This window comes from Gasterosteus aculeatus, chromosome X (assembly GCF_964276395.1).
Source record: "Gasterosteus aculeatus chromosome X, fGasAcu3.hap1.1, whole genome shotgun sequence".
Lineage (NCBI taxonomy): Eukaryota > Metazoa > Chordata > Actinopteri > Perciformes > Gasterosteidae > Gasterosteus > Gasterosteus aculeatus.
Genome location: NC_135698.1, coordinates 13231257 through 13301294, shown reverse-complemented (window position 1 = coordinate 13301294; position 70038 = coordinate 13231257). Strand labels below are relative to the sequence as shown.

The 70038-nt window shown below is 44.4% G+C and overlaps 6 protein-coding genes across 10 annotated transcripts; 2 read left to right on the top strand and 4 right to left on the bottom strand.

Moving 5' to 3' along the window:
- Positions 1-3439: 3439 nt before the first annotated feature.
- Positions 3440-13377, top strand: bnip2 (BCL2 interacting protein 2). Of its 2 annotated transcripts, XM_040163185.2 has the most exons (11): positions 3440-5959; positions 7348-7443; positions 7567-7634; positions 8023-8199; positions 9297-9479; positions 9681-9783; positions 9868-9999; positions 10124-10210; positions 10292-10390; positions 11360-11395; positions 12779-13377. In XM_040163185.2, exons 1-11 carry the CDS (start codon positions 5595-5597, stop codon positions 12834-12836), a joined length of 1404 nt encoding a protein of 467 aa, XP_040019119.1. In that variant the 5' UTR covers positions 3440-5594; the 3' UTR covers positions 12837-13377. The 2 variants fall into 2 exon arrangements, with proteins under 2 accessions (XP_040019119.1, XP_040019121.1); XM_040163187.2 differs by lacking the exon at positions 11360-11395.
- Positions 13095-15591, bottom strand: LOC120809842 (beta-1,3-galactosyl-O-glycosyl-glycoprotein beta-1,6-N-acetylglucosaminyltransferase 3). Its single transcript, XM_040163955.2, has one exon. The coding sequence runs from the start codon at positions 15307-15309 to the stop codon at positions 14044-14046; it is 1266 nt and encodes a 421-aa protein (XP_040019889.2). The 5' UTR covers positions 15310-15591; the 3' UTR covers positions 13095-14043.
- Positions 15592-17505: 1914 nt separating this feature from the next.
- Positions 17506-19194, bottom strand: LOC144383742 (beta-1,3-galactosyl-O-glycosyl-glycoprotein beta-1,6-N-acetylglucosaminyltransferase 3-like). The gene has a single exon (XM_078082815.1). The coding sequence runs from the start codon at positions 19166-19168 to the stop codon at positions 17852-17854; it is 1317 nt and encodes a 438-aa protein (XP_077938941.1). The 5' UTR covers positions 19169-19194; the 3' UTR covers positions 17506-17851.
- Positions 19195-23120: 3926 nt separating this feature from the next.
- On the bottom strand, positions 23121-24798 carry LOC120809841 (beta-1,3-galactosyl-O-glycosyl-glycoprotein beta-1,6-N-acetylglucosaminyltransferase 3). The gene has a single exon (XM_040163954.2). The coding sequence runs from the start codon at positions 24791-24793 to the stop codon at positions 23474-23476; it is 1320 nt and encodes a 439-aa protein (XP_040019888.2). The 5' UTR covers positions 24794-24798; the 3' UTR covers positions 23121-23473.
- A 918-nt stretch (positions 24799-25716) lies between these two features.
- On the bottom strand, positions 25717-38813 carry LOC120808613 (uncharacterized). 3 transcript variants are annotated; one of them, XM_040161618.2, is made up of 17 exons: positions 38012-38813; positions 37639-37882; positions 35948-36151; positions 35795-35863; positions 35590-35632; positions 33026-33171; positions 31973-32167; positions 30738-30824; positions 30445-30643; positions 30133-30356; positions 29769-30011; positions 28619-28864; positions 28245-28443; positions 27879-28084; positions 27675-27775; positions 27038-27209; positions 25717-26948 (listed from the first exon to the last, which is right to left on the bottom strand). In XM_040161618.2, the coding sequence occupies exons 2-17, from the start codon at positions 37817-37819 to the stop codon at positions 26566-26568; spliced, it is 2898 nt and encodes a 965-aa protein (XP_040017552.2). In that variant the 5' UTR covers positions 37820-37882; positions 38012-38813; the 3' UTR covers positions 25717-26565. The 3 variants fall into 3 exon arrangements, with proteins under 3 accessions (XP_040017552.2, XP_077938937.1, XP_077938938.1); XM_078082811.1 differs by having other exon boundaries at positions 37639-38813; XM_078082812.1 differs by lacking the exons at positions 37639-37882; positions 38012-38813 and adding an exon at positions 37147-37279.
- Positions 38678-68696, top strand: LOC120808614 (OTU domain-containing protein 7A). Of its 2 annotated transcripts, none has more exons than XM_040161619.2 (13): positions 38678-38812; positions 48739-48869; positions 51526-51679; positions 53766-53951; positions 54075-54293; positions 55959-56060; positions 56490-56617; positions 57078-57190; positions 58495-58622; positions 58693-58842; positions 63817-63931; positions 64982-65066; positions 65372-68696. In XM_040161619.2, exons 3-13 carry the CDS (start codon positions 51595-51597, stop codon positions 66929-66931), a joined length of 2871 nt encoding a protein of 956 aa, XP_040017553.2. In that variant the 5' UTR covers positions 38678-38812; positions 48739-48869; positions 51526-51594; the 3' UTR covers positions 66932-68696. The 2 variants fall into 2 exon arrangements, with proteins under 2 accessions (XP_040017553.2, XP_077938939.1); XM_078082813.1 differs by having other exon boundaries at positions 56490-56626.
- Positions 68697-70038: the final 1342 nt, after the last annotated feature.

The window sequence follows — 70038 nt, the reverse complement described above, 5'->3', positions numbered from 1 at the left end:
GCCGACGAGGAGCGTAGCCTAATTACTTTATAACCATTTTTTTTCAGCAAATATCATGCAGCTAAATATTTTGTTTGTCCCGCAATCAATTATAATCAACTATTCAGACTTTGAATTCACCAAACAATCAAAGTGAAACAAATCTGAATAGACACAGTAGAGTGAAGCATATTTGCTTGGAATATATCCACACTCCATAGTGAGGTCATACATTTCATTTCTACTAAAAACATTTCAACAAGGCCCTCAAGATAAGATATCAGGTTGCACAGCGCACACTACATCATTAGCTCACACATGTACAACGTCTCCCAGGACCTTTAATTTGAGTAGGAAAAGTCTGTTCCTTTGCTGTGAGGTTAAAGAGTGGGTGACAAGTGAAGAAAACCACAGCGGAATGCATTAATTAGACAGACCTAAAAGCATATTTATCAAAGGCTAAGCCATGTGGGAATTATCTTAGAAACGATCCAATAAAGACGGGACAGGTTAATAGAATAAAAGGCCTTGAACAGAATATGTGCTTATACATAAAATATCAAGCTGATCTCGCATGTAAACGAGTCATTGGATGTAACTATTAAACACTAAGGCAAGCAGATCCTTAACAGCTGAAATGACCTTCAGCTGGTCTGACAGTGACAATTGGCTTCTTATGTTCGCTCTGATTAAAATGTCAACGCCTTAATTCATCTCGCCATTAAATCGGACCAATATTTGCTCAGTGTGAAAAGAGCCATTCTATGGAGTTGAATATACCAATACAAAGATATATATTTCATGAACTTCCCCCTAATCAGAAAACAGCACAGTGGTGCACGGAGGAAAGAAAGAGCCCTGTGATTCTGACTGAATCATCTAAACGGTGTCAATCACGAGTGAATATGGAAGGGCTCCCGTCCCACCTACCGATGACTGATGGCCCTTCAGCGCGGTGGAGACAGACGGAGCTGATTGAGGGAGCTCATCTTTGTGCTGGAGCCACTGAATTGTTGACAGGATGTGATGGCGTGCGTCTGCTGAGTTGAGCTGGGAAATTAAGCCGTTGGGCTCGGGCTGCCACGCCATCATTCACAGAGGCAATGGTCTCCGTCCGGCTCAGAGGTGAGCAATAGTCAGCCCAGGGGGTAGTCGGGTCGTGACACGGCGGCCATGGCAAAGTTGAACTTGAACAGAAGAAACTCGGCTGCATCTTAAAGAGGCAATTCAATAACGATTAGAAAAATATTGTAAAATGAGGGTCCGTGAAGTTTTAAGTGATGAACATCCCTTCATTTCCAATTACTTTCAGAGCTTTTTAGATTGCTTCTCCTAGTGATCGGGAATAATGTAGAGTAATGCAAAGACTGCCGATTTAAAATAGAGCTATTTGAGTGTCTCACATCATACCATGGCAATTTTTGTGAACACAAAGAAGTGATCATGATGACCACATATTGTAATTGATGTTGGAAATTAAATTATTCAACATCAGGATGGAGGCGAGAGTATGTCGAAAGGAAGCAGTCAAAGATCTAGCTCCACTCAATTATCTTTAGCAGGATAATTAATCAATTCAGTATGCACATCCAAGTCTCAGAGGCGTCTTTGAGATAATTGTTCTCATTGACTTGAATAATTATTTGTTTGCTGATTTAATCATTTTCGCATTTGGAAAACAAATGAACTAAGCTGGTGGATACTCCAGATTGTTTTATTTATTTTTTATGTCGGTGGGTGAAATGTCACAGAATGTACTGTGAGGTTCACACAGTGAAACACTAATGTTATCATAAAACCTGACGCTGAATGCCGCTTGAGAATTTACTTTTGTCACATGTCTTTTTGCAACCTGAACCTCAACTTGAAGGTCAATAAAATCCAAAATGTTTCTGCCTTGTGGCATCAATATAAAACGCCACAGAATCAAAGGCTAATATTTCTCAGCCATGAGGTCAGCCCTGGGTTAGACACAATGTCCTGATATAATGAGTGGCATGTTGAAAAACAATTATCGGTCTTCAGTTTGCCCCATTTTGAGTATGAACGAGACCTCATGGCTACTGCAGCAAATAGCACAATTAAGAGGGTCATTTTAAATGGCACTCAGTACTATTTATCGTGCCGTTTTAAATGTTTTGCTCATTTGTTTCCATTAAATATTTCATCTTGCCTTAAATATTCATTTAACTTCCTCTTTAAATTTTTTACTAGTCTCTTTGCAGTTGCTATCTTTTTGCCTCCCTTTTAGGCTTTGCAATCATAAATAATTATTCATCTACACCCAGAAAGAGATTGCATAAAACATGCACATGAATCCTTTTTGTCTTTTCTCATTAGTGATATACTTCGAGTAGCCTAAATACATCCCGCTATCCCACTTATGGAAATTGGTTGGAGAACCCTCCTAATGATTCTGCTTCACAAATAGGTTACAGCTTCCATCTCTGATCCCAACATTCATCCCTCCTTTCATCATGGGAAGAGGGGCTGCCACAGCATCTGTGTTGAGATGTGGAAAGCTTGTGTTACATTTAAAGGAGGCATCAGACAATGGTACTTTATTGTTTAAACCCACTAGCTGGCAACAGTCAAGATGTGCCAACGACAGAAGCGGCTTTCTTGACGCTTCCTTGTATTGATCACGTAGGTTTACCGTATTGAACAATGGGGAAAAAACCTTCAAATAGTTCTTGCACTAAGGTTATTTGCACGGGCTTTTTGGTCGTATGCTGATTGGAATTTAGCTAAAACAACAAACTACGGTTCTTATTGTCATTTCTTAATATCCCATATCAATTCATACAATTCGAAAAATGTAGTTTATTAAGACAAGAGGTACGCTTAATAAAAATCCCACTGTTATTCCTGCTGTTACATTTGAGCACAGTGGTAAAATGAATGGAGGAGGAACCTCAGCTTTCCGTCTGTGTTATACGTATTAAAGCTATATTAATGCTATAGCCTGGCTCAATACATTATCTTGGCTAAACAACGTTTGTCTTAATTTGTTAGATAATTACAACACGATTCCTTAGCAAACAGCACCATGGTGGAAAGGAAGCATAAACTCTCAATTTGACTGGATTATCCTTTTGTGATGAGGCCTAATGATCCAACAGAGTAAATAGCAACGTGTTAATTAGAAATTACACTGAATGATCCGCTGCACACAGAGGAGGTATTAACCAGGCAGCGTCATTATGTCTGATCTATAGATGGCTTTTCTTTTTTGTTTTTTTTAACCATGAGGTAAAAGGTATTATACCGAAAAAAGAGAAATGATAGCGCATTTGACTCCTTTTACTTTTAAAATGAGTTAAAGCTCATCAAATTAAATAGAATGACATATCTTTTACCTTCCCAAATTATCAATTGAAAAAAACAGGCCTGGGAGTTAAAATTTTGCGATATTAATTTTATAATACAGCTATCAATATGTCATTGCTAAATTCAGATACATTGGGAGTTATCTGGAAACGTAACATGTTTTTATTTAATTACAAATGGCATATCGTTCCTCATTGCGTTTCCGACTCTGACTCTTTGAAGTTTGCTCTTCAAGAGAGTTTGAGCTATGGTGGATCTTAAATCAATAAAGGCGTCCCAGAGACTGCAAAATGTATATAAGTATCTGCCTCCACCTAGTGGAAAATATTACTGAATGTCACCGAGGTTGGAAAACTGCTTTTGATGAAAAATCTGATTTTGACCCAGTTTAATAAACCAAACAATATTCTAATGTGATGATGTTGTTATTACTGACAATGTGTTGTACTGCTGCATGTTCATTCAAACTAACATTACCTAAGAGAAGAATATATAGTGTTATTATAATAATAATAATAATAATATAATAATCACTTAATTCTGATAATCCCTTAGCATGAGCTGAAAGATTCCTGAAATATAAAAGTAGCATGTGACCTCCTATTCATGAATAACCACCATAACCATCATTTTACCACATTGCATTTCTATCACCAGACATCAAAGCAAAACTTTCATTCATTGCATTCACGTAATATAGTGACGCAAAGAAATTGAGACAAAATGACACCCTATGTATATGTATTAACTGTTTAGGATTTGTATTTGTTTTAATGTGTCTGCTATTACCTTCTGCAGTTGCACTCTGATATGATAGTTAGAATGTAAAGGTGTCACTTTGTTTTTAGGCTGATAACAAAGTGACACCTCGCCCAATTCAGAGAAATCGTTAAAGGGTATTTCAACTTTTCGATGAAAGCGGGCTATTACACAACAGCGGTTTGAGTGAGGTGGCATATATTTCAAAATACTGTAAATATATATATATATATATATATATATATCAAAAATGAGCAGGGTGTTGACCGGTCAACATTTTTTTGTATTTTGTAATAACATCATTTTTAACAATTTACAGTAAATACAAAATAGACAATATTTGTGATATCAAAATGTAACAGATTTTTTACAGATAGAAAGTCTTTAGACGATTTGAGGGAAATCACTGTTTCCAAAGAGGTTAAAGGAAAATCCAAGTCTGGAATGTAAAGCACATGACTGACACCTACAGTTCAAGCAAGGACCACAGATATGGTCCTTGGTAATATTATGTCTAACTTTACATACGAATCTAACTCAAATTGAATAATGTAAGATGAGGAAATTAACTTAATTATTCATTTTAATAAAAGAAATGTAAAATTAGCTTGATTTTTTTTTTTGCACTTGATTGGTGGAGGTAGAAAGTCCAGATACGAACCGACAGTAAACACAACAGCAGCACGCTCACCGTCGCTAGGTTAGCTCCGGTTGGCTAGCATTAGCTCACCGCCGCTAAGTTAGTTCCGGTCGGCTAGCATTAGCTCGCCGCCGCTAGGTTAGCTCCGGTTAGCTAGCATTAGCTCACCGTCGCTAGGCTAGCTCCGGTTGGCTAGCATTACCTCACCGCCGCTAGCTTAGCTCTGGTTAGCTAGCATTTGTTCACGCTAGCGCTGCCACAAAGCACAACGGAAGTTGTCGCTGGACCCGGCTAGTGCGAACAGCGGATACCGTCGTTATGCTTCACATAACCATGTATCGTTCGTCCATGTCTCATGTCGTAGTCGACAACCGGCTCGATTGTATAAAGTAACTTTCGGTATTAAGTGGACAACATTAGCTTGTCTTTCGCTGTGGCTAAATCAGTCAGCTAACTAACTGTAGCATAAAACTTACGCTAGCGTGTCTAACGTAACGTCCGCAGGAGAAGCCCCTGACTTGAAGGAAGGAAGCAAGGGAGGAAATTCATAAGCAGGATCCCTGCGCGCTGTTGCACATGCAGAGCTAGCAAATCTTTTGTGTCTCCTGAGTCCCCACAACGTGACGCATTTAGAAGAAGGTGGCTATCCGTGCACCCTGTGTGACATTTAACACTATTTGCTGTATGCGGATGCTGTTGGCGTTACTTAAGTTAACTGTCAACAACAACAATAACACTCCTCCTGGCCAGCGGTACACTGCGACCGAGGGCTTAGCACGCTAGCTAACAGCTTTCTAAGAAGTTGTGTATCTTGACTTATTCAACGTTGAGTCAAGCAACAAGCCGGCGTTTTAACGTGTCATCGTCGGACGCTGAGGCGACCACCATGGCATCGGATGTGCTCGAGAGCGAAGCGGTGCTGAAGGGTGTCAGCGGCGTGGATTTGAACAAAAGGAGCCCAGATCCAGTCACACCCGGGGGGACTGACGGGGGGCCGGGTACCGGACGGACGTCTAGTCGCTCGTCTTCTGGGGTGTCAGGAGAAGGCGATGCCGGGCAGTCGGACGAATTGGGGAATAGCGCCGCTTCCGCGGTTGAAAATGGCGAAGAGGTTCTAAGCGAAACCAGAGGTGCGCCACAGGAAAGGACGAGTCCGGACCACGAGCAGCAGCAGCAGCGGCGGCGGGGAGCAAGGAGCTCTTCCCCGGTCAGCCTCCCCCAGCCACGATCACCTCCCGGGCCCATCGGAAGGTCTGTACCCGTACATGTAACTTACTGTTTGATGTTTGTCCACATGGCCGAATTTGTTTCACGCTCCCCGAATGAGGCTCTTCAGTAATAGTCAGAACATCGAGCTGTTGTACCCACAAAAACAACAGGAGAAGTTCTGGTAAAGCAACGTCAACACTTCTCTGGCAAAATGTTAACAAAAGCCTGGAGCTATAAGCTCCAGGAAGGGTTATTTCTAACATTATGTTGTGCTGGGCATTCTCTGCGGCCTTTTTTAGGGGATAGTAAACAATGTCTGTGGTGACATAAAATAAAACACCTCTGGGTTCAAACCTAAAATTCGGATGTGCTGCTTAAAATAACCCCCCACTGGATGCTGAGAGTAGTTTTAAAACTTTCATTCAACTTTCGTCCCCTCTCAGTGGATTTCTAATGTAATGTGGGGATTTGCACGCATGCGTGAGCAAACAGCTAAACTTTCTGAAATGTTAAGTGCCAAATGCCCAGCATGTTTTTGCGTCTGGAAGCGCAAAATGCAGTTTTGTATGTTATTAGTGTATCAAAGAGAGCTCAGTACAGCAGAGATACAGATACCACGAACTTATTAGTAAGCGGCCTTATGGTTTGTAAACTAAGCCCCCAACGTAAGCTTGTAAGCTTTTTAGAAAGCCAGCGATCTGATTATTTGGCCACTGGCAGGTCGCAAACTGGAACTTTCAGGGCCTGCGGAACGACTCTGCAGGACCGCAAACTATATATTGATCAGCACAGCATCGCGAAGCCCCCGTCTATAAAGAAACAGAGTGTCAGGTTCATAGGACAATAGGCAGCAAGCATATCCCACCTCCGCTTGGAAGCCTGTTGTGATGGTGAAGAAGCACACACACATAAACAGGGTTTTCGTTGACCGGCTGTAATGCTGCTCATCCTAAAATGCTGTATTGGTTTCGGCTGATAACACATGGCACGCAATCTCCTGCTACAATTGTTCCAGTGTTTGTTACGTTTTCTCAACGTTCTCTTTGCTATTCAGGACATGGATATCCCCACCCTCCGTTGTTTGTTTGTAGAGTTCAACAAAACAAAAAAAACGGTGGTTTTGTGCAACTGTGTTCAAGTGTATTCATTTTATTCGAATGTTTAATCAGTCACCATTAACATACACTCACTTAGTTTTTGAAAAACAGAAAGCCATTGACTTCCGTTTTGATGTTTACCCATAATCCTTTGAGGACTGTACAAATCACAAGCAGCTGGCGTTGGACAACTAGTTATGTGTTCGGGTTCGTCACAGATGATCTGTGCTTCCTCTGCCCTTGATCATAATATGTTTGTAATACAAGAAGGCCTTTTCACAATTAGAAACCACTAAACAAGATGGCATAACCATTTTGAATTCCCATTTACAGCCTAGAGCGTCAAGAGTCAGTCGCCACGTCAGAAGCTCGCCTAAGACTGGAGGGAGTTGAACTGAAGGAAGAGTGGCAAGATGAGGACTTTCCACGGTACTGCCAATCACTCGTAATGTTGTAAATCCCGTATATGTCATGGTTCTATTATGTTGTCCATTGAAAGTCACAAGAAATATCATCTTTCTGAAGGCATGATCCCCTGCTGTGTTTTTTTAGGCCTCTACCCGAGGAAGAGGAGCTTGAAGATGAACTTTTTGCAGGAGCTTCTGAAGAAATAGACCCTGGTAATGAAAACGGGACATTGAAAAGATACCTACTTTACAATATTGAATAACACGTCTTTTCAAGTCTCAGTCACAACCCGCATGCCCGTGTGTTGAGAAAGTCACCGAAATCCTGCTGCCGCTTTCTTTTTCAGCAAAAATGTTTATGGGGGACTTTTATCTTTCTAAATATTCTTTTATCGCAATATCCTCTCAGACAGTGTTTTCCCCAGAGTAAAGTAACACAGAGGGGATTTGGTACCGATGCGACTAACACTGATACCAGATACCAGAAGATACCACTTGGTTTTTCAGACTGAATTGTAGCTCTGTGGGATCTACAGAATTGTATTATAATAAACCTGACAAATCGGGGCCGCCCCAAAAGACCATTTTCCATCTACCCCAGACTATGCAAAGGGACACGGCAAGAAGGCGAAGAAGAAGCTCGCAGCCCCCGATATCAGTCTCACACTCGACCACAGCGAAGGTTCTCTTCTCTCTGACGAGCTGGATGAAAGTACAGAGCTGGACCTCGATGACATTGACACACCATCGGACAATAGCAATGAGTTTGAGTGGGAAGGTAAGCACTTTATATCACGCGATGATGTTTCGGTACTGATGCAAGAACACTCCAGCGATGTGTAATTTAGCCATGAGAACATTCTTCTTCTCAGGATCTACCTGTATCTGCTGTCCTTGATTGTGCAGGTTTGAATGGGAAGCGGATTGCCTAGAGCGCAGTTAATGTGCTTTGTTGTTTCTGTGTTTCCTCACTGCCTTCCTCTTTTTCACATGGAAGAGTTGTTTCCGTTCTCAGCCTGGAAACAGGCTGCAGGCCAGCAACAGGTTTCTCTCTCTACCTCGTGGTAAGGTCTCCTGGACAGCCCCCATTTTGTTCTGCCAACCATACGTCAATCAACTCCTATTGTCCACATTATATTCTGTCTTGAGTTGTTTGAACAAATCATGGGGAGATTTTGTCTTTTACACACTTCATTTTCAGTTGAATGCACTTTAAACTATTCATTATGCATGTTATTTTTTTCCTTCTTCGAAATTTTCTTGCGTTTTGAAGAAATAATCAATTCTGCAATGTCAACATTTGGTAACATGGGCAGTTTGATTACTAGTGTTTCAGTGTCTCATATTTTACATGATGACGCAATCTCAGGAAGTTACATTAAAGCATAAAACATGTGCGCCCAGTGAATTTGGCCTTCATCTCATTCTACTTGACATGCCCTGATATGTGATCATTTGTGCAGGTCATGCTGCTGCCTATACACCCTACATAAGATTAACAGAAGTGCTCTCAGCAGTGTTTGCTTGACTTTATTTCTCATGCGGGGAACATTAGCAGGGTTTCCCCACAGGAAACTGTATCAGGTAACTGTAAATTCTGACCTCAAGTGAAAGGGACTCTTTGTTGGTGTTGATTCAAAGAGAAAGCATGCCACTCAGATTCTAAAGTTAAAAGTATAAAAAAAACAGCAATGTGCATATCCATTGATTCAAATGCATGTCTTTTGAAAGTTCAATTATAAATTAGCGATTCATTTAATCATTTGATGAAGGATTTGATCACAGTGGATCTGATTTGATCACATTAGACATCCATCACATCCGGGCGGTGTAGCGTCCCAGCTGTGCGTTCAAAATGCTTCCTCCTCCTTTTAGATGATCTCCCTAAGCCGAAAGCCACAGAGCTGCTTCAGAAGGGCGTGGCGTCGGTGCAGGAGTACTCCGCCTCGGAGGAGAGGGAGGAGGGCCGGCGCTGGAGGGTGTTTCGCATCGGGGACCAGGAACACCGCGTGGACATGAAGGCCATCGAGCCTTACAAGAGGGTCATCAGCCACGGAGGTCGGTTGCATTACATTGTGTAAAAATAGGCAAAAACATAAATGCAATAACTTAAAGTATTTTGCCGTTCTTTGAGGAACAAGCTGTGGTACATTTGTGTTTTACATGAGTAGGTCGCTCTGTGTTCATTCCAAAATTGTGAAAGAAATACGGTTTGGATCGTGGAACATCAATTTTTCATGTTTTGACTTTTCACTGTAGGTTACTATGGAGACGGTCTGAATGCTATAATTGTGTTCGCTGTGTGCTTCATGCCCGAAAGCAATAAACCGAATTATAAATACATCATGGACAACTTATTCAAGTAAGTGTTTATTTGGTGTCCTCCTATTGTTTTTGAGACAACATTTTAGGACCAGTGCTAATAAAAGTTTCCCGTGTCCTGCAGGTATGTCATTGGCACGCTGGAGCTTTTGGTCGCTGAGAACTATATGATTGTGTATTTGAATGGGGCAACCTCTCGGAAAAAGATGCCAACGGTTGGCTGGCTCCGAAAATGTTATCAGCAGATTGACAGGAGGTGGGTTCTTTTTTTTCTTTTTAGTAAATATGCAGAACTCAAGAACAGCAGTGTCATCATCATATGTAATGAAGTTACATATGATATGATTGTAATGACGGCTTCCCTCGCTCTTTCTGTACAGGTTGCGGAAGAACTTAAAGTCTTTGATAATCGTCCATCCTTCTTGGTTTATTCGCACGCTGCTGGCACTCACAAAGCCTTTCATAAGGTAACTAATGTTTAAGGCTCATTTTAAGGAAATGAAGATCTTCTCCAGGTTAACATTCCACTTTCTTCCTTCTTTTCACAGTTCTAAATTTAGTCAGAAAATCCAGTATGTGTTCAGCTTGACAGACCTTGGAGAACTGGTTCCGATGGAGTACGTTTCCATACCAGATTGCATCAAACAGTAAGTACGCTCCACTCAAACGTATCAGCAATATTTAAGACAACGGTTAAAATTAGTATTAAGCTAATAAATCCAAAGCTGAAAATCAGAAAACACTCTGGTTTTTAATACCTGAGTGATGAAAAGGTGTTCATGTAGTAAGAACTCCTGTGTTGTATTTTTACATATTCGATCAGACTGGTTCTTGGTTGAAGGTAGGAGCAAAACTGTTTTTGTTTCCATCTGAAATTCCGGATTTGACTGCTGTGCAGTGGAACAATACATGGCTGCTCTCCAGAATTAGTAAATGAATGAATCTGCTGAGATCCCCTTCCAGCTCTTCCTCTTCCTACAGGCTTCATCTCAACTTTGTCCAAACATAATGAATCGATTTTGAAACAAATGTAGACCCTTTGGCGCGCCTCCCTGTTTTTCCTTTATTTGGTTCTCAACATCTAGCAGTGTTGTGCATACGCAGCGTCAGCTCTGACTCGTCTGTTAAGTATTGGTTACGTTTCATCAGTAAGTGTTGTTTCACCAACAGTCGGCTTCTCCTGCGAGGCTGTGTGTCAATGGCTATGAGTCTGACTCGCCTCAAATTTAGTACCATTCAGCTTCGTTCGAAGCCCCAATATTACCGGACAGGACTTAATCATTTTCACAAATCATGGGCACTTTCTGCCCATGAACGAAGAGATCCATATGCAACAAAAAAGCATGTGTAAAATGCTAATTTGGAGAGTATTACAGCGTTTCAACAACTGTTAACCTGTACTGATATGCATAACTATAGCGCACATGCTGAGAAATTGCTCGTGCTGTGTTTATGCTGGATGTGGCTTAACCCGCCGGTCTTCTGTCCATGAGGGATTCAGGGAAGTCAGAAATGTATCGAATCTTATCAAATGTTTTTTGCTCTTTTGGATGTCCGGTTGCTGTTGGCTGTGTAATTCTCCTCTCCTTAACTCCATTTCCCTGCCCCCTCTTAAGGTTTGACGACGAAAAAAATAGGAAAAGCCGTAAAAGGTATATGCACTTGCACCCAGGGTCCAACTCGGCATTCCTTCACAAAACTAACAACGAAATGATCCGTTGGCTCTCAGAAACGCACCAATGCACCTCGTTGTGTCCCAGGATAAATTGCTCTTCCCTTTCGGCCAAACCCAACAACTAGCTTGCCCAACATCCCACATCTCTCTCACTGTAGATTTCCCGTAGAAGCAGACTGACGAGCTGTTTGATTGGTTTCCCCAAAAGTAGATGGCCTGGTGATTTGTTTAACCAGCTACATCCTTTTTCTCAGCCCATTATGTGATGTTCATTTTTAAAATCATTTCTTGTTAAATGTATTGCCTCCAAATAACATCAGCTATCAGTATGCACTTTGAAGCCCATCCTTCAACACAAGGCACTTGTTTCCACTGGGATGCTGAATAATTTATTTATGTCAATAAAGTCAGAATAGTTTTTAAAGGTAAATGATTTCCTTTCTTCTCTCTGGTATTGAAGTCGGGGCATTGTGTAGCAGTAACTTGCATGTGTCTTTCATAAACACAGGCCTTGTGGTTGATGTTGGGTAAGTTTGTTTGCGTTTGTACGACAGATTGGGGGCGGGACTACGAGGGAGCAGCTGGTCTTAGTCACTGTGGCTTCGTGGTTGCACCGCTGTCATGCCCTCACAAGGCTCCCCTCAGTAGCTCACCCTCACCAAACACGCTCTCCGCATGACTCACTGCACACCCACTCCCTGCTGATGTTTTAATTACTGCCCCAAACCTTTTGTCAACCTTGCTCAAGCACACAGAACCGTTCTGCTCGGTACGGATAGGTAGCGTGAGGATTATTCGTTTGCAGAGATATTGTGTCATATTAAAACAACACGTATTAACTGAATCACTGTCTGGTTGTGTAATGCGTTGCACGGTGGTTCTTCTTAAGTTAAGAACCGGTGCACTAAAGCCTCACACATTGCCACGGAGCTGTCTCAGGCTGTAATGACCAACCTTGCACAACGGTTGCACTTGTATAGAATGAACGGTTTGTTCACATATCAGTGTAATGCTTTTGTGTATACATTTTCTTAGTGTACCACTATTTGCAGAGTGAGCAGTCTGTGCCCTAACAGGGATTTATAGCATACACTATTGCATTGGTCAACAGAAGTAAGAAGTAAGCATTTAAATTCCATTCAGTAGAAAAGGCATGGACAAAACGAGGCATTCATGTGTTTGCTGAAAGCACAAGTCTGGTAAGTCTAGAAAGTAGTTCCCTTTTTAACAGTACAAGTGCAATGGCTACATTTCACGGTGTGATTCTGTGTAAAGTGGGTTTGTGGGCAGTGTCAGCTATAATAGAAGACATGCGACCCCTGGCACACAGAGGTCTGATGACTGTTGAATTTGTCTGCAGAATTGACCAGAGCATGCACGGCAAAGTGGAGATCGCAGCTGCCGCTGTTCCAGAGTGACCGTCCGCATCAGGCCACGCTCAAGGAGAACGCTTCGGACCGCCGCGACTCTACATCATCAAAGTGCCTTTTTTGAAACTATGCTGCCCGTCACACCGTGGAACTTTTTACAGATCGATCTTTAGAATTTTTCCCACATGCTGTCTGAAACATTTTTAATCTATATTTTTTATTTTATATTTACTGCCAAAATATGTCATACTTATCTTCTGGGTGTTACTGGTGTATCTGCACGTTATTTAAGGCGGTTGCTGCATGTTCTGCTTTATTACATTTAAATATGTATTTATACTCAAAGGGTGTCAATGGAGAGAAATTAATATATTTTTATGGTTGCTCTGATTTGTATAATACATTGTAGGTGTCTGACTCATTCACTATCATTTCATAGAACACGTTTTCATAACACCTTTTTTCAATGTTCACTTCTGATGTTCTCAATCAAAATCTTGCCTTGGGAAATTTTTCCCCTTAGCAACAATCTGAAGCAAAGATGTAGGTCTTAATTTAACATTTTCTTCAAGTAAACCCATTGATCCACCTCATTGTTTTGTATCTTTCATTCCATCTATGCCGGGGTAACAACAGAGGTATCATTTGTGTGGTGACCAAACACAGATTCCATTAAAATCATTTTTATAGGAAATTCTGAGCAAGACATTTTCTAGATGATAGCTTTACAGTATTTACAGTGATCCCTCGCCACTTCGCGGTTCACTTATCGCGGATTTGCTATTTCGCGGATTTTCATATTGCATTTTTTTTTTTTTGGTGCATTGTGCTCTGCATTCTGATTCGCTAAAAACTCACTCCCGAGCCGTTCATTACAGTTCTCCAACGTAATCGATGGTGGCATGTCGGTGTACAAGGATCTTTTTGCAAAGAAGAAAAAAGAGCGACAACAGCTGCCTATCACTATGTTCTTCTCCCGAACAAACACACCTGCACCGCGGGCTTCAGAGGAAGAGAACACTGCAGAGCGCAGTCAGGATGCAGCGGCCCAGTCTGAAGAGCAGTGAAACGGCCTACACGCAAGTCACTGTATTTGTATACATGTAATAGTTGCTAATTGTAAAAAAAAAAAAAGTTTTCTATTTCGCGGATTTCACTTATCGCGGGTCATTTTCGGAACGTAACCGCCGCGATAAACGAGGGATTACTGTATATATTATATAAAAATATATACAAAATGTTTTCATATCCATGTTTACAGTTGGTCATGGCCTGAAGCCTTCAAACGCAGAACTGACTCAATGCATCTAATAGCAATATCATCAACATCAGGATCAAACTTATTTGCAAAGAGTTGATATTGTCTCAGGAGCCAGGGCAGGTCACCAGCTCCGTACACGCAGACCGCTCGTCTGTGTGCACCCATGCAGGGGGGGTACGGGGCTCCTTTTTTCACATCTCCTTCTAGACTGCTCCACTTCACCGCTCGAGCGAGGGCTTGCATGTCTGAGACATCGTACTTGATGTTGGTGGGCACTGATCCGGGCACGGAGGGCATTCGCTGCAGAGTGGCCCACAAGTGCTCATCAGGGCTGTATGTGTCCCTCTCCCACTCCAGAAGTTGCTGAACCTCTCTGTCCTGCAGCACATGTTCCACAAAGGCTCTGCTGACCACAAAGTAAGCGCTTCCTTTGAACATCGGGCTGCCGATGGGCGGGGGACTCTTCTTCACATCGGTCTTGACCACAGTATTAGTCACGTTGTAATGATACAGCCAACGGACGTTCTTGTAGTCGTTGGTCACCTCCGACTCCATGCTGTTCCTCCCGTTGAGGGCCTTCAGCGTCTGAACCATTTCTGCGTTGCTTTTGATGGGGAAGTCGGTCCCACAGGTGTTCAGCAAGTATTTCCACTGGATCCGTGAATTCAGCAGATCCTTCATGCAGTTCAAATCTGCCTGCACTCTGGACCAGGAGGCATAGACCACGCTTTCTAATCTACTGGCTACAAACACGTTAGGAAAGCAGGAAATAATTGCCTCCACAGCCTTTTGGAATCCTTTAGAGGATTTCTGGTCCACATGCACACAGTAGATGTTCTGAGGAGTGTAAACAGCTCGAAGGAGTCGCTCAAACATCTCAATCTTCTCATGGATCACCATGGAGTAGGCGATGGGAAAATGATCTTCCTCCTCACTGAGCGGTGCTGTAATGAAACCTCTCTTTTCAATGTAAGCTGGACAGTCCTTTGTCACATTGAGGTAGAAGTCCTCAGATAAAATACTTCTTCTTTTCCTGGACGCCAGGAGGACTTCTAGTTCTCCTCTCTTGCCTTCTGTGTCTCCACTGATAATGGCCAAGCAGCCAGGCAGGTCTACAGAGAACTCCTGTGGTATTTTGAGGTCAGGCGATGACTGCCTGTTTAAGGTAGTTTCCCAAAGGACAAAAGAAAGTAACATACCGATGACAATTAGTGAGGAGGTCCTCAACATCCGGGTTTTCAACGACCTCGCAAACGCCATGTCCTTGAGATAACCACACGGTAACTTTGTCTTCAGTGTGGGTTACAGTGTGAGGGTAGTTGTCATGAACACACGCTCATACCGCCCTCTCACTAGGCGTGTCAAGCTAAGACGGGGAAGGAACTTGCATACTTTTGTTAGAAAATTTCTTCCTCAACACCGCGTAAAATCATAAAACTGGATATACAGTAGACAGAGTTGACACACATACAAGTCATGCATCAAGGCTACTCAAAGGTCCTCAACTTGGCAGCAGGAATGTATTGTTGGAAAATAAACATGCTAAAAGTACTCTGAAATTGTATGTCACTCATTAACTTTTATCAGTGATTATCAGTAACTGCGTCTTAGACCCGCTGCTTTGGGACCGTGCCAGAGCCCTGAGACATGCGGAGAGGACGCACAGGAAAATATAGACACACATAGACACACATCGGTGTATATATATATACATATATATATATATATATATATATATATATATATATATACACATGTATATATATGTATATATATATATATATGTATATATATACACACACACACAGTTGTGGTCAAAAGTTAACATACACTTGTAAAGAACATAATGTCATGTCATGAACAAACGCTCATACCGCCCTCTCACTAGGCGTGTCAAGTTAAGACGGGAACAAAACTTGCATACTTTTGTTAGAAAATTTCTTCAACACCAACAACAATACTTAAGGGGGGGTATCAGTGTGTCGTCAGTTAGAAAGCTTTGTTACCCATAATGAAGAAAAACCTGTCCAGTTTTGCAAGTAAATCACGTCAGGTTGACTATCATCTTTGTTCCCTGTTAGTGCCTCTATGTGAAAGAGCACAGACTTTCTGTCGTTTAAGTAGTACTGACTAATGTGAAACACTATTGCAGTTTTTACAACACCTATATCCAATAATTGACTTAATAGGATGTTGCTTGTAACGTGTCCTGTGTTACCCCGTGAGTCTCGGAGTAGAAAGCAGCGACACAGATTATTTCAGTTTAACAATTTTTATTGAGCACTCTTGCATGTATCGTTCTCGCCGGTCACCCTTCATCCCTCCTTCTCCCGTTTCTTTGAGTGGCCAAACACTAAGTACATCTTAAAAGATTTAAATAATTATTTCAAGTATTAAGTCATGTATTTCATTTTGTGTTTTGCGTTAAACATTTCTTCCACTGACCGTCCACTAGATGGCACACAACATACAGTAAGTAACTGATTATTATTAGGAAGATCCATAACATATTTTGACAATAATAAAAAACATATACTATCAGAGGTCACTAACTGGCGGACCGCGGCCCGGAGCCAGAGGCCGTCCCATCCGGACCTGAAGCTAAAACAGAAACCCGACGCGGCACCTTTCAACCTGCGCAGCTTTGGTAGTCTTTACGGTAATGGTTTAAAGCACAGACCAATTGCATTCGAGTTAAACCACCCCACGTGATACTACTCGACCAATCGAGTTTCTGCATGCAGGATAATCAACAGTGCACAAAATAGAGAGATTGCAGCAAATTACAAATAAAAAGACGGTAGGAAGAAAAATATAGCAAAATTTGAAAAAAAACGGAGAAAACGAGCGAAAGTGTCGGGTGAGAAAAATAAGGAACTAATGTCGTTCACCAAAAAGAGTAAAGTGGGCAGCAAAAGTTGAGCATTTGATCCAGAATGGGCGCACTCGTTTCTGTTCATACTTCCCACTTGAGCACTAAACCAGTCTGTCTCATGTACTTAGAACCCATACCACTTAATTAACGTGCCGATGTGAAACGCTATTACGAGGCACAATAGGTGGTAGGGCCACCCAATCAGTTTCAGTCAACATCCCATGATTCAATGCAAAAAAAGGTATCAAACACAAATTTTTACTTCGCAGTTAACGTTAAATATTTAACATTTCTTCCAACCAACAGTTTAACATAATAAGGACATCGTATTCAAACAAGTCAGTGTATTAATGAATACCTACCATATTGTAACTATTGAAAATATACAATATAAATATCATGACTATCATATAATAAATATATATTATCCAAAGCGACTTACAATATATATATATATATTAGTATACATACATATTGATATATTGATATTGATTCTATAAAACTTTTTGTTTAGATGTATTATTATATATTTGATGAGACTCTCGAGTCCAAATGTGAAACAGGAAAGGGGAAATTTAAGCTTTTCTTGAAGCACTTTATTTGAACATCTACAATTTTCACATTTCATTCATTTTCTCTTTTTTTGAAATGCAGCCCTATTTTTTAATGTGGTTATTTATATTTACAGTCATACATATATGATCTTCTTTTCAAAGAGTTTTTTAATCAGTTGTCTATTGATTACGTACAGATGTTGAAACAACTCTATAATCAAACTGAATAGTCACAATATGATCTTCTGGACCTTTGCTTCTAGAACATTTCTCCAACTGTACCTCTGAACATTTTAGTTTTATACTCCTGTTCTAGACGATCGCATCACAGTATCTTCATATTAATATATACAAAATGTTTTCATATCCATGTTTACAGTTGGTCATGGCCTGAAGCCTTCAAACGCAGAGCTGCCTCAATGCATCTAATAGCAATATCATCAACATCAGGATCAAACTTATTTGCAAAGAGTTGATATTGTCTCAGGAGCCAGGGCAGGTCACCAGCTCCGTACACACAGACCGCTCGTCTGTGTGCACCCATGCAGGGGGGGTACGGGGCTCCTTTTTTCACATCTCCTTCTAGACTGCTCCACTTCACCGCTCGAGCGAGGGCTTGCATGTCTGACACATCGTACTTGATGTTGGTGGGCACTGATCCGGGCACGGAGGGCATTCGCTGCAGAGTGGCCCACAAGTGCTCATCAGGGCTGTATGTGTCCCTCTCCCACTCCAGAAGTTGCTGAACCTCTCTGTCCCGCAGCACATGTTCCACAAAGGCTCTGCTGACCACAAAGTAAGCGCTTCCTTTGAACATCGGGCTGCTGATGGGCGGGGGACTCTTCTTCACATCGGTCTTGACCACAGTATTAGTCACGTTGTAATGATACAGCCAACGGACTTTCTTATAGTCGTCGGTCACCTCCGACTCCATGCTGTTCCTCCCATTGAGGGCCTTCAGCGTCTGAACCATTTCTGCGTTGCTTTTGATGGGGAAGTCGGTCCCACAGGTGTTCAGCAAGTATTTCCACTGGATCCGTGAATTCAGCAGATCCTTCATGCAGTTCAAATCTGCCTGCACTCTGGACCACGAGGCATAGACCACGCTTTCTAATCCACTGGCTACAAACACGTTAGGAAAGCAGGAAATAATTGCCTCCACAGCCTTTTGGAATCCTTTAGAGGATTTCTGGTCCACATGCACACAGTAGATGTTCTGAGGAGTGTAAACAGCTCGAAGGAGTCGCTCAAACATCTCAATCTTCTCATGGATCACCATGGAGTAGGCGATGGGAAAATGATCTTCCTCCTCACTGAGCGGTGCTGTAATGAAACCTCTCTTTTCAATGTAAGCTGGACAGTCCTTTGTCACATTGAGGTAGAAGTCCTCAGATAAAATACTTCTTCTTTTCCTGGACGCCAGGAGGACTTCTAGTTCTCCTCTCCTGCCTTCTGTGTCTCCACTGATAATAGCCAAGCAGCCAGGCAGGTCTACAGAGAACTCCTGTGGTATTTTGAGGTCAGGCGATGACTGCCTGTTTAAGGTAGTTTCCCAAAGGACAAAAGAAAGTAACATACCCATGACAATTAGGGAGGTCCTCAATATCCGGGTTTTCAACGACTTCGCAAACGCCATGTCCTTGAGATAACCACACGGTAACTTTGTCTTCAGCGTGAGGGTAGTTGTCATGAACACACGCTCATACCGCCCTCTCACTAGGCGTGTCAAGCTAAGACGGGAAAGGAACTTAGCGGCAGGAAGCAGCAGGAATGTATTTTTGGAAGATAAACATGCTAAAAGTACTCTGAAATTGTATGTCACTCATTAACTTTTATCAGTGATTATCAGTAACTGCGTCTTAGACCCGCTGCTTTGGGACCGTGCCCGAGCCCTGAGACATGCGGAGAGGACGCACAGGAAAAGCATATATTTTGCGCATTATCTTAATTTACACATATTAATAGGTATTTTCCAAGTTTCTTTTCATGGACGCCAGGAGGACTTCTAGTTCTCCTCTCCTGCCTTCTATGTCTCCACTGAGAATAGCCAAGCAGCCAGGCAGGTCTACAGAGAACTCCGCCCGACATATATATATATATATATATATACACATATATATATATACATATATATACATACATATATATACACATATATATATATATATACACATATATATATATACATATATATACATACATATATATACACATATATATATATATATACACATATATATATACATATATATATACATATATATATACATATATACATACATATATTTATACATACATATACATATATATACACACATATATATATATATACATACACATATATATACATATATTTATATATATATATATATATATACACATACACATATATATATATACATATATTTATATATATACATACATATATATATACATATATATATACATATATATATATATGTATACATATATACACATATATACATATATATATATATATATTAACTTTAGACGGGAACAAAACTTGCATACTTTTGTTAGAAAATTTATTCAACACCAACAACAATACTAAAGGGGGGGGTATCAGTGTGTCATCAGTTATAAAGCTTTCTTACCCGTAATGAAGGAAAAACCTGTCCAGTTTTGCAAGTAAATCACGTCAGGTTGACTATCATCTTTGTTCCCTGTTAGTGCCTCTATGTGAAAGAGCACAGACTTTCTGTCGTCTAAGTATTACTTACTAAGGTGAAACACTATTGCAGTTTTTCCAACACCTATATCCAACAATTGAGTTAATAGGATGTTGCTTGTAACGTGTCCTGTGTTACCCCGTGAGTCTCGGACGTAGAAAGCAGCGACACAGATTTTTTAGTTTAACAATTTTTATTGAGCACTCTTGCATGTATCGTTCTCGCCGGTCACCCTTCATCCCTCCTTCTCCCGTTTCTCAGTCCCTACTGCCCTTTATTGGGGAGGGAGACACGCCCCCCCCCCCACACACACACACACACACACACACAATTAAACTCAGCTGAGGCAGATTGGACCTCATCCCGGCACCGTTCCCTGAACCACCCACTCACTACGTTCCCCTTCTGCAGCTGGGCTAACCCCGCCCCACCACCACAGACCCCCACCGCCCGACGTAGGCCGGGGAGCCAGGAAGTTGGCCACGGTCATCTGCGCCCCCGGTCTATGGATCACCCTGAAATTAAAAGGCTGCAAAGCCAGATACCACCGAGTGATCCTGGCGTTGGTATCGTTCATGCGGTGGAGCCATTGCAGAGGGGTGTGGGCCGAACAGAGGGTGAATGAGCCCCCCAGGAAGTAGTAGCGCAGGGAGTCGACCACCCACCGGATGGCCACTTCCCTGGATTGTTGGTGAGCCCAGCCCGCCTCAGAGACTCCAGCACCGCGCCCACCAGCTGCACATGCTCCGCCCAGGTGGTGCTGTGAATGATGACATCATCCAGGTAGGGGGCAGCATACGCAGCGTGCGGACGCAGCACCCGGTACATGAGGCGTTGAAATGTGGCTGGGGCACTGAACAAGCCGATGGGAAACGTGGTCAATTGGTATAAACCAAACGGAGGGGAGAAAGACGTTTTTTCCTTGGACTCTGGTGACAGAGGAAGCGGCCAGTAGCCCTTGGTTAAATCCAGGGTCGTAAAGAAAGATGCAGTGCCCAGTCGGTCCAGGAGTTCGTCCACCCTGGGCATTGGGTAGGCATCAAAATGTGACACATCATTCCCCAACACGCCGTGTGACCACAAAGGACCCTTGTCACTTGGCGAGAAGTTTAGAGCTGGATGAAGGGAGCAATACAAGTACCTTTTCTCCCGGTGTGATTTATCGCGGCCGGGCTCCTCTGTCGTACAGCCGTTGTTGCCGTTCCTGGAGCAAATTCTCACGTGACATCCTATCCAGTGTGTGGAGCTTTGCTCTCAGGTCCAGGACGTACTGGATCTCATTTTTGCAGGGGCTCGGACCTTCCTCCAAGTTTTCTTTAATTTGGTCCAGCACCCCCTGCGGTGTCCTGCCAAACGAAAGTTCAAAGGGAGAAAACCCTGTGGAGGCCTGGGGAACTTTCTGCACTGCAAACAACAGAGGATCAAGCAGTTATCCCAATTACGTTCATCTTCGCTAATAAATTTACGGATCGTGGACTTCAGAGTCTTATTCAGACGTTCTACCAGACCATTGATCTGAACCTGAAGACTTAGTTTAACATTTTTTTTCAAGTAAACTCATTCATCCACATATTTTCATTCCATTTAGTAACATGTTTTTGTGTTGTTTAGTAACAAGAGATATCATTTGTATTACATCACATGTCATTTAGCTGACGATCCAATGCGACTTACAATAAGTGCATTCAACTATAGGGAATCAAACTCAGAAGAGCAAGAAACAAGAAAGTGCAATTTCCTCAAATAAGCCAATTTACAATTTGCTCTCGATAAGTGGCGTCAGAAGTACAATTTAAGTGCCACAATTTGTTAGTCTTTTAGTCGAGGTAGAGTTTGTATAGTGGCCAAAAACTAAGTACATCTTAAAAGATGTAAATAATTATTTCAAGTATTAAGTTATGTATTTTATTTTGTGTTTTGCTTTAAACATTTCTTCCACTGACCGTCCACTAGATGGCACACAAAATACAGTAAGTGACTGATTCTTATTAGGAAGATCCATAACATATTTTGACAATAATAAAAAACATATACTATCAGAGGTCACTAACTGGCGGACCGCGGCCCGGAGCCAGAGGCCGTCCCATCCGGACCTGAAGCTAAAACAGAAACCCGACGCGGCACCTTTCAACCTGCGCAGCTTTGGTAGTCTTTACGGTAATGGTTTAAAGCACAGACCAATTGCATTCGAGTTAAGCCACCCCACGTGATACTACTCGACCAATCGAGTTTCTGCATGCAGGATAATCAACAGTGCACAAAATAGAGAGATTGCAGCAAATTTCAAATAAAAAGACGGTAGGAAGAAAAATATAGCAAAATTTGAAAAAAAAACGGAGAAAACGAGCGAAAGTGACGGGTGAGAAAAATAAGGAACTAATGTCGTTCACCAAAAAGAGTAAAGTGGGCAGCAAAAGTTGAGCATTTGATCCAGAATGGGCGCACTCGTTTCTGTTCATACTTCCCACTTGAGCACTAAACCAGTCTGTCTCATGTACTTAGAACCCATACCACTTAATTAACGTGCCGATGTGAAACGCTATTACGAGGCACAATAGGTGGTAGGGCCACCCAATCAGTTTCAGTCAACATCCCATGATTCAATGCAAAAAAAGGTATCAAACACAAATTTTTACTTCGCAGTTAACGTTAAATATTTAACATTTCTTCCAACCAACAGTTTAACATAATAAGGACATCGTATTCAAACAAGTCAGTGTATTAATGAATACCTACCATATTGTAACTATTGAAAATATACAATATAAATATCATGACTATCATATAATAAATATATATTATCCAAAGCGACTTACAATATATATATATATATATATTAGTATACATACATATTGATATATTGATATTGATTCTATAAAACTTTTTGTTTAGATGTATTATTATATATTTGATGAGACTCTCGAGTCCAAATGTGAAACAGGAAAGGGGAAATTTAAGCTTTTCTTGAAGCACTTTATTTGAACATCTACAATTTTCACATTTCATTCATTTTCTCTTATTTTGAAATGCAGCCCTATTTTTTAATGTGGTTATTTATATTTACAGTCATACATATATGATCTTCTTTTCAAAGAGTTTTTTAATCAGTTGTCTATTGATTACGTACAGATGTTGAAACAACTCTATAATCAAACTGAATAGTCACATTATGATCTTCTGGACCTTTGCTTCTAGAACATTTCTCCAACTGTACCTCTGAACATTTTAGTTTTATACTCCTGTTCTAGACGATCGCATCATAGTATCTTCATATTAATATATACAAAATGTTTTCATATCCATGTTTACAGTTGGTCATGGCCTAAAGCCTTCAAACGCAGAACTGACTCAATGCATCTAATAGCAATATCATCAACATCAGGATCAAACTTATTTGCAAAGAGTTGATATTGTCTCAGGAGCCAGGGCAGGTCACCAGCTCCGTACACACAGACCGCTCGTCTGTGTGCACCCATGCAGGGGGGGTACGGGGCTCCTTTTTTTACATCTCCTTCTAGATAGCTCCACTTCACCGCTCGAGCGAGGGCTTGCATGTCTGAGACATCGTACTTGATGTTGGCGGGCACTGATCCGGGCACAGAGGGCATTCGCTGCAGAGTGGCCCACAAGTGCTCATCAGGGCTGTATGTGTCCCTCTCCCACTCCAGAAGTTGCTGAACCTCTCTGTCCTGCAGCACATGTTCCACAAAGGCTCTGCTGACCACAAAGTAAGCGTTTCCTGTGAACATCGGGCTGCTGATGGGCGGGGGACTCTTCTTCACATCGGTCTTGACCACAGTATTAGTCACGTTGTAATGATACAGCCAACGGCCTTTCTTGTAGTCGTTGGTCACCTCCGACTCCATGCTGTTCCTCCCGTTGAGGGCCTTCAGCGTCTGAACCATTTCTGCGTTGCTTTTGATGGGGAAGTCGGTCCCACAGGTGTTCAGCAAGTATTTCCACTGGATCCGTGAATTCAGCAGATCCTTCATGCAGTTCAAATCTGCCTGCACTCTGGACCAGGAGGCATAGACCACGCTTTCTAATGTACTGGCTACAAACACGTTAGGAAAGCAGGAAATAATTGCCTCCACAGCCTTTTGGAATCCTTTAGAGGATTTCTGGTCCACATGCACACAGTAGATGTTCTGAGGAGTGTAAACAGCTCGAAGGAGTCGCTCAAACATCTCAATCTTCTCATGGATCACCATGGAGTAGGCGATGGGAAAATGATCTTCCTCCTCACTGAGCGGTGCTGTAATGAAACCTCTCTTTTCAATGTAAGCTGGACAGTCCTTTGTCACATTGAGGTAGAAGTCCTCAGATAATATACTTCTTCTTTTCCTGGACGCCAGGAGGACTTCTAGTTCTCCTCTCTTGCCTTCTGTGTCTCCACTGATAATAGCCAAGCAGCCAGGCAGGTCTACAGAGAACTCCTGTGGTATTTTGAGGTCAGGCGATGACTGCCTGTTTAAGGTAGTTTCCCAAAGGACGAAAGAAAGTAAAATACCGATGACAATTAGTGAGGAGGTCCTCAACATCCGGGTTTTCAACGACCTCGCAAACGCCATGTCCTTGAGATAACCACACGGTAACTTTGTCTTCAGTGTGAGGGTAGTTGTCATGAACACACGCTCATACCGCCCTCTCACTAGGCGTGTCAAGCTAAGACGGGAAGGAACTTGTTGACTATACTATCCAATCATTTGTCAAAATGAATGAATGACTTATTGGTTATAAGTCATTCATCTATATGATCTAACAGATGTTAGTGTTTAATGCCTGGAGATTCTAGTAATGGATAACTGATAATAAGGCACTGGTTTGCTGAACTTTACTCTGCATCTGGAGACTATTCACATTGTTTCACTTTTTCCACATTTTGTTATGTTACTGCTTGATTCCAAAATGGATTAAGTTAAGTTTTACACACATTTCACTTGTGAAAAACAGGTGAGAAGAGCCTTTGTTAGGCAGGTGCACCCAGAAACCAAAGGCCACTCTGGACAACCATCTCTGCAGGGAACCAGGCACCGCTCATCACCCCACCAAGAGCATCATGCTGCGGGGAGGTTTCTCCGCGGGAGGAACAGGATGACGAGTCCGGATCCAAAGATGAATGCACCAATGAACACAAACATCCTTGATGAAAAAACCTGAAAACAACTAACAGGTGTGCCATGCTCGTAGCATCATACTCCAAAAAAGACTCAAGGCTTTTTAACCCAAAGGTGCTTCGACAAAATGCTGAGAAAAGGCTGTAAATACTTACGTACCTGTTTTATTTATTTTTTATGTCTATTTTGTGTGTAGGTCTAAGAAATTAATTTAATCCATTCTGGAGGAGGAGTGAAACACTTTGAATACTTTCCAGATGCCCTGTATATCAAAGTTATTAATTGTAGCTGTAAAAACAGATTAAGACACTTAAAAATGCCATAACCTGCATCTGTTGCTTTTACTCACCCTAAATATCTTCATCATTTTATAATACTGAACATTTTAAATATATCATAATGTGGCCAGTTTTCAAGGTGCACCGGCGACATCGAGTAGAAACTATTTTTATTTCATTTTAATACAAATCATTCAGATTTCTACATGAGAATTGTACTGTTTAACAAAAACACTTTAATATCAAGTGAAAAAGGAAAAGTCATACACACCTAAAATGTCTTAGAAACAGAACCTATTGATTTATTTTGTTTAAGTTCCTGTAATTCATATTGACTATAACTAATTGTAAATCAAACAATTAGAAGCATTCTTCAATCATTAAGAAACTGTTGTTCAGATGTGAGACAGTTGAAAGCACAACGTTTTTCACAACTTACAAATACAACTGTGACCATAGTAACTTAGACACTTTTGTCACCTTTAGCCATAAAGATACATAATGAGTTTCAGGAGTCTGAGTCACAGAGTGTATTTTGAGTGTGCTTGTGTGTAGTTCCCCCCCCCCCCCCCCCCTTCCCTGAGGGTCCGGCTGTTCGGTATAAGATGATCGCAAAACCTTTATTTGCTAAAGGGGCTGAGCTCAGATTGGTTTGTGTTCCCTTTTAAAAAACGACTATCTAGAAGTGCTTTCAGACCTCCACACAGAGTGATGGAGTGGTAGATAGACTTTCAGCTGGAGGGAGTGTCGGATGTACTGATCTATTTATCATTTCAATACATTTACACATACAGTGCCAGTCATTGAATTGAATGACAAAATGTGCCCAACCCTTTGACTGCTATGTATGTATTTTGTTTTCACTGTTAACCCACAAATGTTTCTACTTTGAATGTGCATTACAGGAGGTACAGTAGAGAGTAGAATAAACCCAATAGCTCATAAAGTAATGTACCAAAGGAAAAACAGACATTCCTCTTCTTGTGATCTCTACGTGTGCACCTAAGCTTGATTGAGACGAGTGCTCTCGCCGACGCGTGGGTCTGCGTCGGTGTCCTGCTCGTGGATAAAGCTGTAACGTCGATAGACCGATCCACCTCTGCTGGTGTACACCACGTCCACCTCGTCCCCGCTGTCCGGCTCGGGAACACCATGGGGCATATTCATGCTGCTGCTGCCACTCAGCCTCTCGTAGCTTTGGCCCCAGCAGAGCTTCTTCCTGGCATGGGCCTTGACCAAGGCGAACACGGCCAGAGCCAACGCCAGCGCCAGCAGCAGGGCGACGGGGAGGCCGGCAGAGGTGTGCTCCAGAGCTCGAGAGGACATATTCAGGTCTGTTACCTGGTCCTCCCCTGGCTTGGGGCGGGGGGCCTCCACACACAGAGCTAGGACAAAAAAACAAAAAAAAAAACTGCCTTTAGTAGACGGTCAAATAACACCGAGGGTGTTTGTGGTGATGAGCGAGGGTTCCTACCTGAGCTGCTGTCACAAACACAGCAATCTGTTTCATTCCCTGCAGCCCGGCAGCAGCGGGCGCAGCGGCTCTCCACAGCATGGAGAGCAGAATCCCGGTGACAGGTCAGACACTGGTCAGGTCCGGGGCCGCTGCAATGTCTACAGGAGCCGTCGCATGGCTCACAGGTTTCCTACAAATGGTACAAATTCAAACTGTAAATACTTTATGTAGACGGGTAATTTAAGAAAGTCGGCTGTAGACATTTGATCAGTAATGGGACAGCTTGGAACAGAGTGAAAACGCCATTTTGCCTTTTATTGATTTCTGGGTTGTATTATCTGCCCGGAGATGCTCCTCATGATAAAAAATAAGAATTTTTAAATACATCAGAACTTCTGAATCTTTGTCGGCCAGATACATAGAGAGAAGCTGATGTCTCATATTTAATGATGTGATTAATTATCATGTCTCAATGTGTATAAAAGGACTTATTTCATTTATAGATACAACAAAAGCACATCGACTCTTGCGATGTAGCAGTGCACTAATTTATTGAGAAATGTGTGTGATTGCTTTGCACTTAGGGTTCAATATAAATAGGACAAAAACAGTTTTTCTCTCTAGCCGTCAAATATTATGCATATAATAATTATACCTTTTCCGAAAAGTATCGGCCCTCCTCACAGTGTGGGTAGCAGACTCGGTCCTTTAAAGTGCTTCCCCGGTCGCACGCAACACACGCCCGGGGCGAGGCCTCTGCACACACACATACATATGGAGGATACGGGAACGGCAAATGTTCAATATTGACATTAGGTGGAGGGAACAGAAATATATTTATGAGATTTATCGTCAGTACCTGTGCAGGTCTGACAACTGGTGTGGCATTGATAGCAGAACTCATTGAATTGATAGAAGCGGTGTGGGCAGCGCTCAACGCACAGCTTGGTGCCGTGCAGCTCCAGAAGAGGAGGTGAACAGGCCAGGCAGGACTCAGGACCTGGTCCTGTACACTGGTCACAGGACGGGTCACATTTCTCACAGTGGGAGCCCGCTCTGTAATACCTGTAGCAATAGAGTAGAGGAATTTGCATAGAAACGGAGCATCAAGCAAACCACACGTGTTCTTTTATTTGGTTGGATCAGTGGATAAGGGTGGGGAGAAGATCAACAGCCCATTTTGTTTAATCGCAAGGTAAATAAAAGGGAGGCTTTAATGTCGTACCGTGTGGGACAATGTGTGACACAGAGTTGAAGGAGATGAAGCAAGTATCCGGGAGAGCAAGTGAGGCAATCTTTGGGGGATGCCCCCGAGCAGGTGGAACAGGCGTGATCACAAGGCACACAGAGGCCGAGCTCGGCTCCGTCGGCATCCTGCTCCGAGTCGTAGGTGCCAGCTGGACACTCGCTCACACAAGTGCTGTCTGCAAAATAAACCCAAAGTTCCACACCCAATCTATCATTTCACCGCAAACTTAAACTGTTAAACAATCTCAGGAGAGCCATCGTTATGGGCCAGTTTTCCTCTGCTGATTTCCGTTCATCTTCAACCCCAAACCCGCTCGAGTATGCAGTGAGAAGTGGTGGGAACATGCTCACTATGGAGGTATCTGGGGACGGCACAGGTCTGGCACTCGTCATTGCCGGGCCCTTCACAGGAGTAACAGTGCTGATGGCAACGCATGCAGGTGAAGCGGTCGTCGTGTAGGTAGGTCCTTTGTGGGCAGTCGGTGTCACCTGTCACGCCACATAACAACGTGTTTGGATCCAGCACAAGGCCCTTCTCGCACTGGGTGCACTGGTTGGCGTCTGGGCCGGAGCAGCTCATACAGGTCTGGTGGCACTCTGCACACGGTGGAACAAACAAGGCTGTGTCAGGTGAACGTCGCGCGACCGTGTTTGCGAAAAGGGCCGTGATGCCCACAAGAAGGTAAATGATCTCTTAAAGCGGATTTTGCTTCGCGTCAATATATTATATAAAAAATGTATATTTAAGGATGTCATTAAAAGAACCATTGGCCTAGTATACTAAAGAAATGTACAGTAAATCATAAAAAGCTTGTAGAGTATGTCATTAATAGAATTAGTTTGGGGTCTACGTCCAAAATGTCATTGCTAAACAATTTTATCTTATTCCATTAGTTTTTTTATTATAGTTAAAATATTCAGGTCAGTGAGCTTGATCTTTGACCACCAACAAATCTTTTTAGGTCCTCCTTGTATCCAAGTGGACTTGAAAGAAATGTGCTTATTAATTATTATCACAGAAACGCTTTTGCATTTGACATATTTTATGGTCACACCTATATGTCAAGTTGGGTTTTTGTCCTGTCTCCATGTTGGGTTTGTGACTTGTTTTTTGGGGGGGAAATTAACTCCCTTCTCGTTTCAGGTTCCTTGCCCTTCCTCATGAGTCACCAGTCTGATGGTCTTCCCTGCTTCCTGATTGTGTCCACCTGCTCCCACACTTCCCTCATGTGTGCTTATAGTCTGCGTCTCCCCCTGTCCTGTGCCAGTGGGTCATGTCCTTTCGTCTTGCACACCCTCTTCATGGTAGTATCAAGTCCACGTCATAGTTTTGTCTGTCCCGAACCTCGTTCTAAATTCCTTAGTTGGCCTTATGGCGTTTATTGCTCCACAGCCATTTTTTTTTTAGTGATTGATTTCTTTTTCCTATTACTTCAGTAAGAGATTTTGGTTTTGCAATGTGTGCAAATGTAATAAATCCAGGTCCTATCGAGAAGCTTACCTTGACATTCCAGTGCTTCCGTTTCATAGTAGGTACCAGTGGGGCAGTCTTTGGAGCATGTTCCCTTATAAAGTTTGGGGCTAAATGTCAAGCAGGTGTCGCAGTCATCTGCCAGGGGCCCCGAACAGCTGCCACATGTCGGGTGGCACTGGCCACAGCGGCCCTCATCCATGTCCTCATAGTACCCCGGGGGACAGCTTGCCTTACACACACCGTTCAGAATCAGGTAAAGGAAGCTGCATTCTGAAATGATATTAAAAGAGGTGTGATATAAGATTTCCGGGTGTGATGCAAAGTCTTACAATTCATTTAAAAATGGAATCCACTCAGAATTAAAAAGCTGCCCACTCGGCCGATGACTCACTGAAACAGGTCGTCTCGTCGGAGCAGACGTCACAGTGGGGAGAACAGCGTCGGCAGGTACCATCGTCTGCAGGGTATGTCTGCAGTGAACAGTTGAGTCCACACACACCACTCTCCAAGTAGTGGCCATCAGCACAGGACAGACACTGGGACTTGATCCCGTCACATGACAAACAGGAGCTGTCACAGGCTTCACACGACTCCTCTGCGGTCTCAAAGAAGCCTCTGAAATGAGTCGGCAGGCTTGTTAAACGCACAAAGAGCATCCACACAAAGGGTCTCTTCATTTGGCTGCTTAGCTTATCCAACTTACTCTGGGCAATTTGACCAGCACCTCCCCTGGTGGAGAAAGAGTTTATAGCTGCCTTTAGCACAGCTGACGCAGTTATCACTGGTGTCCAGGCAGGCCTCGCAGCTCGGCGAGCAGTCCTCACACAGCTGAGTGGCGGCGTTTGCGTAGGAGCCGGATGGACATTGCGTGACACAAGAACTGTCCTGATCCAAGAAATATCCTGTGACACACAAATGCACGCACGCAATGCACAAAAGGAGCTGGAGCTGATTTTTCAATTCACAGTCAGACATGAAGACGGTAAATACTTGTACCTTTGAAACAAGAAGAACAATCCAGCGCTTGTGGGCCAAAACAGCTTTTACAGGATCCATCACAAGCGAGACATTCACTATATTTCCCTAAAAACAAAGCAATACACACAGTGACCATATGTCACAATAACATGACATCACATTTCATTTGACAGAAAACAGACAAGTGCCTCAACCTGAGCACGCAAGCACTGGAACTGCACAATTCTCTGCTTTACCCACCTCTACCACTAGAGGGAAGCATAGTAATGAATTTCAATAATATTGAGGCACAAATGATGGACGCGGTTCGGGTAGGTGAAACCTGTATAATATTACCGGTCATTCACAACAGGGAAGCCACGAAATGATCCATTATTGTAGAGAACCGTTCATGTCCACGTACATACAATTCCTACTCTATATGCTTGGGAGTAGGCATAACATTACATTACATTACATGTCATTTAGCAGACGCTTTTATCCAAAGCGACTTACATTACACTTTAAACCCATGGCTTTTTCACATTTTTGCCCGGGGAGCAATTAGGGGTTTGGTGTCTTGCTCAGGGACACTTCGACATGGAACATGGGGCAGCCTGGAATCAAACCACCAACCTTGTGCTTCCCAGCACACCTTCTCTAACCCCTGCGCCATGACGACCCCATAAGGGGCATAAGGGTTTCAAGTGGGATTAACTAAGCTTTTTAATAATATCTGTATATCAGCTATAACTGGAATGTAAAAATTGCTGTGATATTACCAAAATATATCAAAAAATATTTTTTAATAACTAACCGATCTGCCCGGTTACCCCGTATGGCTGTCAACAACCGAGTGTGATATTCTAATTCTGTCGAGCCAGACGCCACGGGGGAAGCAGTTGAAGAGCCGTGTGCTTGAGGCAGAGAAGCTTTTTGAAACACACTACACTAAAATGGCTTTAGAATGAGAGGTGAGGTAGTGCGGGTGAGCCAGTGTGACACAGTGAGCGTCCTTCAGCCTTTAGGTCCTCCAGCAGGGGTCCAAGCTACCGCCTCAGCGGCAAGAATCCACGACGCTAACGCGTCCTTGAGCCACACACTGAATCCCACCCCATTCCTGGAACACCATTCTAGCCTCTAATAGGAGACAAACTATTATTTCCATGCAGGAATCAACTAGTCAAGCATCATGCCATTCGGTTCAATCTCTGGCTCCCCTGTCACCTGATCAATTTGCTTTAATCCCATTAGCAGTTGGTTGTTCCTCTTACTGTCATAGTACTGTCCCAGCGGGCAGTTGACCGGAGGGCACTGGCCGTGCACAGGAGGGTTCCCACCGAGGCACAGGTCGCAGTTGGTCGCCCGAGGGCCGTGGCATGTCTGGCAGGAGGTGTGGCAGGACTGGCAGAGCCAGCCACTGGAGTCACTGAAGGTCTGCTGCGGGCACTGTTTTAAACAGTCTCCTCCTGACCGGCCAGGAAGCAGAGAAGAAGTTAGTGTTTTTCTGGCACAGCCCTCAATCTGTATCAGAAAATAGTCATCTTCAAAAGATCTATTTGAACCGATATTTAGTGAGAGACGTTTTGAAGAGAGTGCTGCTCTAATGCAGGCGGAATGTGATACAGTAACAGCAGGAGGGAAGCCCCCCCCCAAAAAAACATTCCAAAAATAATAAAAACACAACGTTCAGAATTCATATCCGCATCTATTTTCATTCAGAATAAAAACTATCAATGTGGCCCTGATGTGGTCTCAGAATAAAATCTCATTAGAAGAGCTCATCTCTTCATTTTCTGCTCTCTCAGGATCTCGCTCTCCAATTTCCATCCGCACGCCCAGCCACCATAATCTCACAAAAACAATTTCTCAAATTAGACGTTGTGACTAAAGGGGAACGAATAAACTGACCTTTTTTCAAATTAAACACAATGTACAACCACAAATATGTACATTAAAATCACATTGAATGCTCGCTATTCTTTTATCAAATGGCTACAGGCTTTACTTACAATCTCAAAGTAATTGTTTTTTTAGATGCCCGCGGGGAAGACAATCTAGAAACACAATCATAACTCCTTGTTTGCATAAACCGCTGATTTGCATATCTCATGTTGCTGATTTGCTGACGCGGGCCTCATTTGCAATTCAAATGAAGGCTCAAGATTGCCGTCGTTGCTCGTGAGGAAGAATGATCGATCGCTCTCACATAGCCAGGGATTTATCAGACCCAAACTCTACTAGTACTGTGAAGGACAAGCAGGTCACCTGAATCCGACTTTACGAGTAAAATATACACAGGATTGGTCATTCTTTGATAGCGGTACCGTTGAGGAAGTAACCGGGCTGGCAGGCCAGACAGCGCGCGTTGCCCCTGCAGTCTGTGCACGGTGCAGGACACGGCAGACACAGACCCCTGCCCCAGTCTTCGTAGGTGCTCTGGGGGCAATGCCGGCGACACTGGTGTCTGAAACTGCAAAAGAAAAAGTTGAAATCAAACCATCCCAACTTGTGTATTGTTAATCCACAACAACAAACAAGCCGTATATCTGAAACTCAGGGTGTGGGTGAAATCGGTCAAACCAGCCGCCACAAAAACAAGCTCCAAAGCAAACATGCAGGACAAAGCCACTGAAATATCAAAAGACCCGATGAAAACTATTTTGATTTAATTTGAACTTTCAAAGCCCCTCAGTGAATGGAGAAGGATTTCGTTCGCCCGCATGGATGAGTCTGAGGCGACATCAACCGAAACCAGGAAGAAGACAAAACACGCCGCTCGCAACAGCAAATCCTGCACTGCGTCAGTCCACAGCACACCTGCAGGTCCATTGTTGTGACTTCAATGCGGCCCTTAACCCAAAAGGTTGGACTCAGCCAAACATCAGTAAGGACAGCAAACAGACAGCAAAACATAATGTAGGCTGCTTTGTCTCTTCTTTAGGGAACAAGTTAATTGGTATTTTATTTGTAGCCCAGAGGCATGGGGAGATTTCTCTCATTAACCTGTCCTATTAGTCCTTTGGGGCTGAATTGAGCTATAAAACAAGAGACAGCGCTCCCAAAAAAAGATTCAGCCTCAAGAAGCCGAGATATTGAGCTGCAAAAATGTCACACATAAAACATTTAAACAAGAGTGACTCCTAATTTAGAGACGTAACACTGTAAATGAAACTAAACAGCAGCCGATAACGTATACAACACGTTGTGCGCAGTTCCGGCTGCGTTGCCATGGATTTGGTGGTGAGATGCGGTGGTTGTTTAGGGAGGAACAGCTAGAGGCGCCACACCACATCCATCAACTTCCACCCAATGGCCGTAACCTGCGGGATGTTTAAGAATCCCTCTGTGCAAATATTAGACTTTCCATACCAGGAGAGCACATCAGCATTTCCAAAGGAACTATTGTTTCTGGTTTTTACTTCTTGAATCAGTGAGTGAGAATGTGCTCTATGTAATCCCTAAATCGTATTCCATGGAGATGAAGATAAATGCCAAAAAATACCAAACATCCATCATTCATTGAGTCTCTTCAGTAGAGAATAACATTGGCTCCACAGATTGATAGTTGTGCCAAAGCTGTCTGGTTTAAACATTTTTCATTACTACCAGCAAAACCTCAGTGGTGGAATTTCTTTAAGGGCTTGAAGCTGTCACAATCTATCATGCTGTTCCTGCAGCTGATGATCGCGCCCCCCCCCCATGCTCTACTGGGTTTCTTTTATTGCCGTTTGCCTCACATGGTAGATGTAATAAACACCGCTCCCACAGAAATGAGATGGCCTTTAACCATGGCTGTTAAAGTAAAAGTTACACAATTCAATTCACAGCCGAAAAGGCAGTGAAGCGGAGCGCTTTCCTTGACCCCTCTTTCTCTGGGACTCACAGCGGCCAGTGAGGTCAAGGTGTAATCCAGCCGGGCTACGCTTTCCACTTCTACTTGTTCTCTTCTCTACTCCTCTTCTTCACAAACACAACATAAAAACACACGGTCCAGTATGTCTGTGAAGCCAACTGCTCTTCTGTGCTCAAACCGAGGCTCAGGTAACAGTGTATTGCTCCGGATGGAAGGTAACCCGACCAACACAACGCCAGGAGGCCTCAACATGGGGGAGAAGTAACAATCGAAGGTCTGTCCTACCTCCAGGTGATACTGTGGTGTAAACAGATATACGGATGATATGTAGATTCTTGTGGCGTTTAGAAACATTTACTGGATTTATTGAAAGGTGAAAAACAGCAAATTGATTCATTCTATATGGTAAAAATTTAAAAAGATCCCGAGCTCATGTAGTTAGTTGGAATAACAGCCAACAAGTCGTCTTGCATACTTGCTTGTCAGAATTTTAGAAGAATTATTTAGCTTTCGATTAATTGAATGATGGCCAAAACATGTTTAGTGAGGTCACAGTGACCTTTGCCAACCAAATCTTACGCTGTTAATCATTTGTGTCAGATTGACCATAGCGGGCCAATCTTTATTTAGTACAACCAAAAGAGACACAAGATGTTTGAGCAGAGTACAACCGGACGCTGAATAAGACATTTTTAGGCAACCAAACATTATGCAAACATTTTCATGAAATGAAATCTGTGAATTTTATTTATTTATTTATTTATTAAGATGACCAGAATTTTACCAAATTTTTCTGATGATGAAGACTTGATTGAGACAATGAACCCGTGTTTACTCAAGTAGTAGATCATTAAGAAGTAAGATCATTTTCTCATAGACTTCTACATCTTTTCAACCAAAGGAGTTGCTCGCCGCTGTCATTTAGAAATAAGGCAATTTTATGGGACTTCCGCGTTGACCTCAGTTATAAAACCTGTAGGGTGCCACCTGGTATGTACACATGTACAGACAACCCCCCCAAAACATAATACTCACAGAAAGTAACCCTCTGCACAGCTGTTGCAGATCTCAGGGTCCTCTGTGCAAAAACAAACAAAAGGGGATTATTGGAACTCATAGCGAAAAGCATCCTGCTTTGTGCACTACTATTATAACCATAATTACAAAAATACATAGCCAATCAACCTTACATTAAGAAGTGACTAGTGTGGTGCTCAAATAGCACGATTGTGTCACTTGCCTGTGGAGCAAGTCTTGCAGCCCATCTCACAGTCGATGCACTCCCCCGTATCCGGGTCCTGCACCTGCCCTGAAACGCAGACGTCCAGCATGAAGACACCGAATCACTTTCCCTTGAGCCACAGGCGACACAGACACTGCGCTTTACATTTACCTACGGCACAGGACGCAGTTTGGCACACTCCATTTTGGAGTTTGTAGTGTTCCCGACATTTGGCGCACATGCTGCCATCTGTGCAGAGTTCACAATTGGCCATGCAGGGCAGACATGCATAGTGACCTCTGTCAGGATAGAACCCCCGGGGGCAGTGCGTCCGACAGCGACCTTGCTGAAGGAAACGCTCCTGTCCATCTTCATCTGGGGAGGGAGAGTAGGAGGAGGACACAGGCGATTTGTTAAAGTAAAGCTTACTGTATTTTCTCATCTGACGCTGGTGCCATCGGCCATATGGAGCTCCTGCCGAGAAACGGCCCCCCCAAAAATCTGCTCTCTTCTAAAAGTGGAAATCAGTGAGCTCGTCATGATGAATGCAGACGTAGAGCCAAATAGGCCTGAGCATCGCAGGGAGAGAAAGAGCGATAAAAAGACGCGCTACTGACTGTGTTGAAGTTCGTGGGGTCTACAGCACCTGAACTATGTCGCCTTAATCTAAAACCCAATATAGTCGCTGAACAAATGGATTTCAACGCCATGAACCGACGGCCGCGGCGCGGGGCGGCTCTCGGCTTACAAATGACAGATCACAGTTTCGTATGACTTATACGAGACTGATGATGTCGGGATCGGAGCTGTGAGCGGAGACAGAGGCACAGTCTGCTGTTGACCAATTCTCTGCCACCCACCTGCAGCCTGGAAGCATCTAAGCTTCAGCATCGTCTCGTCTGCTCGTTGCTGCACTTGACGGGGCGGGAAAGCGGCCAGAGGCTGCTACTGCCGCTACCTTTCTCACCCTTCCACCTTCCCGGAGAGACGACCTCAGCGTGCGGAGAGACATGTGGACTTCTATGTGGCAACGTGCAACAGAGCACGAGGGAACACTGGAGTCTTTTGGCTTTCAGAGTTGGTTCAGAGAGAACATCTCACCGATATATACCGGCTGGGTGTGTACAAGTGATAACTACTGATGCGATGCATCATTGTGAAAATGTTTATGTGTATTAAAATAGAGGGTAATGTGCGGGGAAAAGAGAAAGCAAGACTTGAAGGTTTTTCAGGTTAAGCCCAGTGAACCGTGGCAGTAATGCTTCGGGCCCAAGGGGATATTTTTTCCTTTGCCTCTGATTAACAAAGGGCCCATTCTAACATGATCAGATTACACCGGGGAGAGAAACAATCACACCTTCAAGTCTTACCTGTTTCAAAAGGCGCCCCTGTGACAGGAATAATCCACCCCGAAGAGTTCTACAGCCAATCTGTGACTGTTTGACGAGGGTAAATGGTAAACCCGAGGTGAACGCTCCTCTTCCAAGTCAAAAGCCTTCAAACTACTTTGCTTCGGTAAATCATTAAAAAGAGCCGCTTTGAAAAGCATCTGTTCAGGCATCTGTGAAGCCTCTCAACAAAAAAGCCTAAAACTAAGCAGAGGAATTGTGGCCAATGGCAAGTCATTCGCTGATCACATGGGAAGTCAATCTTTAGGTGAAGGTTATTGTCTAACTTCAATGAAGCCTTTGTTTAGCTAGCGGTGATTTATGTATTGTCCTTTGCATAACCAGGATAGGAAAAATACAAAACATCCCGTTTTTCAATAAAATACATAAAATATTGAATTCATAATGGGATGTGTGAAGGATTCCGTGATGGCACGGCAAGTTGCAAGAAGGTGTGCAGGACATTTCACTCACCCACTCCACAGGTAGTGCATTGGAACAGCTCCTGCCCGTCGCACTCGGAGCAGGTGGGATGGCAGAGGGCACACTGCTGCTTCCTCAGCAGGAACTGTCCTCTCGGACAGGACGAGGACGGCTTGCATCCGATCAATCCGACACTTCCGAGGACGACGAGAAACGCGGCGACGGACCGCATGGCTGCTCTCTCTCTCTCTCTCTCTCTCTCTCTCCACCACCCCCCGCCGCCGAGGACTTTCAGCTGGGAGCGAGAAGAAGGAGAAGAAGAAGGAAGAGAAGGAGAAGAAGCCCGCGGTCAGTCAGGAGGAGTTTGTGCAGAGGCGCGCAGTGTCCGTGCAGCAGGTGCGCTGTGACTGCAGGACAGAAATACCTCGTGCGGTCGCAGAGAGCAGCGATGGGGACAATGAGCGCGGACTGCACGTAGTTTTTGCAGGTTCTGATGTCACCTGCAAAGCTACGTCAATTACAGATTTGCCGTTGCGTATCAGCACAACATCAAACGTGTACAGCCATCGTAATATGTAGATACTTTTGGCTGTTAGATTTATATAATTACAACATAAAATGTGTGTCCATTGTCAAAGTCCGAGTTATCTCACCAGTAAATGTAGAGAATGGTATATTTTGTAACGTTTCAGCAAGGAATAGAATGTAAAGTCGTGTAAGTATTTATTGGGGTAAAGGGAAACAAAGCAATGAGGACATAGCGTTCGTGGGTGACGTTGTGATTTTATAGTCCACTTCTTCAGCACTATATTACTTCTCGGAAGCATAATGTGAAATGTGTTAAACTACACTATTAGCTTAACATATGGTTCTGTTTCAACAGTGCCTTAATTTTAGTGTAAACTCAGTAAAACGTTCTTCTCTATAATACATTAACATAAATAAGTTAAGCCACACGCAACAGACTGGTAAAGAGGTGCAGCTTACGTGACGCCACAGCGGCCTCTTGCGGCTCCTTCCCGGAAGTACGTTTCTAAGGGGGCGTGGGCCGAACGTGCTCGCCGGCTGACGTCACGCCGTGGCAGCTGCTGGAGGAGGCGTGGCTTTGTTCTGCTGCAGCGGAGAAATATGACAGAGGGAGAGACAGCCTGACAGGAATTAACGGCTCGGCAGAGGTCTGGACTGCGAAACGTGAGGATGGGGAGTAATGACTGAAAGCAGAACGGTAAGAGACGGACCTGTTTTCATTCATTTGTCCACATAGAGCAACACGGGCCGATTCGTGGCTCATTTGGTAGGCAACACAATGGGCTGCCACTGCAGACAGGTGCACCTGCCTTCATGCCAGTACGTGCTTCGATGCATTCAACTTCAGGTTTCTGTGCGAATTTCTTTTGATTTTAGGTCGAAGACAAATGCATTCAGGGCCACAAATGTCATCGACGGCTCGGGGTGAAACGTTATTCGTAGTCTTTCGAGTTAAATGCTGTAAACATGGATGTGGTGCTCCATCTGTATGCTTAGTCACAGACCTTTGTGATGTAGGAACATACAGTTAGCATGTGTAAATCAAACATGAGAGAGCTCAGTATATTCTTTTGTGATGCATATCCTAGAATATCATCTTATCGAAGGCTACGGCTTTTTACATACGTGTCATTGCAATTACCACAGTATGTTGGGCCAGATGGCTGAACATGTAGATGGTGATGGAATACATAACGGCCATATGTTTCATATAGTAAATCAAAGCAAGTTCACTCTTGGTTATCTGTTCATTTTACTGCAAATACCACAGCTTGGTTTAATTTCGATGCCCATGTACGCTTCTTTTATTGTTGGCCTGATTTAAAACATCTACCACATACGCCTGCCTATAAAGATGGTAAGGCCACTAATTCATTGCTATGGTATTTTTAAAACCATCTTCATGTCCCCTGACAAAGATTTACATAATACAACCTTTAGTCATTTAATATCAGATTGTATTTGAGCTGGTACAACACTAATGAAATTAACTCCACTGTTTCCTCCTGGTCATTAGGAAGATGAGGATGATGTACATCAAATCAACTGGTTTGCCTTTACTACATATTCTGCCGCCCATTAACCTCGTCCAAGTGCTTCACTCGGGCATACGAGACGGGCAGCTGACAGTTAAGTCCGACTTTGGAGACAGCTTGTGTGGCCAGAGATACTAAGCAGGGCACGTAGCCACCAGGCCATGCCGGGCCGTGCTGGACCATGCCGGGCCGTGCCAGCTCCACAGAGGGCTTTAGTGCAGCAGGGCACCGAGGAGAGGGCGCTTGGCACCTGATCAGTTGCAACAATGGATTGTGTTCCTGTCAGTGGCATTTAGCTACAGAAAAGCAGAGATGACGGTTGTTGTTTAACCCAGTTGGACTTTCATGTCATTGTGGCAGTGCCTCTTTACCTCTTTATCAAAGTGCTTGTCGACTGATGCATCTGTGCCAGTTGCTCAAGACCTCCTTCAAAAACCTGAAAAAATAAAATCTTATTTTTATTCACATATTTGGCACCAAAGGTCGCAGCAGCCGGGATATATTTTTTTCTTCCCTCTGGTATCAGGAGGCAGGATCTTTGAAAAAACAGTCAAGGTAAATCATCATGTAAACCCCTGAAAGGCACCTGGAAAGGGGGCTTAAATCTCTCGTTTCCTTTTGAAAAAATGTCCACTTCTTCATGCCGGACTCGACCAAAAGTCCTGCAGAGGACATGCAGTGAGTCAAGTCCCCATGGTAATCACAGCCCAATCACTGCACGGCTTTGAGGCCGACGTTGTTCTTCAGAAATCTCCACAGGTGGGATGGCGATGTTAAGTGTCTGCAGGCAGAGGCAGCTAGAGGCCATGCAGGAGAGCAAACGGACGTCTCCCTCTCTCTCACACACACACACAAAAGAGGAGGGAGGAGCTTTCAGGAGTCACTGCCCAGTGGTCACATGTCAGTCTGCACTTTTGGGGAAATGTGTCCCCCGAACATTCTCATATGTGTTCGTGAATAGAACACACAGAGAAGTTGTAAGCTTGTGTGGTGGAGCTCCAGTATTCCCTTACCCGCTGTGGTAAAGGCTTCAACCACCGACATGTTGTAATATCTTTTTGGTGTTTTGTGCCACCATGAGGAAATCTAAACGCCACGGTGTGAATTTCAATTTTTATATTGCAATATGATAAAATGGTTCATTATAATCGCAATGTTCAGCCCCTGAAGACACGATCGAGGTGGCTTTTATGGCTATTCTGGTAATATTATAATAAGAGGCAATTATAGCTACGATCGTGTAGCAGAGGTAGTGGCTGTTGAGGTTCCAGTACACCCGGAAGTTTTGCAATAGATGATGTTTTTGTAGAACATTTTCCAGCCAACTCCAGTTCGTTGAGTTGGCGTATCCGCAGTTTTCCATTTGCACACTTTAAACTCATGACCGATGTTGTGATACAGACTCAGACAGTGTCCCTCTCGGGCAGAAAGAGATCAAAGGGTGTGTGTTCATGTGAGACAGAGACAGTCCTTTATCCAAATGTGACACATTCAGCAACAGGAGTTGGATGTTACCATTTGCCAAGAAGAAACCCTCTCTGACAGACACGAGCCTAACTTGTGTGTGTGTCTGCACTTAATTGCATTCATGTTGCCTCGCGCCTGGTGTTTAGTCTGGGAGCAGGCTGGTTTGCTGAGACGTCTGTCGTTGTGACGTTCTCCCCAAAAGGCCCAATGTGTGCCGCCATCCCCTGACCGGCCTCCAGTCAGCGAGGGAGCCGTTTCTACAGCAAACCGTTTTTAAAGCAAACCCTTGGTGACTCGATTTAGACTCGACCAGGCCCACAGCGTAGGTCATTGACAGTCATTCACAGTCCTTCAGAAAAAGAGGTCAGGCCCATCTCTTGGAGCTTCCGTGCGTCTCCATTTTGTGTCCCTTACAGTCCGTTGCCGTTGAAGGAAATATAAAAAAAAATGTGAACGCAGGTTTGATGCCACCCTGAAAAAAGAGGAGTGCTTGTTGAGCTCGCTTTCTACGTCATTCATTTTCCTAAGTAGAGAAAAGAAACGCTGTGCTATTTGTCACTGTGCCTACTCCTTTCATCTTTCCCTTTGTCATATATAGTCATATTTTGCCGGCCTTTCTTCTGTTGACAGGACAAAGAAAATGTTTGAGATGACTCAAGAGGGTCGAGAAGAACAGTTTGTCTCACGAGGGGTTTGCAGGGGAACTTGTTTTTATGTCACCCGTTCAAATTATATTGAACTTGAATGCTGCCCTCGATCATGTGATAATAAGAATAAGGTTTGTTTTACAATTAAATAATTACTGCTTAAATCATATCAATGGACTTAAGTTATTGCAAACAGATGCCTGGTCGATTTAACAGACAGTGGAATGAAAGGCTATTGTTGTGCTACAAAGTTTATTGTAGAATATACAATTATCAATGGGCCTGATTAAAAAAAGTGGCACATCATGTAACATTTTTGGCTAGCTCATAAAACCACTGATGTGAGATATTTAGAATGTTATATATTAATTAATGAAAATCCTCTTCAAATAATGTGGACCAAGCTTTGCCAGATCAGTTCAAAATTAAACAAACCATCATCTGTTGCTTCTTAAACCCTTTGAACTATAAAAAGGAAACATATATACGTCCCTTACAATGTACCAATATTTGCCGAATCCCCTTTGCAGGAGTAGACGCATCAATCGAAGGTAGTAAATCCAAACTACTTTAATTCTTTCCCCAACAGGCCAAAATCAAAGTGTCCGACTTGGATCCATTCATCTCTCTCAATGTTAAGTGATGTATTTTTCCTCTTTGCAGGCCAAGTCCATCTTGGCCCCAAGTCATTGGAGAAAATGACACTTGTAACAAGTTCTTAGTATCTGCAATTGTTTGCAGTTTTACTTGACTCCTGATCGGCTCTGTTCAAGTGTCCTCTGACGGACACGGTGTCGAAATAACACTGTTGCATTTGGATATCTTACTGTTGTTCCCTCAGCCAAACGGATCAAAGTAAAGTGCCGGAAGCTGCGCAGTTAAGTTCAGTGTCGTGTGTAACTTCCTTCTACAGGTTTGTTCGACCACACGCGTCAGAAGTGCATTCAGTCCTGCTCTTCAGTTCAGTACAAGTGTGTGTTGATTCTGGACAGGATGAGTGCAATAATCACTTTTTAAGCATGTATTTCTTAGACAAATTAAATTCAATGATTCAATGGATGCACACAACAGTCAAAAACAAAGGCAGTCACACCTATATTGAAATTTAATTAACCACAATACTGAAATTCAGAAAGCTTCTTCCTGACCTTCAGGAGGAGACGTAGCGTGCAGCTATAGAAAGTTGTTTGTAACGGTACAAAACCTCATAACTATATTTATGAATCTACTTCTTAATGACTGCAACCTACAAGTGGCAGTACCGGTGTTGGCGTTCGTAATATCTGCTTTATCTCTTTGCTGAAGGACACCCAGTATTTGTACTTCAGTATTTGTGGTAATTGGTGACAGAGCATCACAACATTCTCCTGGTTCAGCCAGGAAGTTCTTCCCTTTTTTTTCTATTTGGGAACCTGCTTGTTTGTGGGTTTTCATGTATTGTTCTTCAGATAATAAATTGAGAACAAGGTTATGATATTTCCCCCACATATAATTCTTCTCTCAGCATTTTCAATCGAAGGTAGTAAATCCAAACTACTTTAATTCTTTCCCCAACAGGCCAAAATCAAAGTGTCCGACTTGGATCAAGGTTATGATATTTCCCCCACATATAATTCTTCTCTCAGCATTTTCTTTCTTATTGGATGGGTGGAGATAATGCAATCCTTATCTTTGGGGGTCCTCGTAGGGCTGAGTGCTCCGATGTTTGTTTTAAAAAAAATAAAAAAGCTACTGCAGTAGAGGATTTAGCCAACCCGTCGTTGTGCACTGCTTTGCAGTAAATGCTGTTTTACTGGGTTTTCTTATGGTACCAAAATGAAAATAATCAGGTTGACAAGAGAACAAGTACTGTACAGCTTCTGCTTATCCCAGCTAGTATGTATGTATGTCTCTGTGTGTGCATGGATTTAGAGGAGAAATCATCATAATCTACTAAAATAAAGCTAACCAGGCGCCATCTAAAAGCGCTCTGATAGAGCACATCGATCTGCTATCATACATATGTATTTAGGCTGAATGTAGGTCTCTGAGCTGGCGAGGCCGGGGGGGGAGAGCAGAAGATTCTGTCTGTTCAACACTAGAGAGGACGCTCTCCCTCAGCACAAACTCAAATAGGACGTGCCAGCTGGTTTCAGCTAGTCGGTCTGTTTATCTCACGTGGGATTAAAGGAGAAGTGTGCAGATAGCAAGCAATTCTTAAATGCAAGCCTCCCAGCTTCCATGCATGAAACCGCCTTTTCATTCAAAGTATTGTTAACACACCACAGCGCGCTCATTTCTGTCTGCAGAAGCCTGCTTCTTCAGGTGAAGGCTTTTGTCTCTTTCCACAGCTGGGTGCTCGTGGCATTCTGTGGAAAAGGGTCCGGTGGGGGGGGGCATTGGCTGCTGTGGTGGTTGTGGGGGGGCTGCAGGGACTGACATTTTAAAGGGTTACGATCTTGTTCTGCACGCCGCACAGACAGCTGAGCTGCAGCCTGGTTAGAACGAAAAGTCTGACTTGACTATAAGGTCACACAGAAGCATTATCCGCTTTGTTACATGGATTTATTTCGATATATATGTCGTTTTTAGATGTAAAATTGTAAAATGTATAATTTTCCATTGTGCTTCTGAACTTCTTCAGAAATAGTAAAAGGTTTTCTAGAAACCTTCATGTCCCTCAGGTACGCAGTGCTTATGCTCAGCATTAATTGAAATTTGCCTCAAATATTAATGCAATAATGCATTTAGTGCAAATTGACGACGACTCTCTCCCTCCGTGCATATGCTGGGCTGGCAGTGTGCAGCGCAGCAACGAGATGCAAAGTGACATTCTTGCTTCCTGCAGGATCTTTCTTGCAGCACGTGAGGCGCAGACGTCTGGCTTGTCTTTAAGTTTAGAGAAGGCCCTGAGGAAGGCCGGTTCTTGTGCTTGTGCACGGCTCGATTTACAGACTCTGTCTAGCGGTCAACACCACGGAGTGTTTGTCTCGCCTGGTTAGTGTTCGTCCCTCCACAGTTTTGCATTTCTCGCTGTTGGTCTCTCCATCTTCCTTGCCACTGGAAGTGGAAGTCAGCGTGGATTTCTTCACTGCAAACGAAGGCCTCCTGTATAGGCCCTGCAGGCAGGTGAAGTCACCCAGTAAATATAGAGCACTGCATAGGGAGCCTTTCGGCACACTCGCAGGAGTTGACTGGCGACAAAGGCGGCCGTGGATTGAGCTCTCAGAAATCAAAATGGCTTAATTTGATGAGCGGGTGCAGGGCGAAGCGCTCCCGCTTGAACATGTCGCGTACAATTCACTGATTGAAACACGTCATACGATCCACCGGCCCGCCCCTTTATAGCTTCTAGATGGCGGCGTATACGAACAGGTACACGCACACGTCTGCTGCCCTGAGCCAGCGGTCAGGCGCACACACACACACACAATCGCCACGAGAACAAGCTTGCCGTTGTGACTGCAGGAGGCGGAGGGACAGAGATTGAGGCTGAATGACTGACATGGAGGCTGAATAGCAAGTGGTGCTTCCGGTTTGCATTGAAATTCCCTGATTGAATCTTGTGCTGTCAAGCGAGGACTTCCAAATAGTTGAAGTGCGTGGTCCGTAGTTTGAGACATTACAGTGTCCCATTACATTCATTTTCCATGCCACTCAAGTGTGCTGTGTTATGACGCAAGCTAATGGATTGTGTTGATTATTCTGCAGCGATGCGAGGAGGAAATGATCTGTTTCCACCGCGCTCATTTGTTTCTTCAGCATACAGTTCAATTACCAGAAGTCCACCATAACGGGGATTGTTTCTGTGATTCATTTATTCAATTCCATCAATACAGCTACAACACTGTTTTGAAACGGTGTGCTTTTAGTGTTTCCATCTCGCTGTATATTAAAAAAGCAGACATTTTTCTTTTGACTATAACTGAGGTGGGTGGCTTGCTTGCACAGGCATGAGGACAAGTTCTGGATAACCCACCCAAATCTGCCTCTGTTTCGTTGATGAGGCTCTGTTATTGCTCTGAACGGAGATATTAACACCCCGACCACCAATTGGCTTAAATGCTTTCACTACAGGGACGTTTTTTTTTTTTTTTTCCCAGTTCCCTGTAACTGGACCAGACATTGTGCCTTGAAGCAAAGTTATTTTTACAGGTGGAATGTTCATTTTAAATTGACTTAAAGAATGACGTGTTGTCCTGTGGTCTCGGGCTCTTGGATGTGCTTTTATCCAGACACACCCAGAACAATCACACAGGATGAATTACATTGTAAAAAAAAAAGCAAGCGATACCACAGATGCCAGTGGCCTCACACAAGCAAAACAGCGCATCAAAAAAACATTGTGAGGTGCTTCTGTGGAAGAATGGAATTTTTCTTAACAGCATCAGTATTTCATGCTGTAGTGTACTCTGACATCTGCATGCCACATAATAATAGCTGTAAAATAGACTGAGAATATTTGCCATGCTGTTCAAATTGGTGTGCATGTATAGGATCTGCTGCTGGACCACATTCCAGTTGAGAAGGAGGTTCAGTGTCTGTACACCATGTTCACCTCCCACCTGCAGTGTATCTGCCCTGCATGTGGGCGATCATGGCTCACTATGGAGACAATTATCTCATCTACAATTCATCCTGTTACTGTAGTGTGGTTATGCATCTGTGCATTGTGGAAAAATAGCCTGTTGCACATTTGCATTTAACAGTGGGCGTTATGGAGAAGAACATCTGTATTAAATGGCAACAAAGCAATTGTGCATCAAGCATTCTCAGATTAAAGGCTCTCGGTCTTCATTGTTGAATCCTGTAGATCCACTCGCATTAAGTATTTCCACAATTTCTACTCCTCCAACTGGTGTACGGGTGGTTTTAAAAGGAAATCTTCCAATAGTGTTCTAAGTAAAAATAGGAAGGCGTGGGTGGGGAGTTGTTATACTGAATTAGCATGCATCGCGTTGGGTGGTTTCGCATACAATCATTTGTGCAGCAGAGTCCACAACACCTGTGTTTTGTAGACTTTTTTTTAATTTTTATTGCTGCCCAAGTTCACGACAGATCGTTGCGAGAAGGTTAATTAAATGTAAACACCCGGCAGCAGAATTCACAGAGGTGGCTTCATTCGTCTTGTGGTGGTGGAAAGGCGTGATAGATGGGTGCTAATGGTTGATTTAGTAAAGTGGTAATAGTTGTGTACACAAAACAAAGATCCTACATTTTAAATGTCCAACCATCAGCAATGTACGGCTCTGAGCAGGACGCATGCGACGGCTCCACGGGGGACTCGTTGATTACAGTAGGCCCAGCTTTCATGCTTGCATCCATATTACAGCTGTTGTTTGTGGGGGGGAAAATGTATTTGAGATGAGACGTATTAAGTGGGTGTTTCATTCATGACCTCTCACAGTCTAGAGGACAATTCAATGGACCAGGTGCCAGTAAGGCCATTAAGAAACAATTCCTTTTGTCTGTCTTGTACTGTCTACAAACGGGCCCTTGTATGCGTTTGGAGTGGACCATACACACAAGCAGTGTGTTTTTAGTGCTGCTGTGAATAAAGTCAGGAGACTGAACAACTTTGCTCTTCCAAGTTGCTAATACGCCCGATATTGTAATGCTGCTCAATTGTAATTGAGCAGCATTACAGTAAAAAATGTCAAGTGTGTAAATTTGCAGAGGAATAGGAGATGAAAATGTACTGTAACCCAAAAGTGTTTCTGCAATAGCCCGTGTCAGTGGAATATAATTATGCTTGTGAATGATTATTAGTTTAATCTAAAGCATTGATTGATATTTTGCGGATGTCTCGCATGTGGAAGAGTCTTCGAGAAATACAATGAACTAAAATGTCTACTTGGCGTGTCTACCATAATTATAACTTTTAAGCTTGCATGGGCCTTTCATTTACAACCTTTTTTCATTTCAAGTAATCCGACTTTTTCTCCAGAACACCAGCAAGTTCTGATCGTGCTGTTCAGCCATGCTACTTAAATTTGTAATAGGCATCACCACTACGTCGGCCTAGCAGCAACGCTTAAACTAGTGATGGTTGTTTGCTTTATAAAACGCATCAATGAGAATGCATCAAATTTACACACATTTGTGTGTGTGTACATTTGTTCAGTTTGCTGTCATTTTGAAGTGAGGGACCGCTCCGATCTCAAAGGTAACTCGTACTGCCGTGATAGATTGCACGAGTTAACGGAGGACACATACAGTACATGAACATTTTTTTTTTTTTTACTGCTGGTGTGAATTATGCATGGCGCTGAAGGATATTTCAGTCCCACTTAGGAGGGCTTCGACGCCGACTCCTCAGCCGGGCTGAGAAAGGCCGAAGGGAGGCGGCGCCAGCGGTGGAGCTTCGCCTCTCACAAGCTGACACTCTCATCTCTCCGCCCGCTGCGTCGTGCGCGATCATCACCATCATCAGCGTGTTTCTCGCGACCACCATCGGGGGGGTAAAAAGCAGAGCTCGCGAGCGCTTTTCGGCTGGCGCTGCTTTCTTTTCCTTCACCGCGTCAGTGTCCCACAAACCTCTGCATCTCTGTTTGAGAAGCTGAGAACGTGATTACGCCTTGAGGAGGTGCGGCCTCGGAGGAAGTGGTGCTGCGGCATCAACGCCAGGCTGTTTAAGGAAATGCTTATGAAGAAGGCCTTTAGGCAGCTTTTACGGGGCTGTTGACTGCTGCAGTTCCGCACATCACAAGGCAGATTTAAACAAGCATGACATGATGTCATTCTGCATTGTAGTAAATAGGTCGATGATCAAACATTGCCTGTTCGAGTGCTCTACTCGTGAATAGTCAGTCAACCGAGTAGTTTCTAAATGGCATATGATGAAAGTAACAGCTCCAGGGGTGATTTGGGATTTGCATATTAACACACACACACACACACACACGTGTGTGTGTCAAATAGAGCTCAGTCGATCAGAACTCGGGGCCATAACTTTCAGTGTGATAACTCTCAATGTGTATGTGTGTGTGTTTCAGGGTCCTCTGCCTCGCCGCTGTCTTCCTGTCCCGCGCTGCGCCTTGGAGCCATGGACTAGCGCTGCGTCTGGTCCTGACAGTCCCACGGGCAGCAGATGGCTTTTCAACAACCCTCAGCAAAAACACAGAACGTACGTGTCATCACCGGCAGACCGAGGTTCAGTCACAGTGCTGCGCGTTGTCACAGACAGCTGCTAAATAACACAATGAATGAGGATGGAGGTATTTGATACGGTTTTGTTTAACAACAAACGAAAAGACCAAAAAAAGAATGACTTCATCCTTTTATCGTGGGCTGTCTCTGTGTGAAATGATTTATTTATACATCTGTGACTGCTGCACTTGGTAACGTGTTCCTTTTTATTATATGGAACAGTCTTCCGTTGGAAATTATATAACTTCAAGTATTATCAGGGAAGTACACTGAAGGTTTATCAGAAATGACCGTGATAGTTACGCAGGCAAACATCCCATGTGATTTCAACCACATTATGCCGTTTCATATGTCATCTTTTATAAACTTTAACAAATGTTTTTTTTTTTAAAGTGCAGTTGCCAAATAAATGTGGTCCACTCGAGTACCATACAAGGAGTACTACACAAAGTACCTGTGTACTTGAGGAAAAAGGAGGTGGTTAAATTTCACCAACGCACCTGGAGCCACGAATACTCTCAACTAGCTCACCAAATGTGCTCACCAAATGTGTCTTAATCCACTGTTTACTCCTGCTTTTTCAGACAAGCCCAGTTGTTTCAGAGAATGATGTTGCCTTTTTTATAAAATATAAATTATTGCCATCTAAATGATTGAGCCGATTTTTGGAATGATTTACATCCGATTGCAGCATGTTGGCTTTGGACCGAGAGTCACGGCTGAGGCTGAAGTTTATTACACGGACTAACGCATTGTTGCTTCTGGTCTTTTCACGCCGTTTGCTAAGAATAACAAAAATATGAGACATTTTTTACTAGTTTGCTTTTGGCAGCCGACTGCACGGTGCTCGTGACACATGCAAATTGCCATCATGCTTAAAAGGAAGCTTTACGTCAGATAGAAGAACAAGCAGTAGGGTGTTTCTGAGTCATATGCCTCCCACAGGGAAAGCAATTTTAATTAGCTGTCCTTAAGATAAAGAAAAGGTTATGACTTATAATATTCAGCTGTTCCTGTGACTCGCCTCCCGCCACTACACTTAAGTCCCTGCAAATCAATAGTGTGATTCTCACCTCATGAGCAGCTTATTATTCTTTACTGAGGTACCGGTTGACCTTTTAGAGTGTAATTATGTGCACATATGTTGTCTCTTTATCTCCTGACATTCCTTTTAGAAGTGTCTAAAATGCTCTTATCATAAACATTTCAGTTGATTTGTAGCGAAGAAGTGTCCATAAAGAGAAAACCATCTTCTCCTCCAGCCACACATTAGAGCAGTAAGGCCGAGATCCTCCTTGTGGCAGTGGCAAGTGGGTGGCAACTTTGTGACAGGCAGCGGCAATCGCCAGTAAATCAGTCGGCGTCACAACGGCACGCTGGGTGGGAGGAGCCAATTTTCCCCAGAAACAACTGTTATTTGTATGACAGGTCAGCTGCTGTAAATATTTTATTTTATTTAATTTTATTTGAGACACGTGAGCCCCCGTCTTCTTATTACAGAGGCTAATTTTAGGTTTGGACCGGCGGGTTCCGTGTAGGGGGTGGGGCTCTCAAGTTTGATGCCACCCACTTGCCACTGCCACAAGGAGGATCTCGCTGTCACTCCATTAGAGGTCACCTTTGATCTGATAACAGAATCTCATGATCAATGACAAACCTTCGGTTGTGACCGCTCCAGCAGATGCCATGCAAGGCAGCCGGCTGAAAGTACGTCAGCCCAACTATGCTCTGACTCATCAATGATGCGTATGATAACGACTAAAGTTGCCGGTAATAATGAAGCGGTGCTTTTAAAATTTCCCGTCCCGCGGCGGCGGAGTGGTAGCTGGAGCTGTGCTCAGCCATGTGGGCCGAGTACCAGAACGTCAACATGCACGCTCTCCCTCCGCTGGAGGTCAACACCGCCAGCAGCCGGCGACCCTCCGGTCCGCTCGCGCGGCGGGGCCTGGCGCCCGTGGGTGTCGTCACTGACGGGCGCTCTGAACGCCGTTCCTCACCCACGCGGCCACCAGATGGAATGACCGCTATGCCTGGACGCGTTGGTCCCACGGGGGCCCGAGGGCGGCAACGCTTGTGCATCTCAGAAGTGGCATTTAGGATCTAACAAAGGGACGCTTGTTGATCATTAGAGCCCTGGTGTCGACCTGTTCTCTGGCTACGGTCACACCAAATAACATCACGCTGAGTGGTCGCTCAGCTCCCCAAACCGTTGCTAGGCGTCGGCCCTCGCTATCCAGCTCGCGTGGTTTGAGGTACCCGCTCAGACCACGAAAAAGCCCCGTGAGGCACCCAGAGGCAGGAAGAGGGTTTGTGTTGTTTTGAGTCGTGGGCGGTGGGCCAGAAGCTTCGGAGATAGGCAGGTGTGTCCGGATCTCTGGTCGTACTGTTGATGTTACACGGTGCTGTTGGATATTGTGTTATGACTGTTAGCGAGAGCTGGGTGGAGTCCTGGTGGAGCAAAGCGCTGCACTTCCAGCTCAAAGCATTAGACATCCGTACGAGCGGGCCCAGACAGCCGGCTGGGATAAGAATAAGTGAGACGGGGGGGGCCCGGTCTCTGTTTTGTGGCGGGTTTTTAAAAGTGTGGTTGGAATGGATTTACTGCAAAATGGTGTCTTTTTTTTTTCTTCCAGATGACAACGTGAAGGCTGGCGTCCACCAAGGCCACCGCTGCACCCTGGGCAGCGCACACGCATGATCACATGACTCTGGACATGGACGCGGTCCTGTCAGACTTTGTTCGGTCCACGGGGGCAGAACCGGGTCTGGCAAGAGACCTGCTGGAAGGTAAGAGACTCAAAGTGTCCTTCGAGATCTGAGGCCGGCGAGGTATTAATAGTTGGGTTTTGGGTGTTGATCAGCTGCTCCCCGTTGGGCCGCGGTTGCACTCAAGCGAGCGGAGGAGAGAGGGAGGAACTGAAGAGGACAGGAAATGAGGGGAAAGGAAACCGAGGAGGGGAGGGGTGGAGCGGGGCCTGTAACAGTGAGCCCGGCCTGCTGATTTAGAGGCCTGTGTGACGGTTTTACGAGTGCGCTCCCCAGGGAGAGCTTTGTGCCCATTCATTGGAACTCATTGAGGAGCAGAGTGCTACTGGCACTTGTATAACTTACCTACAGGGCCACTTTGGGGGGGGGGGGGGGGGGGGGCAGGGGTGAAAAAGTGCACACGGCAACAGAAAGCCGGTTGATGGTCAGTTTAATTGGCTTTCTCGAGACGGTCAAGTGAGGTTTGTGGTTTTATTTCCACTTTTTGTGGCAACTTCAGTCTCGGATGGTTTTCGCATTGCACTCGAGCCTCTGGTCAAACTGTAGAAGAGAAATGCGGAAATCCAGTTGTGTCTACTTTACAGGAATAAAAGCATGCTCCACACAAATCAGACCTCCATTAGGGGATGAAATCCTGCGTGTCCTAGAATGTATTTATTTGTCGTCTCTGCGTGTTTATTATGCAGCTGGCGTCTGGTCTGATAAAAGAATTAAAGTGTTGGTGGCTGTCTGTCGATCCCACCCCTTCAGTCATTTTTTTTTTATTCTGCTTTGGCACGACGCCACAGGGACACTAACAAGACACCAAACAAGACACTCTCAGACGACTGGATGTCCTATTTCAGTATCACGCCTGCTGCTTCTCTCTGGTGTTGGCTCCGTTCTCCAGACCTGCATCAATCAGCTGTGACCCCGGGTCTGAGTCTGGATGCTGTGACGAGCAGCAATGACAGCACATCATGTGGTGCTTCCCCCTAGAGGCTGGTTTATGTACTGGGGAGGAAAAAGGGTTAAGAAACTAATTTAGGATTTTTTTTTTTACTAAGAAACCGGATGGTTAGTAAAGCTTGCTCATAAAGATCAACATCAATTTCCCACAAGTCCGCCAATGGATCTGGTTTAATTGAAAGTAATTTACTGAAAAGAAAGGAGTTTTGTAAAGCTGCTGTAGATAGATAGAGATGCTCATACTGCGGACAAATTGTTCCTTTTGCTGAGGACAGCCATTCATAATGGGGGAGCTGAAACAACGTTGACCATGCCACCGTACCAGTAGACTAATGTAGAAGCATTTAAAGAACATGCATTAGGTGCTGAGTGCACCTTCAATTGTGTTCCTGTATCGGTGCAGCTCAATAAGGTGGAACCAGTTTTGCATTGATCGTGGGGAGAGACGGGGGTTCAGTGGTGCCAGGTTTCTCCTTAAGACTGCCCAGAATCGTCTAGTCTGGAAGAAAGGAAGGAGACAACTTCCTGCAGGTCTCTTACGAGGCGACTCCATTAATGCTTCAACATGCTCAGTTACATGCTGAGTTTTTTGCATTTGTGGGCAGTGATGAGAATTTGTAGACTGTAGAATGTTGTTTTAAAATAAGACTGAGGCTCGACTCAAACGTGGAAGGGATCTCTATTAGAGAGACATCCCCCAGAGGAGACAACGTGTGTGTGTGTGTGTGCGTGCTCGTGGCGTGCATTTGTTACCAGGGTGGAGGTCCCTGCTGCACAACAGGATATTGCTGTCACTCTGTTTAATGATCTGTCTCCCATCAGTGTCTTCAACCTCAACATCAAGTTTATTCTTCTCATGCCGCTGCATGTGTTACTCAGCCACTGTTGGGCTTTGTTCCATACGGGCCATGTAAACCATTACTGTTGCGGCTCATTATTTAAAGTTTGTAAAGAGCTGGGAAATTGTAAGCTGCAGCAAAAAACTACTTTTGATGCATGGAACATAATATTTGGTCAACAACTCTAAACTTTAGGAAATTTAGGATATCTGAATGTTAAAAAATAAAATCACCCTTCAGTAATCATACACAATATCTTTTAGTGAGATGTATATATATATATGAGCAATCACGCAGACCTTTTTCTTTGTGTCACACAGGTAAAAATTGGGACCTCGGCGCTGCTCTGAATGATTACGAGGAGCTCAGGCAGGTCCACACTGCCAACCTGCCGCAGGTCTTCAACGAGGGCCGCTACTACAAGCAACCAGAGGCACGTGACACGCCCACCCATGTCAGCAAGATCGACAGGCCATGTGCACAGAAGCAGGAGGACAATGCACAAGGCAAGAGGCCTCCCACAACACCACAGTGCCACCACCAGTCACCTTGAGTGAGGTTTCAGAGCTTCCTCTGTCTCCACCGGCTTCCAACTCACCCGCGGTGTTCTCGCTTCCTCTCCCCTCCAGAGAAGCGTCTGTCCCGCGGGATCTCCCACGCCAGCTCCGCTATAGTCTCGCTGGCGCGGCTGCAGGTGGCCAGTGAGTGTACCAGCGAGCAGTTCCCCCTCGAGATGCCCATCTACACATTCCAGCTACCAGATCTCAGCATGTACAGCGAGGATTTCAGGAGCTTCATAGAGCGAGACCTGATCGAGCAGTCCACGATGATGGCTCTGGAGCAAGCCGGTGAGTACTGCCGCGCCATAGAATGTGATGCATTCTGGCACTGTGCTTCCCCTGCTTGCTGATGAGGTATGCCACACGATTGGACGCATTTCAGCGTGTTCTTCATTTAGATTACACTGCGGTGCAGAAGGCCCACAAAGCGGCGCAAAGGGAAGATACCACTGGAGGCTAGTAATGTAGATGTGTAGTGTGACGGACTCAGAGTAGGGAGAGTAGAGCAGCAGCATCTGGAAGACGACCGCAACTAATTCAAATCACCGCGGATCCCAAACAATTGATCTCCCAGCTTAAGTTTCCAAACTGAGATTAGTTGTCAAAGTTTCAAATATTCAAGTCTCGAGTCTGCAGAGATTGTAAAGCCTTTCTCACCTAATTCTTCCTAAAAAAATATGTATCTGCAAATAAAAAATGTTTAATTAATTCCAACAACCAGCTGAGTATTCGCCTCCCTTTTACGATCAGGGGGATTCTCAAGCAGCATAACAATCGTTCTTTGATATGACATCAATAAACATATGTATTAGGATGTAATCATAGTCCAAGTTTCAAGAAAACTGACTTTTATATCTGACAGGTAAAAAAGAGAGAAATTCACAACACTTGCGTTTTGATCCCGTCCGCGCCGAGGGGTGAATCATTCAGAGCCTCCTCTGTGTTTGCTGTTGCTGAATAAATGATGCAGTCAGATCACCCGAGGCGGCCTGCGGTAAAGCAGCGTGCCGCGCCCGTGGCTGTGAAGCGGCCGTCCCTCCCTCAGGGACACTGGCAGGGCGGTGATGGAGCAGAAACTAGAGGCGCTGTATATGTCCGGCTGAGGGAGAGGATACTCACAGCGGGTGTTTGCACGCTGTACGAGTGCAAAGTGTATCGCGTTTGCTAAACATCGGCGTCAAAGTTCAGCTCGTTAAGCAAATTAGGGTAGTTGTCATTGGGCCATCGTTGGTACCCTCTCCAGTAGTGTGGAGCTGGAGGACATTCAGTTGCAACGGACATTTGAAGGCTCTTGTAAACTATGGAATGCCGTTTTAGTCCAAATTAAATAAATGAATAAATACATAAATACATGAAATATGCATTTGAAATACATCATGAAATAAAATAAATGAGGCAATAAATACATAAATATTAAATACATTTAATTATTTCATGGTACTTTTATTTCATAATGCCACTTTTCATAGCATGGTACTTTTATTTCATAATGCCACTTTTCATTTCCAGAGACTTTTATTTCATAATGCCGTTTTACATTTCACGTTCTTATATGCAAATCAGGGGGCGTGGCTACATCTAACATTCAGAACAGACAACAGAGCCGTGTGCAAAAGAAGGCTGGCTAAGGGACGTGAGATTAGCGCTGGTACTACAAGCACAGGTGCTGGACGCCCGCCTCTGGATATTCCTGGATATTGGATTTCTCGGGTTGATAGACCGGACAACACAAAGTTAGCCAGCTTGTCGCCAGGAATTAATGTCTTGTTGAGTATTGTCTTTCCCAAAATGTATAATCTCTTCTCTTGTTCTGCCACTTTATAGATTGTATTCTCGTCCCTGTAAAGCCCAATTATTCATTACTTTGGAAACATACAAATACCCTTTTTGTGTGTACATTTTAAAAATACTGTCTCAAAAGTGGATTGAAACTAAATGTTTGTAAATTTGCAGGTCGTCTGAACTGGTGGTCCACCATGTGCATTAGCTGTAAGAAGCTGCTTCCTCTGGCCACCACAGGGGACGGGAACTGCCTTCTGCATGCTGCCTCTTTAGGTGAGCCACTCGTGTACACTAGAGGATACCCAACACGTAATATTACCATGTCATCCATAACAACTGTGCAAGACGCTCTCTATTAACCGTGCCAGTGCTGCGTCACAGCTGCTCGATCCAGAGGAGAGAGGGAGAAAGGACTATTTGGAAGAGCAAAGGAAGTTCGGGAGGGAGATAACTTACCTACGTGTTGCAGAAAACTGTAACTGTCAGTTTATTCGGGTCCGTGCCGAAGAAGATTGTTTGACTTCACAGTCTGAGGACTGCCGGCGCTGTCATTGTTAGAGGCACCAGAGCTGATTCAATTTACAGTGGCAGCCGGACAACAAAGGGCCTTCGATTATATAGTCTGGTGCAATGGCTGTGTCATTGTTTTTATGTCCTCAATCTCACCAAGCAGTAACGCTGTCTTGCGTCTGTGTCGATCAGGGATGTGGGGCTTCCATGACAGAGACCTGATGCTGAGGAAATCCCTGTATACCATGATGAAGAGCGGAGCGGAGAGAGACGCTCTGAAGAGGAGGTGGAGGTGGCAGCAAACCCAACAGAACAAGGAGGTCGGAAGAGTAAATGCACCAGATCCACTTTCACGAACGATGCATTAACTAATCCATAACAGCGAGCGGAGGGATGAGCCACATGTAACCTGTGTTACCAATGATACCAAGGGTGCAATAGTAGCAGAAAATTCCTTTTGCACTTCATCTCCCTTCTCTTGATGTTCCCGGATGAAAGTGTTTGCCCATCTATTAGAAAAACGGTGTCACCAAAAAGGCAAAGACGCCGTCCAGATGTTCATATTGGTGGTCCCATGTAAACACCTGGAGTCTTGGTTTGTTGCCTGTCATCCACCTTTCTCTAATTTCCCACAATCCCTGTCCGTTTCTTTCATCAAGCCATCCGTAAACAGCAAAGATATGACAATATGAGTGTATGCGTAGCGCTTCTGGAGATAACGTTGTAGATGAACTATGAAGAATAGAGATAACTATTGTCCGTGTGTGTGTGTTGGTGCAGTCGGGGCTGGTGTACACCGAGGACGAGTGGGAGAGGGAGTGGAACGAGCTGCTGAAGTTGGCCTCCAGCGAGCCGCGCACTCACCTCAGCAAAAACGGCCACACGAGTGGAGGGTAAGCCACTTCCCTCCCGTTCCATCCCCAATTCTTCCTCCCGAGACGCAGCGCGTCTTCCGTTCCCAACGAAACCGAGCAGCCACGGCGAGTCGCACCGCTCCCGTCCCACATCACACTCTCCCGCCGCGCTGTAATGGCTCGTACGTTGAGTCACCGCAGGAGGCCCCCGATTAAAGCAGGAGTGACCTCCTCACTAAGATGAGCGCGTCGTGGCAATTAATTGCTCCCCCTCGTACAGTTGCTCTTTTTAATCGACTGCATGATTTAATAACATTGCTGAAGCTGCAGTGTGAGAATGTGCCACCTACTGGCTGCCATCGGTATTAATCGTTCGTCTCCTCCACCCTTCCCCACCCCCACCTTTTGCGTAAACAAGTGTAGGAGTGGGTTTATCACAAGCTACTGAGGCAGTTTGGAAACTAAATGTAGTTTCCTCCTCCTACGCACAGAAACCTGGTGGTTTGTCTCTCGTTTCCATTCTCACTGAAATTGTTGCACACGCTTTCTGTTTTGTAGGCGATCGGCATCGCAGCTCTATTTTGGATCGAGAAAAAAACACAACTGTTTATTCAAATATTGTTGACTTACATAAGATGGGATTCAACCCGGTTGTGGTAGCCTGCGGAAAATGCGGTTAAAAAAATGTAAAGGGTGCATTTAAAAACCCTGTAAGAAACCAGGCAAAGACTATTGTATTGATAGTGGGACAGCAGCGTCTGAAAACAATTGAATAACTGTGGAATTAGCCGTCCTCGCCGGCATTAACTCGCCCGGTATCAAAGCCCTCCATCACTGAAAATATCCCACAATTTACTCCTTCTCTCTGGTGAGTTTTAACCTGCCTGAGTTAGACTCTAATACAGTAATCAGTTCAGGGACGTTTGATTGTCCTGGTGCGAGATGAGCCCCTAAATAGAATGAGTGGGATTCTCATATTAAGAGGCTCTTTATTAGAGTGAATTTGGCTGCGTGGCTGACAACTTAATTGTTGCACATCCTCTGGTTCCCTGGTGGTCTCACGCCCGATAGCTCTGCCTCTGCTTTTCCTCTCGGCCTCAAGCCTCCCTCCCTCTTTATCTCTCCTGCCCTCTCTCATTCAATCTCATTTACGAACATACGGATCTTTGTACCAGTCTGTTTAAGGTAGCCAGAGGGCAAAACGGATCAGGTCAGATCACACAGGCTCTTGGCATTTACTGTTTTGGCAGATGTTTTTTGCACCAGTCAATTCCAAGTCAGGAAACGGTCACAGTATCCCATGATCCCAATGTGTTACATGGTTGTCGTTGTTTCTCTCGCAGGGTGGATAACTCTGAGGATCCGGTCTATGAGAGTCTGGAGGAGTTCCATGTGTTTGTGCTGGCCCACGTGTTACGCAGGCCAATCGTAGTGGTGGCGGACACAATGCTCAGAGACTCGGGGGGAGAAGGTAGGCTGACCGCATCTTGCACTGATTGGGTTGGATGAGCAGAGCGCTGACACCAGATGTTGCGTTCCAGCGTTTGCTCCCATCCCGTTTGGAGGGCTCTATCTGCCTCTGGAGGTCCCCCCGAGCCGCTGTCACTGCTCCCCTCTGGTCCTGGCCTACGATCAGGCTCACTTCTCCGCATTGGTGTCCATGGAGCAGAGAGACCAGCAGCGAGAGCAAGGTACGCAACTGTGCATCGTCACAAAAAAAAACACTTGCATAATCTTGACGAAAAGGAGGCGATTTTTTTTTTTTTTTGTTGACCTCCTGTTTCCTGACAGCAGTGTCACCCGCTGCGACGTGCATTAGTTAGGCAGTCTCTTAACTTTAAGTGGCTTGATCGCAAGAATGAGGGCGAGTGGTCTGCCCGAGGTGAATAATGTATGAGACGGCAGTTTAATTACCTGTGATCCATTATTAAAGCAGGCCGGTTGACGGTGGGAGCCTGGGAGGGGCCGACAGGGACGCACTGAGCACCAAATTGTTCAATTGTACGGTGTTGTTTGTCTACATTTCTCTCTCCGAGGTCACTGTTTGACTTTAGATTTGTTACAGTACGTGTTTCCGTATGCAGTTTGCCTCTCTCACGGGGGTCCGTGGTATGTCGCTGCGTAGGACACGTCGATTGTGTTATGCCGACTTTCCGTTTGCTTTGAGTGACTGTTCTCGTCTTGTTGTGCTCCCACTCCGGATGTGTTGCTCATTCTCGAGGCCTGAGCAATCTTCACATGGAGTTCCTTTTAATTGACAAATAGAGAGGATCTCCTTGACAACCAGTCTAAGTAGTCACGGCACTCGTCTTTATCTGACTCAGTGGGTGGAGAACTCGCTTGTCTCTTGTGTGGGCTGCCGGCCAACTCCGTCCCTCTGGCTCCTTTTCTCCCTCCTTCTCCCCCTCGAACACTTATGCAAACTGTTTCTTCCTTCCTGTCCTCCTCATCCTCCTCTTGTGCTTTTCTGAGCGTGTGAGTTTCCTGTTCTCGTCGTTTTAACACCAACCTGGTTATTAAATCTGTGCACAACCACTGCAGGCTGGCAGACAGACGTGATTACTAACCTGCAGGCCGAGCCCTGAAGTCATTGTCTTTAATGCCAGCAGCACATCAAAGGCAGCCCGCCCCACACACCACTTAGCTATTCAGCTTCTTTTGGCCGTTTTAATGTGGCTAATCGGGTTCTCCTTTTGTCCACCAGATGGTGCATATGTCCAAATAACCGGCTGTTGCTAGATCACTACACCATCGCATGACTGTACTTTTTCATTCTGGTACACTGTGTCCTGTGATAGGATCACAGTGCGTTTTGTTTGCAGTCTGAAAACATTTGCACGCCTAGCTTGGTGCATTTGTTCGTCATGTAGTGACTCATATTTCACCGCAATGATACAAATCTGGGCTTGTTTTCCTCTGTTATGTATGTAAGAGGTAATTATGATGTATAATGGTACGAGTGTGTCTTTCTGAATTTTAAGAAATGCTACAATACGGGCTTATATCACTGATCGAATACCAGACAGACAGGCAGAGGGTCAGACAGACGGGCAGATCTAATCTTCCAATGCCAATTAGGACAGAAGAGCACCAGCGGGCCCCTAAGCCCTAACTTCATCACCACATATAGACGGGGTCCCGGGGCGGGGCCTACACAGACCCATCCTCTCTGCTTCCAGTCAGGCCGGTGTGTGGACGTCTCAGGTGGAGCCTTTGGTCTCAGTTTCCCCCGGCAACAGCGAAGAGCGTCCAAGAGGCCGTTGGCCCCTGGTGTGTTCAGGTGCCAGAGGCTGGCTTGGAATACTGGCTCTTTCTTCAGCCGTCGGTAGGGCCGTCGGTGGGTTACAAGGAAGTGTCCCCCCCCCACCTCAGTAACCTGACCCTAAATCACACTGCTGCTGACCCCTTGAATGGCTGCTAGGGCTACATTGATGGTGGATAGTGAAAACAAAAAGGAGAGGTGTGTAAAGTCAGAGGTTATTTCTAAATAATCTTTTCAAAACCGTAAAGTGTCTTTTTTTCTGAATGAGGTAGTCAGGTTAGCCCGGAGCTTTCATCCTGCTGCTGGTCACCTGCTGTGTGATGATGACTGGCTCTTCAGTAGGCGCTGTTGCCGATGTCTTTTATCAGCTTGTTTGTACTGCGGTGGTTAAACTGTGAATGAGTGGAACTGGACCTCTAAAAAACTGTGGCGCTATTTCAAGTTATGGCCGCTGAACCAAAACACTTCCAGGTTTTCTTTGGCATCCCACCATCAACCCCCTGACACCCATTTCAATGAAGTAAATGGCCGTCTTTTACACAAAGACCACCTACATAACGGTGCGGCGTAACCATCCAGGTCTGGCCAGGTTCCACTATTCTATCTATCAAAGACACCCAGTGTATTTCTCCAAATGCAGCTGGCGCAATTAAATCAATGTGGCTATCAGAATTAAAACTTGATGCAGTTGTACATGTTACTTAGAATAGGATGCTCTTCTAATTACCACCATGGTTCCTCTGTTAAAATCAGTGGCTGAAAGAAGCTCAGGCAATCCTTTGTAAATCTGCAGCTCTGCAGAGTGAAGTCAAGTCAAGGATTTTTGAGTACAAATTGTTCTTGAACTGAAAAACAGAGGAAACATTGGCCCAGTGTCCCTGCTGTGAATATAAGCTTGCAATGGTTGAGTTTTTTTCCACTCGAGGATTTCACTTTCAAGAGGAGAGAGAATCCCCTCTCATGACACAAGGCAGGATGGCTCATTTTGTGTAACTAAAAAAAAAAAAGCAATCGGACCACGTAAGCGCATGCTAAGAAAGGTTATCCACCTCATTTCCAACAGCTGTTTCCTCACAGGTTACACCTAAGCCCCCCCCCCCCCGCCGAATCAAAGATGCCAATGTAGCAAGGCGATGCAGGCTGGCGGGTATGTTGCTGAGTGCACAGCTTGAATACCGCGGAGGGCTGTGATGATGTCATCTGCGCGTAAGCTATGGGAGTCGGTCATTCAAGGACAACAAAACAAGGCCGCCAACAGGGATAGTAAATACATTTCAGCACAATTTAGTCCCCCGGAGCTCAATTGGCAGTGTTGAATCCCTAAAATCTGGACCGTGCCCAAGCAGGAACAACAACAACAACAACAACAACACACACACACAGAACTTTGGAATGGCGTGAAAGGAGGACAGCTGCATCGTGGGAGCCGGGACGCCACCTCACAAACCTCCGCTGCCTGCCGCATGACCCTTAGTGGGAACTGAGTGGGAGCCGGTTAACTGCTTTTTGTCTCTGTGTGTTTTTAATTATGACTAAATTCTTCGGGGTAGGAGCCTTTTAGGAAATCCCTCTATTTTCCGCTGAATATGCCACTGCTCTCGTTGCCGTTTCTCTCTCTGGGGCCACAGGCATTGGTCATGCTTTTCCTGTTGCAAGGTGTAAAATGCGCGCACACGTATGATGCAAAGCCAACAGTGACATTTTATAACGTGTGTAGTGGTTTATGCTGCTATTAGCGACGTATTTACTCAGCTGTTTAAGAGTGTTTGCTTAGCAACCACTGGTGTCCGATACAAATAACAGATCATGCTTGCAGTGTTAAATGTGCTTGCTTTGGGTGTGGCCGGACTTATTCTGTTTCAGAGACGTAAGGCGTCATCCCTTTGCATGTACGAACACTATTTTGACACATAGCGTGATTAATAGTGTCCTTTGCACCCGTGCGTAGGCACTCAGGAAGAGATACAAGAGGGAAAGCGTAAGGTTTTGACCCTCAGTTTCAACATGGAGCAGGGAGGGGGGGGGTGGGGGGTGTTGCTCCACGTGTCCGTCTGCATGAAGCTTGCAGAGCAGGTCATTGGCAGTGGAGGAATTGCTAAGACAGGGAGGAGGCAGTATCGTCCATCTGGGGCTGCTGTCATGTGGACAACAGCCCCCACAGCAAGCAGCCTGAGGAGAGCGGTCATGTGGGCCGATGGGGTCTAGCTGGTCCTCTTCACACTCTTGTTTTGAAAGGCAGCCATGCACTCGGACACATACACGCCCGCACTGCTCTCGTGATGTAAGCACCACCGCCCACGAGAGGAAGCTCGGGTGGGTGTCTGTTTTATGTGCTCTGTCCAGTGATTAATGTTAAAAAAAACATCGTTCTACTTGTAAGAAGCTGATCATATCAGCAGGGTGTGAATGACATTATTTAGCACTCATTCTCTTTCTTTCTGTACTCCAGTGGCTGATTGGACTCTAAACTAAATCATCATGTAAATTCCTAAAAGGCTGCAGCGCTACTCAGCTCGATATAAATCCAAATAGTCGGCTCATGCCAGACTGAGACTCCTTTACTTTAGCTAACGGATGGTTTCAGTTTGTCACAACCTGGGTCCTATTTTTGTAGCATTGACCGTCACTCATCCTGCTAATGATAAAGCTCAAAGTCTCTGCAGATGTCTGGGTCATCTCTAAAATAAAAACACAAATGGAAGGCACCAAGGAAAATGGACAAGGACAAATTTATGTGGAAGAGAAAACAAAAGCCAATGGTAAAATCTTTACCCACGCTGTGTGTTGTGAATCACATTACGGCCTGACTTGTTTCTGTGACTCAACATTTAAAGTGTTCTCGGAGTATTATCTCTAGAGATCGCAAAGATCCCATGAAAACCCATTTCAGAATTATGAATTAATTCTTGACGTGGAAAACACACATTTTTCAAAGTGGCCCGATCAATCATCAATCAGCTATTCTTACACTTACAGTACTCAATAGTATCACATAATCTTCCTCGGTGGACGGAGTTGTCATGGAATTGTAGATGTTAAAATGTCCAATTTGTCTGATGCCCTTAAAGACATCTTATCCCTGTTTGTTGAAAAAATCCAACCTTAAATTGAAAACTCACTGATTCGGAGCTTTTGATTGTATTGATATGATTCCAGATCCAGAATAGCTTCAACCCACATTGTAATTTTCTTCAGTCACGTCCTCATGGGAAAAAGTACATAGAGTGGTTACACTTGACCAGAGATGCCACTACAGTGTACTTTAGCCCATGCAGACAGGCCTCTGAGATAGTCAACATGGCATTACTCTGGTTCTATTTGTGAGGGAGCGGGTGGCGTGAGACGTAGACCCTGGTGGTAAAGCCAGACCAAACTAACCTTCGGATAATCTCATCTCTTCCAGCTGTTATCCCCCTGACCGACTCTGAGCACAAGCTGCTGGCACTCCATTTTGCCGTGGACCCCGGCAGGGACTGGGAGTGGGGGAGGGACGACAATGATAATACCCTGCTAGCCAAGTAAGTCCCGTTGAGCCTATGGCAGGTTGTTGATGCTCATCAACAAAGCGCACAGTGACGCTGACTGCGGTGCTCCCACGCAGATGGAAAACAGTGCAGGCTAAGGCAGTTCTGTTTAGTCAACCTGCTGGGCGGTACGTGGGGGATTCAACCCTCTAATTATGAGTCTGTGAGCTCAGGTGACGTTAAAGAGTGAGCAGAGGGGGAACAAATGGTGAGACACGTCAGTCGTCCATAAGGGTTTCCAAGGAAGGGCTTCACCAGAGCAGCAACACAGTTTATGTGAGGGTTTGCATTCCTGTCCGTCAAGGGGTCAGCGAAACATTTAACAGTTCACCTAAAGAGCAAAAGTGCATATTTGTTCTCTCAGCAGTAGTTCTATTTATCAGTTGAGATTGTTTTGCTGCGAGTTGTCTACGTTTTTGGATGGAGCCAAAGAAATTTTGGCCTTCTCGTTCCGATATATTCAAGTAGTGACTCAGAAAAACTACAGCAATGTGTCTTTCTTTAGAGATAATCCACAGACCTGGTTTCATGTAGGATCTATTTTCTGTCAACCAAACTACACCTGCCAACCGTATTTCCTTATTTAGGAAGGATATAATAGATCCTGCAAGCTCAGCTAGCACCACTGAGCTGGCTAATGTTACAGCTCAGTCAAGTACACTATTAAATGTCACATCTCGTCGTTCTGTCGTTCTTTCTGCCTGCTGATACCGCTTGCGGGCCTAGCTGGTAGGTCTCTGAATTATCTTGATTTAAAGGGTTTTGTTTCATGTCAGTGGAAAGATATATTGCTGTTTTCAAAAAAAAAATTGAATGTTCAAGCTTTTAATACCATATATTACCCTTAATACATTGCAAGCATTCATAGTTTTCCCTAATGTAATAATCAATCAAACTTTTATTTTAGACTCTAGGTCCAGATACTACAAAACCGTAAAAGATAATATAAAGATTAAGTCCGATCCACTAATATGCTAAATATGCCACCGGGTTCTGGTCAAAAACACTGTTATGTCACTGCGTGTTGTTAATTGTTCTCCACAGTCTCATCTTGTCTCTTGAGGCCAAACTCAACCTGCTGCACAACTACATGAATGTAACATGGATCCGAATTCCATCGGAAACAAGGGTAACTCTTTCTCACACGTGTTTGTGGTTCGTCACGGGTAATTTAGCCCTGGGGAGACTTCAGATTCCAGATGTTCTTGAAACCACATACTGTTCAATCAATCAGATTCATTTACTGTCAGACTGCAATAACCCTAGGAATTCATCTGTTTGTTCTGGCTATAAATCACAGGAAATCAAGACATCAAAGACCCTAACTTTTTATATCTGTTGGGGAATTTGTCTGGAATAGATTGGAAGTCCCTGAGACGTCATTGCTGTGTTTTACTGATTACTGTTCTTATGTGTGTGTGTATTTCTATGCAGGCTCCCCTCGCTCAGCCGGAGTCTCCCACAGCCTCTGCAGGTGAGGATGTCCAGTCTCTTGCCGAGTCCATGGACTCTGACCGCGAGTCCGTCGGCAGCAACTCCAACGTCAACAACGGCAAGCCCGGCAAGGAGAAGGACAAAGACAAGCAGCGCAAGGACAAAGACAAGGGCCGGGCCGATTCTGTAGCCAACAAACTAGGTAGCTTCAGCAAAACCTTGGGAATCAAGCTGAAGAAGAACATGGGAGGTCTGGGTGGCCTTGTGCACGGAAAAATGAACAAATCTAACGCTGGCTCAGGTCGCAGTGCGGAGAATGGAGGGGAGAAGACAAAGAAAAAGGAGTCTAAGGCAACCAAAGGGAACAAGGAGGAGTCGGGGCAGTCAGCCAGCTCCACTTCCTCTGAGAAGGCCACTAGTCCCTCCCCCACAGACCGAGACGGACCCTCCAGCTCCTCCCCCCCGGGGAGACAGGACAGCGCTGCGCGAGAGAAGACCCTGGAAAACTGGAAATACAGCACCGACGTCAAGCTCAGCCTCAACATCCTGCGAGCCGCCATGCAAGGGGAGCGCAAGTTCATTTTCGCAGGCCTCCTGCTCACCAGCCATCGACACCAGTTCCACGAGGAGATGATCAGCTACTACCTGACCAACGCCCAGGAGCGCTTCAGTCAGGAGCAGGAGCAGAGGAGGAAGGAGGCCGAGAAGAAGCCGCCCGCCACCAATGAGGTGGCCGCGAAGAAGCCCGAGCACGAGAGCATCTTCCAGAGGGAGAGGTCGGACAGCTCGCCGCCGGAGAGCGGCTCTCCCACCCTGCCTCACCTCGCCCACGCCTGCAACCACAACCCGCAGCCCGCGCTGGGTCTCAGGGTGCAGGGCAGGAACAGTCCCGGTCCCGCAGCCCCCCTCGTCTCTGTCCCAGTCGTTCCACTCACCCCGCCAACAGCCTCCCATCACGTCCCCCACCCGGCCCCGGCGCCCGCGCCTTACTCCTCCCCCAGTATCGGTGCCAAGAGACCCGTGGCCGTTCCGGTGTCGGCCCACTACAGCCATACTCCGCCCATCCAGCGGCACAGCGTGATTCACTTACAAGATGTCAACCTGCAATCCTCCATCTTCCAAGATGACCCGTACAAACCTGTGGTGGGCACCCTGAAGACGTGCGCCACCTACCCCCAGCAGAATCGCACACTCTCGTCCCAGAGCTACAGCCCCGCGCGTCTGTCGGGGGTCCGCACTGTTAACGCCGCGGAGACGCTGTCCTACAACATGCCCGGTGAACACAAGTCCCACACCTACACCAACGGATTCAACGCGGGAGACATTCAGGACTGCTTGGAGTTTGCCGATGAGGACAACTCGTCTCACACGTGGCTCAACCAGGAGAAAACCAAAGTGCGGGGCACCGGCAGCCCTCTGTACTGCTTCCAGCAGCGCCGCTGCAAAAGGGAGAACTGCTCCTTCTACGGCAGGCCAGAGACGGACTACTACTGCTCCTACTGCTACAGAGAGGAGGTGAAGCGCAGGGAGAGGGAGAGCAAAGCGCAGAGGCCCGCGTAGCCTTCACAGCCCCAAGCAGCCAAGGCTGCGGGGAGACGCGAGGGGACGACACCATCTGCACTCCGCATTTAGAAAAACCCGACGGCAAACATTTTCCTATTTTGTTGATCGAATGCTCTTGCATTCCTGTCACCCCTCACTTGTTAGTAAGGTTTATTATTTTATGATGGGGGAAGCAGAAGTTGAAACGGTGAACAGCTTTGGCCAGAAATTGTGCTGTTTTTTTGTTGTTGTTTTTTATTTTGTTCTCATTGAAGTTAGTCTTTTACTTGTTTTAGAGTAAAAGTCATCTCTCTGTGATGTAACTTTCTGTATGCGAGGGAAAGTTCTTTATTTTTCAAAGTATAAAAAGATTTGCATCTCATCAGGAGGGAACATTTTAGCTCTTTTAATCACTTTGAATGCAATACCTCTGCTTGGTTCTTCAGAAGTTTGTAGTTGTTTTGCAATCAAAAGAAATTCAATGGGAGATTAATATTAGACTAAAGCAATAAATTGGTGATTTTTGCTACAACCTCTCCCAGTTTTGTCTATGCACCAATAATATAGTTACTGTAGGTTTACTGTGTCTTGTAAATTGTAAAGGATTGTCACGGTGTGCTTTTGTAAAGAAATTTGAACTACAGGAATTAAAATGTGTAAGCATTATAGATTGTAATGTTGGATTAGGGTATCTAATTTCTTAAGTGTAACTTTGTTCTTGCCACAGTACCAGAGTTTCCTGTGTCAGAATTTGACTCAAGATATTGTGTAAGATATCATTTCACGTTTGTACCCGAAGTCGACCTCCTTAAGGCCTCAAGCACTGCCAAACTGGCTTCCGTTAACAAGATTACAATTCAAATGTTTCAAAATGCTTTCTTCGAGAAAAAAACCACACCGAACAATGTGCAGAGGATGTACTGCCTCTAAAATATGCAGCGTGCGTGGTGTGTTTCCCTGAATCGCCTGTTAACTACTCTATTCGGTCAATGTGTTAGATGAGAAGCGTAGAACGATGCGTATTTGTCCAAAGTGTGATCACGTGTCTCTTCCCCTTCTACACAAACAACCCCGGTGTGCAGTCATGCTATTAGCACAGCGCGGTGACCTGCAGTATAGATGTGTCACCGGTCCAGTGTGAGATTGTCTGTCTGTTCTTCTTCCATATCTAGAGGCCGTTTAAAAGAAGCACCTGCTGCTAAGAGCACCTCAAGCCTTTGTGATCATCAGTGCTTTAACCAATCAGGGGGTTAGTAAAACCCCGGGCCTCCAAGTGCTTTCTGCTCATCTCGACATGACTACTGTAAAGACGCAGTGTTTGTGTTGCTGTTTGTTCCAGTGATGCTTGGATAATGTACCATGCCGTCCTCACCCAAGTGTGTCCTGGCCAAGGATGTCCACTGCTCCCTGGCTTCTGTCTCTCTCCTGTACACACTGCAGTGTTGCTCCTCTTTGTTTATATGTGACAGATTCATGGACTCTCACCATGTTAGGACTGTAAGATATGATTTTGTATTCCTTTAAGAGTTTTACACTACTATAAATTATTAATTTGCACATTAGGTACAGATGTAAATATGAAAAAAAAATAGTTTATTGTTACAAACATGGTGTGTCCGCGTCTCTTTTTTGTTTTTCCTCAAGGAGGTTTTCATCTGCAAATTGAAAGATAAGAGATTTTATTTTTTGGCTGAGGAATTTTTAATCAATATTCAATCAAGTCACAATGGAAATCACGATGTTTCTCTCGATCACGCACGTTGCAATACACTTTTGATATCTACTTGTGTTCACCCTCTTTTCTTTTTTCTTGTGAGGCCTAAACACAGACAATAACTCTATAAATTACTCAATTAGGTTGCCAGAACGATAAACTGAACATGGATATGTTGTTTTAAACCACATTCAGGAGCGGGACAGTTTGAACTGTCACACTGTTCCCTAAAAATTATAAGTGGCACTACTAGAATTCAGCAGCATCTTTAAAGTTATTCTCTGCATTTAACATTGCTTCATAATGTCGTTGGACTGGCGAAAGAGATCTAGACAGATCTGTCTAAATTGATGCAAAGGCTGCCATAATATAGAGATGTATTTGTTGCAGATGTTGGTTAATCTCTAAACAGACTGAATTCAACAATTTCTATTGTAAAACCCTTATGGCTGGTCATTACACTCCATCCCCCAACTTTAAAGAGTTTAAAGTCCCCGAGCTGAAGCTGAGATAACCCTGGTGACATCACCAGGATTAATTTCTCAGACTTCACAAAGCTTCTCCAGAGCCTCGAGACACATACAAAGTGCAAAGTGCTTCCAAGGAACTGCCCTTCATGTGGAAAATCAGTGCAATGCCCTTTAAGAGGCTATTGACTTTCTAGAATATGACACTTTCAATGATTCTTTGGCTCATTCAAAAAGTTTATTTCAAACAGAATGGGGGGAAAACTTCCACCAAGGTTCTTCTGATGGTATTCATTGTGTTTCTTGGGAGTGAACGGTAGCACTCCAGACTTGGAGCTCAAACTCTGCTTTTTACTTTGCAGAATGCCCTCTTATTAGGGTGGACGCAGCGAAAGAGGCTTTTGAAAAGCAGCAAGTGTATTTATGTGGGATCCTTTATGGTTCAGTTTGGTGATGGCTTGCAGCATGTGAGCAAATGTCACATAGCAAAACAAGTAGTGTAAAACACTACACAAAAACGACTCAGGAAATTCAAAGAGATGGTTCATTATTTATTTACTCGGTTGATATGTATGGATGAATTTAATTAACAGCTTAATTAAATCCTCACAAGCAGAGAAAAGCAGCTTGAGAGAATAACAGAGTGATAAGGGATTCATTTTAGCACCTTTAAAACTGTGACCAAAGGCGCATTAATCCTCCTTGGATGTACACAAGCAGTCATGGTTAAGTAAATACACAGTATTTTTTTTATTATTATTATATTATATTATTATTATTTTATTTCTAGCTGGCAGCATGGCTCCTTCAATCAATCACACCACCATTGAATATATTGTCATACTATTTTGTACAGACATGTATGGTTCCCAATGGATGTATAAGAGGTGTTCTGCACCCACAGATTGTAATACGCGAGGAGAGAAATAGTGACGTGTACAGTA

Bases quoted from the DNA above. Each gene is read 5' to 3' on its own strand.
- bnip2 (XM_040163185.2), top strand. From the start codon at position 5,595: ATGGCATCGGATGTGCTCGAGAGCGAAGCGGTGCTGAAGGGTGTCAGC. The intron at 5,960-7,347 runs GTCTGTACCCGT...TCCCATTTACAG, and splicing joins CCTCCCGGGCCCATCGGAAG to CCTAGAGCGTCAAGAGTCAG. The intron at 7,444-7,566 runs GTACTGCCAATC...GTGTTTTTTTAG, and splicing joins CAAGATGAGGACTTTCCACG to GCCTCTACCCGAGGAAGAGG.
- LOC120809842 (XM_040163955.2), bottom strand. From the start codon at position 15,309: ATGGCGTTTGCGAGGTCGTTGAAAACCCGGATGTTGAGGACCTCCTCA.
- LOC144383742 (XM_078082815.1), bottom strand. From the start codon at position 19,168: ATGACAACTACCCTCACGCTGAAGACAAAGTTACCGTGTGGTTATCTC.
- LOC120809841 (XM_040163954.2), bottom strand. From the start codon at position 24,793: ATGACAACTACCCTCACACTGAAGACAAAGTTACCGTGTGGTTATCTC.
- LOC120808613 (XM_078082811.1), bottom strand. From the start codon at position 37,819: ATGCGGTCCGTCGCCGCGTTTCTCGTCGTCCTCGGAAGTGTCGGATTG. The intron at 30,825-31,972 runs GTAAGAGGAACA...CTTTGTTTTTAG, and splicing joins GCTGGGACAGTACTATGACA to GGAAATATAGTGAATGTCTC. The intron at 28,085-28,244 runs GTACGACATTAA...CTATTGCTACAG, and splicing joins GTCACACATTGTCCCACACG to GTATTACAGAGCGGGCTCCC.
- LOC120808614 (XM_078082813.1), top strand. From the start codon at position 51,595: ATGACTCTGGACATGGACGCGGTCCTGTCAGACTTTGTTCGGTCCACG. The intron at 51,680-53,765 runs GTAAGAGACTCA...TGTGTCACACAG, and splicing joins GGCAAGAGACCTGCTGGAAG to GTAAAAATTGGGACCTCGGC. The intron at 56,061-56,489 runs GTGAGCCACTCG...TGTGTCGATCAG, and splicing joins TCTGCATGCTGCCTCTTTAG to GGATGTGGGGCTTCCATGAC.